A 72,089-nucleotide genomic window follows, 5' to 3' on the forward strand; every position below is an offset into this window, starting at 1 on the left:
CCTTGCCGGTCTAGGAATGGTAGAACGATGGGTTCGATGACGGTTTGGATGTACCGTGCACTATTCAGTGTCCCCTCGACGATCACCAGTGGTGTACGGCCAGTGTAGGAGATCGCTCCCCACACCATGATGCCGGGTGTTGGCCCTGTGTGCCTCGGTCGTAAGCAGTCCTGATTGTGGCGCTCACCTGCACGGCGCCAAACACGCATACGACCATCATTGGCACCAAGGCAGAAGCGACTCTCATCGCTGAAGACGACACGTCTCCATTCGTCCCTCCATTCATGCCTGTCGCGACACCACTGGAGGCGGGCTGTACGATGTTGGGGCGTGAGCGGAAGACGGCCTAACGGTGTGCAGGACCGTAGCCCAGCTTCATGGAGATGGTTGCGAATGGTCCTCGCCAATACCCCAGGAGCAACAGTGTCCCTAATTTGCTGGGAAGTGGCGGTGCGGTCCCCTACGGCACTGCGTAGGATCCTACGGTCTTGGCGTGCATTCGTGCGTCGCTGCGGTCCGGTCCCAGGTCGACGGGCACGTGCACCTTCTGCCGACCTCTGGTGACAACATCGATGTACTGTGTAGACCTCACGCCCCACGTGTTGAGCAATTCGGCGGTACGTCCACCCGGCCTCCCGCATGCCCACTATACGCCCTCGCTCAAAGTCCGTCAACTGCACATACGGTTCACGTCCACGCTGTCGCGCCATGCTACCAGTGTTAAAGACTGCGATGGAGTTCCGTATGCCACGGCAAACTGGCTGACACTGACGGCGGCGGTGCACAAATGCTGCGCAGCTAGCGCCATTCGACGGCCAACACCGCGGTTCCTGGTGTGTCCGCTGTGCCGTGCGTGTGATCATTGCTTGTACAGCCCTCTCGCAGTGTCCGGAGCAAGTATGGTGGGTCTGACACACCTGTGTCAATGTGTTCTTTTTTCCATTTCCAGGAGTGTAGATCACCATCAGAAAATTTTACTTGTTTCCTCCACAACCTTGAAATGCTGCTAAATCAGCTCAAACAGCAATTAACAAATACAATTGTTCTTGGAGATTTTAATGTTAATTTTAAAACTAACTGCAGGAAACAACAACAACTGACCAATCTGTTCTTATCTTATAATAGGACAGCAACAGTAGCAGAGGACAATAGATATTTAAATGGGTCTGAAACAATAATTGATCAAGTTTTTGTCAGTAAGAATAAGTGTGAGCATATCACTGAAGTAATAGGTACGGGATTCTCAGATCATAAGGCAGTCACGTTAACATTATATGATACATCCATTAAGGATCCAGTGGTATATGAAAAATACAGAGAGAAAAGATTTGTAAATGAAGTCAGCATAAGGGTTTTTAATCAGATGTTAAAAAATATAACTTGGGACATAGAATCAACCTGTGAAGTAGATAAAAAATCTGAGTAATTCCTAGCAAGTTATTGGCATTGCTATGATATTGCATTTCCTATTAAATGAATCAAAATTAAAACCAAAACAAAGACATGGGTAACACAGGGAATAAAAAAAAATCTGCAGACACTTGGCAGAAGTTAAAAAAAATCTGCAACAAATACTGTTACATTAAAACCATATGTGAAAATTTAGTGAAAAGTATATAAAAAGGTTATAATAGCAGCTAAGAAATTAAATAATGACTCATATATCAGGAAAGGTACTAACAAAATAAAATCAACCTGTGAGGTAATAAGTAGGAGCATAGGTAAACAAAAAAGTAAAAACAACATTCTTGTACTTAAAAGTGAAGGGAAAACAACTGAGGACCCACTACAGATAGCCAACATATTCAACACACATTAAACAAATATTGCAATAAAACTAATTCAAGGAAGATGTGATTTCAGCTCCAGAGTGCAACTACAAATGAATGATAAAACCATGTTTCTATACCCTGTTACTGCATTAGAGTAGAGGTATAAACTGCCTTAATCAGTTAAAAAATAAAATGTCATGTGGTTGTGATGGGATTCCAGACAAAGTAATAACGAACAGTGGAAGATACATAGATTCCCCATTTACTGACATGGTTAACATGTCATTTAACACAGGAGTCTTCCCTGAAAAACTAAAGAAATCAATTGTCAAGCCTATTTAGGGGAAGGGTGACCAGTCTGATGTTATCAATTACTGGCCTATATCATTGTTATCTGGATTTTCAAAAGTAATTGGAAGGGCAATGCATGAAAGACTGTCTCATTTTCTTAACAAAAATCAAATTCTAGTTAATGGGCAAAATGGTGAACTGAAACAGCAATTTATAACTTTTTAAAACTGTTCATAAATTCTGTTGACAAAAATGAACTAAACTGTGGCCTGTTTTTGGACCTGTCTAAGGCATTTGATGTCAATGGAAACTATATTGCTATGGGGTTTGTGGAGTAGCACATGATTGGTTCAAATCCTATCTTCCTAATAGGTATCAGAAGACAGAGATACAACATGTGAGTAAAGTCTACTCATTGGCAGACCTAAGAGTCAGTTCTGGCATGCTGCAGAGCTCTGTACTGGGGCCATTGGTGTTCTTAATATTTATAAATGATATGCCAGGCCATATATCAAGAGCAGATACGGTATTGTTTGCCACAGAAGAAGCAAACATGTGGTTTACAAACAACAAATTAATTGTGAATGACAAAAAAAAAGTTTAGATGAACTTCAGACGTATAACAAACAAAGTAAAATCTGACCTAACTGTAGAACTTTGGCAGTGTAAGACAGAGCAAACCCCCATACTAAATTTTTAGGATTATGACTAGATGAATACTTAATGTGGGAGAAACACGCAGAAAGGTTAAACAAAAAATTAAGCCGGTATTGTTATGTTCGTGGAATACCAAAAAATTCCTGTAGTGTTACTGCAGTGTTATGTTCATACTTTGTACTCATACATAGCACACTAAGATATGGTATCATATTTTGGAGGAATACCAGTTTGGCCAAATACTTGTTTGTGCTTCAAAAGAGGGCTATAAGGATAATCAGAGATATGACACACAGAGAATCATGTAAAAAAAGTTTTCAAGGAACTACAGATCATGGCTCTACCATGTATCTATATTTATGAAAGTATATGTGTTATGAAGGCACACCAGGAACATTCTTTGTTAAACAGTCAAGTTCATAACTACAAAACGAGAAATAGAGACAACTTTCATAGAGAAAGTCACACAAAAGCTGTGTATCAAAGAAGAATTCTTTATCAGCCAAAATTTTATTTAATGAACTACAAAAGGAAATCAAAAGTATACCATAATTTCCAAATGTTCAAAAAAGAACTTAAAAAATATTAATTATCAAGAGTTTTTATAATGTCAAGGAATACTTAAATCACCAGCATTCAATATACTGTACCTTATTTCCTTCATCATAATGGCCCAAAATTCTCATTGAAAACTAAATTGTATTCATTTACTATTCCAATTTAGTACATTATGAATATTGTTATGCATATGGTTTCATGATATATGTAATAATATTTTATTTATGGACACATAATTATAAATCTTTTCATGTCCTATTTTCTATGTATGTCAATTCCTGTATCATTTTTATAATGATGAGATACAAGGATGCTAAGTAAATAAATAAATAAAAATATGTCTAGTGTTTGGCGTTGAATATTTGTGAGATCTGGATTCTAGCCTTAGGAAGAACAAATGGCTGCATTTCTTAAGGTGTGGTTCGTGAGGAAAGAGAAGTTTAAGGTTTATTTTCAGTCGGTGATAAGGTGATTAAAGACAGAGTATAAGCTCAAATTGGATAAGGAACTAAATTTCATCCATTAAAAGGAATCATCCTGATATTTGATTTAAATGATATAGGAATGTGACACGAAAAATATAGCAACACCTAAATTTGGATGGTGATTTACGAAAGTTGTCAGATGTAAGACCTATATAAAAATGGAAATGGTCACAGTAAGACATCCGCTCCTCACGTAGAACATTAAAGGAAGGTATACTCACTTTGACAGGAGAAGCCTTCTAATATGGATGCCACTCAAGTTGTAGGGCATTTTTCAGTAACTTGCTGTACACATATAACACAAGCTAAGTTTTCTTCTGTGGTTTTGACATCACACGCATTCAGTTATGCGAAGAAAAAATAAAGTACATTGGCGAAACAAATGATAAGTTTCACATAACCTTGCAAGTTTCTACAACTGAATTTTCATCTCAATACAGGGCAACGAGATAAAGGATTTTGGGGCAGAGGTGCACAAGGAATCCAATTAACTTTCACTTTATGAAATATGTTTACATCAAGGAAATTCTTTTGATACTTTAAAAAATAAGGCATAAAATATCGATTTGCTTATAATGAAAATCACAGAATATGCCAGCAGAGAAAACTGCACTGCTTGTCAAACAGCGTTTATTTCTTTGTTTATGTCTGTTTACATCTTGACACAACAAAAACACAAGGCAATATGAGCAAAACATTCATAGAAATAAATCTTAGTTGTCAGATAAAAACTATCATTTACCACAATTCATACAGAATTAATAACAAATTTGTTTGAAATAAAATCTATTTACCATGACATTAAGAACTACATTTGTTATTTTTCATATCAAAGGCAGTAAAGTATCACACTGCCAGCCATGAAAATTGTGACAGCCCAACCAACGAAACAAAATAAGAACCGAGAAGGTTGTGCAATTGGTATGATGCAGTATACAACTGTGTGGCCAATTCGTGCTGCAGTAAATGCTCGGAACAGATTGATGGCAAGGCCTGGAGATGGCTTTGTTAGTAGATATGCTAAGGCCACAATAAAGAACACTGTAATATTCTCCAAGTCATTTAAATGAGCCCTGAAAAGAATATTACAATTTTAGATTAGAAGTGTCCATAAAAATCACCAGATATATTTATCTATTAAAATTATTACATTACATTTAAAACATTAAAAATATATAAACAGCAATGGAAATTGCCACAGAAATCTACCGAGTCAAGAACTATTCTGTCAATGATCAAATAGGCATCTCAGTGTATCATGTCTTCTGCTTGTTTTAGGGTTGTAATGTAGAAATACATGCTTTTGCAATTTGTGATGACCTGGAGATACAGATTGAGTGAATTATGTTAAATTAGTGAGGAATAGTTTGGATGCTTGCATGTGAAATTCAGCCACCTGGCTGAGCTCTATAAGCAACAGACACCAGCAACTTCCTTACCTTTTTAAGAAGGCACAAGTAGATGGGCAATAATCCATGAGTCATCTAATGGATCTGATAAAGTATAACATATTGTATACCTTCATTCACTGTACTAGTGTTTCAATACCAAGGTAGACAGAGTTTAGTATCAGTTAAGGAAATGGAGCACTAGATCAGCTAAAGAACAGTGAGGGCGAGGGTGCAACTTTTGCTATGCAACCTGTGCAACAAACATCTTACAAACAAAACTGCTTCTACTTTGTTCTTGTAAATCAGAACAGCTGAACAGAGATTAGAACCTCATATCTCTTGATTATGAGGCCACACCACTAAACACACTCACTTGACCAACACTATGATAGGAGCACACAAAGAAAATGAACACTATGTCACAATAACTCATTGCCTATGTTTCCTGTATGCCTAAGTATCTAGCAAAATGAGATTTTTCTGCTGTCTTCACTTGTGGGCATTGGCAGTTTGTGTAGTTTGAGTGCTCCAGTCAGCTGTGTGCTACTGCTGGATAGCCTGAATGGTACTGAGGTCATCATAACAAAGAAGTAATTTGTGGCAAAACCACACAATGCAGTAAGTTTAGGAGTACATGAAATTTGACACCATACACAGCAGTATTTTGCTTAAGGGATCTCAAGCAGCATTTCTTGTAAATTAACTTCTTGTAGTATGGTTTGTAGTCTGTATGAACTGTTTAAAGCATGTCATTTTCCACTTATGGCTGTAGAAGTTATATATAAAACCTTCTACAGCCAAAAGCAAAAAATTGCACAAGCTTGGATTAGGGAAGGATGTGGAAGGAAAGTGGTCATACCCTTTTGAAGGAACTATCCCAGGATTTGCCTTAAGCAATTTAGGGAAATCATGGGAAGCCTAAATCAGGATGGTCAGACATGGGTCTAAACCATCACCCTCCCAAATGCAAGTCCCATGTGCTAACCACTGCGCTACCCTACTCGATGATCCTCTGTCAATATACATAATTGAATTCCTTTTGGAAGTTTGTAATAGCCTTATCGCTTTTGTGTATACTTTAATTACTGGCTTCATACATACTACACAGAGAGACAATGATAAAAATCACAGCAATTAGGTTACCAGCTACAAGCACAATCTGTAGTAAATGGCACCTGAGTAGCAGTATGATATGGCTATGATGGAAAACTGAAAAGAAGAGAAGGCATGACAAAGCTCATCCTCTGCTTTATTGTTGATGTGGTAGCTGTTGTATAAATTGTTGGCTGTCAATCATTTATTACTCAGATCCATGCACTGTACAAAGATAATGTTACTAGCACATAACAAGATGTACTTTCAAAGTGATGGAGTTTTCTCTCATATTTTACTGTAGCTATATTCATGACTCAAATGATTTAGTAATTTGTGTAACAACATCAAGCAACAAAAATTCACAGAGGTAGATTATTATAATTGTTGCAATTTTAGATATTTATGTGATGATCAGTTTTAGCTAGAAGAAAAAAATTCAAATTAAATTATCTTGCATTTCTGAATTGAACTGAGAAGGCTTATATCCACAAATAAATTTCTTTCTTTCATGTACCTACCTCCTAACTCGTTCAACATCAGGATGATCGTATTTCACTTTGCTACCTTTCACAAATATAGTGTCTTCAGGATTTGAGAAACTCTGAAGAAACATAAAAGCAATAACAGCAAATTATTATTTTATATCAGATTATGTCAATGACATGCAACACAGGAGTGGCATATGTTACTAGAAAACTACAAATAAAGAAACTACTTCATAAGGCAACAAATAGAGTATATGAGATTGTGAAATTGTTCAGTCCTTTCTTGGTTACACATTTAGTCCCAACAATTTTTAAAATTTTTTTTAGCTAACCATAATATCTTTCCATGATATAACAGGCTCCATTTATTAGCAGAAGCTTTTAGCTCACTAGCCTTTTGCAATACTTGCCATCATTATTAGCAAAACATTATGGAATCAAAGATGCATGCACACACACACACACACACACACACACACACACACACACACACACACACACACTAGATTATAATGTAAATAAACAGGAGAATTAATTGTAATTGCCTTGTTTTTAGCCACCTTCTAAGTATCTACCATTGACATCAGTGTGAGAAGTGATACTATAACTTCCACCAGTCTGTCCAGCTCCTCATCCTCACATCTGTATCTGTCCATTTCCTCCTTCACACTCTCTCTGTATCTCCTACTCCTCCTCCTCCCCACTCTCTTTTTGTGTGTCCTCTATCTCCAGTCTCTGACCATATTTTACTCCCATCCCTCTGGCCATGTCCTCCTCCCCTTCTTCCTTTTCCATCAGCCCCTCTACCCATCTACATCTCCCACCTGTGTGCTTTTTGTCCCGCTCTTGCCCCTTTCTCTGTTCAGGTCATTCTCTTCCCTCTGTCACCATCCATCTCCTCCTCCCCCCTCTCACACTACTCATCTCCTACCTCTCCTTCACTCTGCTCAGCTGTGCCCATCTGCACATACAGCCCCTGCAAAAAAGCAGGCTGATACTACTTCCACACCAAATACCTGATAAGCAAGGATAGCCTACATGCCCCTGGTGTGTAGACTGTCCTGTAAAGTAGGTCGATAATACAAGCCAAATCATTCCCACACAAAATGCCTGTCACGCAACCTATATGAAAAGGACTGTAAAAACAAGTTTTGCCCATATCTTTGGTCCTCTTGGAGCTAGGAGGTTATAGACCCCAAGGTAGTGACACTCACCAATTTTGCTGTTTGTGTTACAAATTTGGTTGATATTGCTCCACAGGTTTAGGAGGAGATCCTGGATATACATACATGCTGCTCTACACACACACACACACACACACACACACACACACACACACACACACACACACACATTAGGCTCTTCCCCAGGGCTTCACTTGCGAATGCATTCAATGTAGATATTAGACGCATCTCCTCCTCCCTCTCTCAGTGTTCACCTATTTCTCAACCTGCCTCTCTGTCCACCTTATCTTCCCACCTCTATTTGTCCATCTCCTGCTTCCACTTTGTGTCTCTGTCTCCTACTTCCACTTCGTGTCTCCATCTCCTACTTCCACCTCTGTCTGTCCATTCCCTCCTCCCCCTCTCTTCCTGTTCATCTCCTGCTCCCCCTCTTCCTATCCACCTCCTCCTCTCCTGTCTCTGTCCCTCACCCCCATCCCCCTCTCTCTGTCGACCCACTCCTGCTTCCTCTCTCTGTTTGCTCCCTCTTGCCCCTCATCTCTCTGTCCTTCTCTGTCCATCTCAATCTTTCCACAGCCATGCCCAACTGCACTCATGACCCCAGCAAAATAGATCAATAAAGCAGATGGTACTACTCTCACAATATGCCTATTGTGCAGGGCAGCCTACACATCAGGAGCTTAAAAATCCTTATTTGTACCTGACTTATGGACTGACATACAAAGCAGTTCAATAACACCACTCGAACACAACACACCTGTCATACAAAGCAACCTACAATTCATAGGCTGTAAAACCGTTTCTCTTCCTTGACATGTAGGCTGCCCTGTGAAGCATGACAATAAGGCAGGCTGATACTAATCCCACACAACATGTATGTCAAGCAGAGCAGCCAGTCTGGCAGGAGCTGAAAAAACACAGCTTTGCCCATATCTCCACTCCTATTGAAGCTAGGATGTTATAAACCTCACAATGCAGATACACATGAAGTTTGCTGTTAGTGTGCCAAATTTTTACTGAAATGGATCCAGGGGCTTGGGAGGAGATCCTGGACATACAAATATCAAGAGAGAGAGAGAGAGAGAGAGAGAGAGAGAGAGAGAGAGAGAGAGAGAGAGAGAGAGAGAGAGAGATGTGAGGTCAAGGTGGAAAAGCATGAATAAAGTGCCAAATATGAATGTAGAGTCATTTATAGACTTTATAGCTTCGACTGATTAGCTGTGGCACCCTAGGGGATACTCACTGGACATGGAAATACAGTAGACCATACTCTTAAACATACCTTATGGAATGCATAGCCATAGTTGGGTAGCATTTGGAATATTAAGTGTACTAACCATATTCCAATATTTGGAACATCTCATCTGAGGGTTCCCACAATGTGTGAACTACTTGGCTGACATGATAGTGATGGGGGCAACAGGAAAGCGATACTTGAAAAATGTGGAGCCTCTTTTCTTTAGAATCTGATCAAATAGTACATGAATCTGATTGGACAGATGTAGAAGTTGTTTTTTAGCTTAGTATTAAATTTCTATGCCACATCTTCCAGAATTAATTCTTACTTGTGTTTTCCTGAGGATGTGTCCTAACACAGCCTAACAAAGATGCAGCTGATAACCTTTCAGCTCTTAAAATTCTAAAAGAACTGCAGTCATTTTTGGATAATGTGATGTACTTTGGCAATGTTATACATAACAATCTCCAAATAGATAATACATTGTACAAACAGCATCAAAAAGGTACAATCTTTGAATAGTCTAATGCTGACATCATCAATGAACCAGTTTTGTGCACCTCAAAAAATTATTTCCAGAGGCTTTATTATTTATGGGGGTACAAAGTTCTGTGTATACCTCTATAGTACCAAGTCCCACTCGATTATGGACTGTAAGTGTCTAATTAATGTGTTTGATTTCTGGTCCAAAATTCCACAGAGAACGAAGCAGCAACTGCAATGCAGTGCAGTAGTTTTCCTTATGGTATTCAGTAATAGCCCAACTCTCAGCTGGCCTACAGATGCATGTTGCCTCCTTACTCATATGACACAATAATGTTTTGACACACAAGAGGCCCTATGTTTCCAAATAAATGAGAACTTGTGACTAACATCCCATCAGTTTCCCCTTACTTCCTGCAACATAGATCAATACAAGAAGCAAGATACTCTACCTCATGGCTTTAGCAATCAATTCAGCTGGGATGGTTACATTGTATGCCAAAATAATGGATGTGCCTGTTATACAGATGTTTCTTTTAAGAGCCAAATTAAAATTTTAACAGTGACATGATCTGATAACACTTTGATAAACTTTCCCACAAATTATAGATGAGCTGGAGCATCATGTGAGTGCAGCTGTGCATGCACATTCTGTAGTACTCCTGGTGGATGCAAAATGTCATCAGTAGCAATAGAGCTCCTCAGTTGTTTCAGCTGCAGTCCATCATGACCAGCTTCTCTGGAATGGGAATCAGCTCTGGTAATGACACTAGGGAGAGCATCCTGTGCCAGAAACAATGACTCAGGACTGGAGCAGCCCACTAAACTGATCTGCCACCAGGCATAAGACCAAGCTCCTACCCAGCCTCAGCCTTCTAATAGATAACATTTAAAAACCCCAGTGGCAACAGAAATGACACTGAGGTGGGTAATTTGATGTGAGACACATGGAGTCACAAATGCTCGAGAAATACTCCAAAAGTGGATAGCAAATGTTGAGCATTTGACATCGCCTGATGACTTCCCTCATCACACATGCAGCAATTGGGCTTATCAATCCTATTCTTGCTAGTAGGGGCACAGCTACACATTACTCCAATAAGCTATTTGTTTTTGTAAATGTAAACCAATTCTTATAAGTATTGGATAACCACTACCACGTGCACTATCATATCACATTAGATAATGCAGAATGAATACAGAGTACCTTAGTGGAGCAATGAGTAACACTGCCTCCCTACCAGCAATGGTAATATTGACAACCACTGAATGTGCAGTGAGGTACATCATTTGGTGATATGTTCATTATCTGTCATCTGTTTTTGGGATATTTCCTGACATGTGCTATTTCATGTGTCTTATATCAAATTACTCACCTCAGTGTCATCCACAGCACTTCAGGGGTTCTTAAATGTTAATAAGAGTCATCCTGTGTCTTTTATCTATTGCAATTTATTGTGCTTCACACACCACAAATTACACATGACATCAGAGGCAGTAACAAGCATACAGCTCATTTAACAGTCAGGTCTTGTTGGAAGATATCAGTACAAGCGGCAAAGATTGTGTTAAAACACAGCCTAACAACTCTGGAATTCAACCTGCTCACAATGCTCATGACACATATGTTCAATGATTTAATATTATCACACAATGACCATGGGCAAGCTGCTATTTAATGGATGAAGTGATATGAGACATGCCATATCAGTTGTCTGTTTATAATCCTGCTGTGTTATTTGCTACTGTTATTTTTTTTGGACTTGTCTAGCTGCTCTAGCTTGTGACCTTGGCTATGGTTTTGCAGGTCTACATCTGATAACAGCTACATTACAACCAACTTCCACTTTTGCTATGAACTATCCTCTTGTGTAATGATTGACATAGTGTGTCATTTGACACAGCAATTACTCTGTCATATAATTAAAAACTTAAACTCACCAAAGAGTCAACATCTTCACAACTATCTGTCATAAACAGTGCCAGAGATACCCACATCAGTAGCTGAGGTTGCTAATGCATGACTGTGTGGTGGCCTTTGACTCTGTGATAAGCCGATTCAAATACTGGCAGTGGATGAACTTTCACTACCAGTCCTGGGCTGGTAAGGAGAAGAGACGTGTGGACTAAAGTTTCTGATCACCAATCTTTGTGCCAATATCCTTGATTAATTTCCACACCTCTCTGAATAAATCATGATGTGGAGCATGTTGCACTGTTGGTGGTAACCTGTTGGTCAGACAGGAACACTAAACTGGGTGGGCCCCTTGGTGCTCCTTGAGAGGAATAGGCTAGGGAATGACACTGGGTTTCATCCTCTTCCTTCTTTCCTGACCTCATAATTAGGCCATTTACATTTTGGTTTACCACAGCTTCCATGAATCTCTCATATCAAATGTCATGATTAGCACTACAATTGCCTGAACTAGGCCCTAAGTAATTATAGCATACGAGTTCAACTGCTGTTAGGAAACAGATCATACACATAAAATGTTAACTTTGTATCCAGGCTAATAATCTTTGTAAATTGTGGTGAAGTTAAAGGCACATGTTGACAGAAAATGTTTTTCATTATAAGGAATGCTAAAGCATTTTAGTCCTGTTACACTGAAAATATTAAAGCAAGAAATTATATTTCAATTCTTAATGTATCATTTGGGTGACGAGTGCAGAACGTATCCCTTTCAAAGTACCCTAATGGGTTCTCTAGACATGGACATGATCATTGTCATTATCATCATCATCAGCATCAACAACATCATCACCATCAACATCATCTTGAACAGCTTCCAACCCCAGGTTGGGTCTGTTTGGAACATAAGCCTTGTCATGTAGTCCTGTATTCTCACCATCTTTCTGTCTTTACTCTCGTCCAGCCCTCACCTCTTTTATCAACACACCCTCCACACCTCTCAGTCCTCCATCCCTTGGTCTTCCTCTTGGTCATTTCCTTTTCATCTCCATTTTGTGTATCTTCCTGGGATTCTCTGGTTTTCCATTCTTTTTAAGTGCCCATATCATCTTAGCTGTGATGTTTCTATGCTGCTCTGCAATGGTTGCTCTTTCAGTATTTCCATTAGCCTTTCATTATTTATCCTGTCTCTCCTAGTTACTCCCATCCTACTTCTGAATAACTCCTTTTCATATTCCTGTAATCTGCTTACATCTCTTTATTCACTATTCATATTTAAGATGCAAAGGTCAGTACTGAGATGTAGTAACTTCTATGTATTACTTCTTTGATTTTCTGTGGAATGTCTTTGTTCCAAACCAAGCCCCTGACACTTTGCAGGAATGCTTCTGCCTGTCTACCACATTCACTGATCTCTCTCATTTCTTCCATTTTCCTCTGTCACCCTTCCCAATATTTTGTACTTTCCACCCTCTTCAGTTGTTTGCCTTCATCTACTAATTGATCTATCTATCTTTCTAGTTTAGTTGTGGACAGGATCTCACATTTGTTGACATTAAATTTGATTCCATACTGTCTCACAGTTTCTCCCCAAGCATTCAGTTGTTGCTGAGTCTCTTCCTCCCTATTTCCCCAGATCATCAAGTCCTCCATGCACACCATTCCTTTCATCTTGTCTTCTCCAGTTTTTCCTGCCACTTTAGTTATTATCTCATCTTTGCTGGAATCAATCTGCCCTTCATTCCCACTTTCAAACAATTCAGACTTCTTCAGTATATCATCGCCACTGTGCTTATTACTCTTTTTTCCACTCCCTTCTTTTCTAGTGCTTCCTAGATCTTTCTTCTACACTTGCCTTTTCTATAACAAGGAAGGCCTCGCAAGGTCTTTCCCAAATTTATAGTAGTGCCCCTGGAGCTGCATCACTGCAAATATGATCTCAACAGTTGACCTCCCTGGGCTGATGTCATGATGAACTGAAACCTTAACAACAGCCTCACCAGAAGGGGTTTGCTGCATTATGATGTTAGTTCACACTCAAGTCACATGTGTGAAGGAAAGGGAATGATAGTGAACAGATACAACTAATGGATAAGAATACTATAAATGTTGGTTAAATTCTGTCCAGAAAGCTACCTCAATCTCTGAGTACCACAAAGAAAGTACATCTACATCTACATCTACTTATATACTCTGCTAGCCACCAAGCGGTGTGTGGCAGAGGGCACAATTCACGCCAAAGTCATATTTCCCCCCCTCTGTTCCACTCGCAGATCGCGTGAGGGAAATATGACTGTCTGAATGCCTCAGTACGAGCTCTTATATCCCTTATCTTTGAATGGTGATCATTGCGTGATTTGAAAGTTGAGAACTAAATTTAAACTTTTTAAAAAATTTTTGCTAATCATTATGGTGTTAGGGAATACCTAGAATCTGAGTGCAAAGGCTACAAAATATCGATTGGTATGCTGTGACTTAAGCATGTAGAATCATATGAAGAATTTTGTCTAGGGACATTACTGCTGCTGAGATAATTTTTTTACATGGCATACTGTTAAACACTCTCTGAGCATTAAATATCCAGAATTCTGATTTGGTATTTTAATGAAAAATATTAGACAACATTCATTCAGTGTAAATCATTTATGAATAGACATCTAGCACCTTTAACGCCTCATTACCATCAGTGATGCTGTGATGGTTCCTTTGAGAGGGCATGACCATTTTTCTTCTCCATCCTTCCCTGATTTGAGCTTGTACTAAAAAATCCCTTTAGGTTCCACTGTGCCCTCCCAACTGAATGATTGACACTCAGATCATTAGTGGCATGTCAGCTGTTACGTGCCACATATATACTGTCATTTTCCACATTTAATAGGGGAAGAGCAAATGACAAATTTTCCACCTTCTTCTTCTCCTAAAACATTTTTCATAAACTGTCTAATTTACCATTACTTTACAGGATGACTCATTTTCAAAACTTGTAACAAACCTGGTCATTTTCATAAAGCACTTGCACTTTTGAGATTGAAATATGACAGCAGAAAATGCAGTCAGCAAAAGGATGCATGTAGCTTGAGACTGTGCATAATTATAGATGGGACTTTATCCAGCTGTAGATACCAAAGAAGACTGGAAGGTCCCTTTATTGAGGTCATTACAAACGGAGTTCAAGTTCAAATTAGGGAAGGATGGTGAAGGAAAATGGTCATGCCCTTTCATAGGAACCATCCCAGCATCACTGATGGCGATGATGCCTTATAGGTGCTACATCCCCATAACATCTTGAGATCTTATTTTAGCCACATATATTATTAGATGACACCATGTGTTAGGAACCATTACACCAATTGCTATAATAAATTAAGAAACATCACTGGATTACAAATTTTTTTGGTTTGATTTGACCTGCTGATTACAGGATGGCATGAATGAAAAGACAGTGCAGGAACGTCTTAAGAATTCAGAATGAACACTCTGCAGCAGTTTGTACACTGATATGAAACTTCCTTGCAGGTTAAAACTGTGTGTCAGACCTTTATCTTTTGTGGGCAAGTGCTCTAACTACCAAGGGTATCCACAGAAATTTTTCCAGGAGGGGGCAAGATTCAAAACTTGTCTGCTTTGATGTAACTGATTCAGTGAGTTTCAAAACATGTTGTACCCCAATAACTAAATTTGACAAGAACTTATTGTATCTCACAACACTGATAATTATCTACTTAGTATTTTTAAGGTAGAACACTTTGGTATCTAAGCAGATTTCAATAGTACATACCAAGTACACCTTTTTATGTTCTTAATATGAATATGGAAGCCTCCTTTTTCAAGTCAAAGATAGGAAATTACACTCTCAATTATTAAATTCAGAGTACCCAAAGTGTTAATGTATTGATTTCATGGTTACTATTTTTTATTGCTGACTGGCATAGTTGAACAATAGTCCACAAAATTCTTCAGGGAATGTGACCACATTGTCTATTATGCTAAGTTCCTCAAGAATTTTATGGACAATGACAGCACTTTGTTGCACCCATAAACTTCGAAAAGTTTCTAATCCTGGTAAGAACATTTTTTCAGCTTTGAAATTTCATACATTTTTCCCTTCTTCTAGCATGGAGAATGATCTTCCCTTTCTTCTACTAGTGTGGTTGGGACTAACCATGGATGTACAAACCTACACCATGTTTATCTTCTCCTGAATGTACTACAAGACCTCTGCTATGTAGCAAGCCATCATCATGGATTTTCTGTTTCATCAAGCAAATGATAAGCTCCTTGTTTGATTTCACTGTGCATCAGTGGGATGGGCATCGTTAAGGAAATTTGGGCTGGATGACTATGATGTATATTGCTGCCATGTTTATGTGTTGGGAATTGGCAGTGGAATCTGTTTGCCAGTGTGTTAGTCCAGCTAATTTCTGCAGCCCATTAAGCGTTTAACTAGGAAGCAACAAAAAAAGGATTGAAGACATTATTCTGGTATGGTTATATAAACTTTTGTACTCTCATGACTCCACATTTGCTCTGAAACTGCACCAGCACCAGCACCAAGGAGTTGGCATATTCCTCATGAATAGTGGAACAATGAAAAAAACTCGTAATTTATAGTGATCATCAAAACTGCAACATTTTTTGTCTGTGTCAGCAGCGTTAAATCTGGAATTCCAGACAATGATTACTAGAAATTCAAGGGAATCCTGTAATGAAAAAAAGGCTGTATGAAGACTCCAGTAGGACCCGAGTAGCCCCTCTTGCTCTCCCCCCTTCCACACAAATGGTACAAACTGAGCTACAAAGCATTCTGTAAACATTTCCCAGGCTGTGGCTAAGTCATATTTCCACAATATCATTTCTTCCAGGAGCGCCAGTCCTGCAAGTTTTTCAGGAGGACTGTGAAATTTGGAAGGTAGGAGATGAAGCACTGGCGGAAGTAAAGCTGTGTGGATGGGTCGTGCTTGGGTAGCCCAGCCGGTGGCACACTTGTCGCATAAAGTTTTAATCTACTAGGAAGTTTCATAAGAATTGTTTTACGGAAAGAAATTTTGTAGTGCATAGCAGTACATGTGTAAATAATGAGGAACGTCTTTATTACCCAAGCACTGCGGATCTTGACAGGAACACAATTACTATGAAGGGGTCTCAGATACTGTATTTTTATTTTTTATATATATAAAACCATTCTTTTGGTGAATGTATGTTTTCATTAATTTCTGTTCTCTATTACAATTCTTGGAAGTAGTCTTTATGGAAATTTTGGACTTTTTATACAATGCAACATTTAAAACACTTGAACAACTAGAACACAGAAAAATTTGCCACTAAAATAACAGCACAAAGCAAGGAATTTTCAAGCCATATTTTACTGGTTTGTTTAGCTTATACATTCTAAAGTGACACATTCCACAGAAAGGTACAAGTATTTCATCAACACAGACTCTAGGAACTATAGATTAATAAAGTTGACTGTTTTTAGTGAAATGCAGAAATATTTGTGTGATTGCTTGCTGTTTGTCTCTTTTTTTCATCCCAATACTCTTGGTTATCAAATCACAATGAAGGTAAGAAAAATAAAAATCTTTATTTACTGACAGTGCGTCTGAAAGCATCACAGCCCGTTCCATCGGTGCAAACAAGCTGTAAACCAATTCATTTCCTGATCTGAAAATGACTGAATATACTGTACTGTAGTCCAGTTAGTGCCTTCAATTCAGTGATATCAATATTTTGTAGACAGGATTCATTAGCATACAGTGTTCTAAGCTTAGATATTTCCACGTACGTTTATAAAATGATTTCATCTAAAGTATCTTGCGTAAAAAACAGATTCCATTGAGCCGGTGGGTTTCTGGCACTAGGCAATATCGATTCTTACTTCCATCTTTGATCATTGTCCCTGTGCCTTGTTCTCTTTCTGTCTTTGATGCAGGGTATTTATGGTGGTGCGCATGCACAAGTCGAGGAGAGTGGGTCCGCGCATGAGCCTAGTCAGTCTGCGACGTGACATGCTTTCGAGGTCAGGTGGCACGTCCGTATGCCGTGAGGACCAGTTGAGTTGGAGTAACGAAGAAGCATGGGCCACTGCCAGAAAGTATTAAAGATGTATTGACACGGCTGGCCAGTGGCAACCAGGATTTGCTAATACCTCAAGAGCTATGTCGATGGATGGCATGTGAATTTCACACGAAGAAGAAAAAATTAATCGCCAAGCTTTCATGGTGGGTTCCTTCTTCTATATATAGTGAATATTATTGTGTACTTAAGGACTGTTGACTGTTGCAGTTGCTCGTGCTAGTGGCCAGAAAAACATTCACTGCAGTGGTTGCGAGGTGAGTTATGTTCTGGAATGGCAATGAAATTATGTTAGTAAAGTGGCTAGATATAGTGCCTCACATTTGTAAGTTTGGATTTGGTGCTTAGTGGCACACAGAAGGTAGCTGGTTCACTTGAACATCATTTCCTAATTTAGTTATATATTTAGAATTTTTTGGTTTTACGAATTAGTGGTAGTTGTTGTTTTTTAATAACTTCTTGTTTTTATGGAAGGCAAGTGGCCATGATAAACATAGGTCACATTGTGTGTTATGGTCAGATAGAGGCCGCGTGTATTCTGGTCTGTGGTCATAGGGGCCATGCTATTGAAGTGGCATTAGTATTCTATTGCAATTTCAAATACCTATCTGAAGGTTGATTCTCACGTTAGGTACTGCACATTTGATTTATGTGGTGTCAGCCATTCAGCAAAGACAGATTATCTTGTAAGGTGGAGCTTAAGTCATTGGGTGTGGACTGACATCTTTTCACGTATTATCTAGATTTTTTTTTTTTTTTTGGGTCAGAGGAAACTAAGCTCCTTAATTCTGTTCATTGGTTAACTTGTAATATGCTTATATTAAGGTATTGCTTTGTAATTTGTATATACTACAGTGTGTCTGCCACTCATGTTTTCCTGTTTTCAGAAACGTGTATAGTGGTCAACACGAGCAAATCTCGCCCCGCAAGTTTGCAGTGTGATGGAAATTTCAGGATTTGAATTCAGGGCCGGCCGGACCCTGTTAACATGTGATTTCTCTATTCCATTCAACGAGAGGCCTCTTTTAGTCAGAAGATTTCCTACTGCCTTGTTGAGTATAAGTTCACCCCTTGGATCGTATGTTTGTGAAATCATAATAGATTAATGTTTGCTCACGTCCATCACATGTTCATCAAATTGATGTTTTGCCTTAAGCTTGCATAAAGTCTAGAATCTTCTCGACGTTGAGTGTAGTAGAATGCTAAGTGTAAACAGAACAATTAATAGTACCCTTCAGGTCAGATAGCATCAAATTAATTTTATCTTTTCAGTAAGTGTAAAACTGAGTAAGAAAGGTGATAGCTGACATTGTAAACATTTGGTTATCTATTTCATCTATTATTTTGGTTGTTGTTACCAGCACCTAAAGAGGCCGTTGTCACAAGTGTGACGGTTAATATTTTAAGTACTAATTGTGGATAGGGCCTTGATATGCAACTGTTGTTAATTGATTATTAATGCTGATGAATTCATGTGTATGTGTAATCAATAAAGAAGTGTTGCAACTACAAAATGGTTGTGTTACTGGAATACAAGGTTAGAATGTGCAATCGCCACACCATCCATTACATCCAAAACAGAAGGATTTTCTCTGAGACATTTTGCCATCTGTCACATTCCAGACAGCTGTAAGAAGATGGTGTGAAAAGCAGGATGTGGCCGGTATGAGCACAGATAATGATCTTACCTCACAGTCACTTCTGGTGATGGAACCTGATACTAGTCACGTGATCATCCATCCCTGTAGAGCCCTGTGTGTGTTTCAGTTAGGGTTGGTATGTAACCTGATGCACCATCAATGCATCTTGGGCAATTATGAAATTGGTAGGAAAATGTAAGTTGCCCTCCATTTCCCCTCCCCACTTCCCCCTCACCACCAACCGTTTTACCAGGATCAACAGGAAGGTTTTTTTTCTTTTTTTAAAAAATGTCTCAAAATTTCTGGAACAGTAGGAATAAGTTCCCTCTCCATTCACCTTTTTTATTATAAAAATCCGTGAACCTTGTCATTCAGGCTCTGTACACCATATTTAATGGATTGCCATGAAGTGTCAGAAGCAGCAGCAGTAGCAGCAGCAGCAGCAGCAGCAAGGATCAGTCAGCACTCCCAGGTAGCATAAGAAGAAGACTGTCAGATTTGAAATTATTATTGTTATTATTAAATTTGTGTGCTGGTCCGAGACTCAAACTCAGGATCTTTGCCTTTCGCGGGCAAGGGCTCTGCCATCTGAGCTGCCCAAGCACAACTCACGCCCCATCCTGACAGCTTTACTTCTGCCAGTACCTCGTCTCCTACCTTCCAAACTTTACAGAAGCTCCCCTGTGAGGACGGGGCATGAGTTGTGCTCAGGTAGCTCAGATGGCAGAGCACTTCCTCGCGAAAGGCAAAGGTCCCGAGTTTGAGCCTTGGTCCGGCACACAGTTTTAATCTGCCAGGAAGTTTCATATCAGTGCACACTCCACTGCAGAGTTAAAATCTCATTTTGGATTATTATTACTATTATTCATTTATTAATATATTCATTTATCCTTGTGTTTTGTTATTTGTTTCCAACAAATCAATGTGCCCCTGATGTGGTATTATCAGAACTCTACCAGTATACTCATGTGCTGGACCTGCCACTGTCTGCACCACCACAGTCCCCTGGTGGTCTTCCTGGTTCACTGAGCTATTCTGCACTGCCATCACAGCCACAGCAGCAGCAGCCACTGCTGCAACTTTCTCAACTCAATGAAACTCAGTTAAGTGTCACCAGAACAGTGCTATTTGAGAATATGTATAATTTGACTGCAAGTGGCAGGTTTAGCGCCTGACAGTGACTTCAATGTAGTAACTAAAATTTAGAAAGTCAAATATGTTGATGCTAGAGTGCAGTATTTATGGTATGAATGGGACTGTCTGTGCAGTGTGATGGAGTACACTGAGAAAAGTTGAAGACTCAGTGTGATCCATCCCACACACCTATTGAAATCCATATGTTTTGGAGTAAGGTAACAATAGTTAATATGTATGTAGAAGCAAGTCTGTAATTAGCTTCAGAGACACAGACATTTATATAAAACATTGTAGCATTCTTAATTTATGTAATCTATACTGTATGTTAATGATTGTTACAGACAGACTGAGCTGCAGGCGTCCATATGTTTTAGGTGCATACTATGATTTTGTGATCTATTTGTGTATTTCAAGGCACTGTAAATATCAGCTAATTACAATGGTGCATAAATCCATGTATCCATCCCATACCAAAGCCTAAAAATGTAGATCCGATAAGTATAAAGTCTGTAGAAGCCAACTTTATGGATAGAATACCTGTGTGTCTAATTGCTCCTATAGCACTCATTACTATACAGGCCAAATCTGAGATGTACCGAAAGTAATTATTTGCAAAATATTGCAGAATATAATGACTGTGAAAATTGTGACAATGCATTTACATATATATAAATAAAACTAATATTTCCGATAAAATTGTTCTTATTTTCCACCCTGTCACTATTGTATCATAAAAATGCTTTATAGCTACAGCTCACTGGAGCGATGATGCTGATTTTTTTCCAAAGAATAAGCACAGATGTAAACTATTGCTACATACTGAGAGACAGTACTCACATGCACCGGCCTCCAGCCGCTGCCAACAACACCGTTGCATTCGCCACAGTCGTTGCAGGCATCTCTACCTCTGCCACCACCACACTTGCTCCAAAGTGCCACTAGTGTCTATCTAGTATAAGTAGGGCAGTGCCCATCTTTAGAGAGAAAGAGATACAACCATGCTTATGTATCAATAAGCTGACAATGTTCATGAAGTGACACCACGCACGTCAGCATGCCTTTGTACCACTTCACATTAGAAAAACACACACACACAGACACACAAACACACACTTTTTCAGTGCTTCCCCATTCCCCAATGGCAGCTTAGCAAGTTGGTTGGATTATGGTAATGGGGAAACATTTCAATTTAGAAATCCAACACCTTACCCACTAAGCTATTAAAAGTATTGATCAACTCTTTTTTCACATTTGAATGCTGGCTGCTGTTGGAGAATGAAAAAGCACTTTCACTGTGTGTGTATGCCTCATTCAAATGTGAGGCAACTGGTACGCCTTGGCCGTTGCGAAGGTATGCATACGTGAGCAGTGCTCCCTCGAGACCATTGTCAGCCTTGTGAGACTTACGCTTACCTGTACCTTCTTCTCTCTGTGGTTGACCACTGTTGTACATATGCTAGAGGGACACTGGTGTTCACATCGGTGGTGGCTGTGGCAGGAGCAACTGCTGTGGCTGCAATAGTGTTAGCAGCGACAGCTGGAGACTCGTGACTGTGAGAGCTGACTCTTGGTAAGTAGTGATAGCTCATACCCATGCTTATTCTTTAGATAAAAATCAATATCATTGCTCTCCAGTGAGCAGTGGCTATAAAGCATTTCGATGACACAATGGGATGGAGTGGAAAATAAGAACAGTTGAGTATAATATACTATTTTTATTTACATGTACATATATAAATTGTTAAAATTTTTTAGTCATTCTATTCTGCAATTTTTTGCAAATAATTGCTTTGTATAGGCCTTAAATTAGGCTTGTATAACATTCAATCCTTTAGGAGCAACTAGATAAGAAGGTACTCCATCCTTAAATTCAGCTTCTATGGATCTTATACTTGTATGATCTACATATGTAGGCTTTGGTGCCACATGAATACAAGCATTTATAACCTGTTCCCATTGTTTCATATTGACACTATGCTTGCACAGATAGTTCACAAAGTCATAGTATGCAACTCTAACATATGGATGCCGTCAGCTCACCCTGCCTGTAACAATCGTTAATGCACAGTATAGGATGTGAAAATTAAGAAAATTACAGTATTTTATGTGAATTCGCGTGATGTCTAAAGTTGATTCCACCATTGCTTCTCCATACATATCGACTATTGATACTTTCCTTCCAAACATTTAGATGTCAATAGACATATGGGATGAGGTGTAATCATTCATCATTTTAATGATAGTTAAATTGAAACCCTTAGCTGTTGACAGGTGTTGTTGATATACATCAATGGGGACAGCTGAAAATCTATGCCCTGACTGGGACTCAAACTGGGGATCTCCTGCTTACATGGCAGACGCTCTATCCATCTTCGTATAGTTAAAGGCTACCCGGTCATTGACCTTCTTCTGTGTGAATGCGCATGCTTTGTGTGAACTCTTACGGAACATGTCAGCTTAATCTAGTGCGAGTAATGAGTGAATGGGCAAATATCTATTAGGAACACTACAAATATAGGTTTTGGACTGTTGGGAATGTGGGTCTCACAGGAAGCATGCAAGGGATTGGTCGCTGCAGTCACACTATCCTCTGTGCCCTCAGTGGCTCAGATTGATAGAGTGTCTGCCATGTAAGCAGGAGATCCCTGGTTCGAGTCCCAGTTGGGGCATACATTTTCAGCTGTCCCCATTGATGTATATCGACAGCACCTGTCGGCAGCTAAGGGTTTCGATTTAATTACCATTTCATTCTAGAGAAGCTTACCTGTTCTTTCGGGAACAGGTATCATCTTCATATAGTCATCATTGTGTTATCCATGTACTCCATCATACTGCATAGATAGTCCCAGTTTTAACAAAAATACTGCATTGTAGCACCTACATGTCACACTTTCTCAATTTCAATTGCTACATCAAAGTTAATGTTACGTGCTAGTCTCACATTCACTCATTTACATCCGCTGGTAGTCAAATTATATGTGTTGGCAAATAGTTGTTTGGTGAGTTGTGGAAGTTGTAGCAGTAGCTTCTGCTGCTGCGGCTATGGTGGCAGTACAGAATAATCTGATTAATCAGAAAGACCACCAGGAGGCTGCTGCGTTAATGCAGACAATGGTATGTTGAACATACAAGTATCCTAGTCCAGCAATTGTTCTAGTACAACATCAGGGGCGCATTGCAGTGTTGGAAACAGATAACAAAACGTAAGTATAAACAAATATATTAATAAATGAATAAAACAATACTACTACTACTACTACTACTACTAATAATAATAATAATAATGGATGGGCAAATACTTAGTTTCAAAACTGACAGTCTTCTCCTTCTTATTCTACCTCAGGGTACTGGATGATCCCTGCTGCTGCTTCTAGCATTTCACAGCAATCCGTTCACTATCGTGTACCGAGCTTAAATGCAGGGGTCATGCAGTTGAATGTTTGTATTAACAAAGGGGAGAGGAGTGAGAACTTGATGCCTATAGGTCCAGAAAAAGTTTTTCTGTTGGTGCTGATAGAAAGGGGAGGAGGAGGGTGACTTACATTTTCACACCAATTTTATCACGCAATTGCACAAGCTGCAGGTTATATATTGCCCTTGACTGTACCATACACAAATGACCTACAGGCGTGGTCGATCAAGTGACCAGCATCGGGTTGTATCCTGGCCTCGAAATTAAGAAACCCAATTGCCTCAGGTGTGTTGGCAGATTGCCCTGAAGCCATATCTTATCACCAGAAATGTTGATAACGTGTCCTGCTTTCCTTGTCATGGAGAAATGTACTGTGCAAGGAGAGTATGGCATGCAAACACTATATGAAAGGTCTGTGAGAATTCTCTAGGATTAAAAACAACAAAGAACAATAAGAATGCATGAGTTTTGACGCATGTAGCTTGACATCCAACAGGAAGGTACACTGAAGAGTCCACTGTGCTTCACTGAAGTGTGTGAAATATGATGAGACAGCAAATCTTAGCTGTCTGTGAGAAGGTCCATAGTACATAAATGTACACAGAGGAGGCAAAAGTCATGGGATACCTCCTGGTATCTTATCGGACCTCCTTTTGCCCAGTGTAGTGCAGTGGCTGGGAGTAACATGGACTCAGTAAGTCGCTAGAAGTTCCGAGCAGAAATACTGATCCATGCTGCCTCTATAGCTGTCCATAATTGCGAAAGCGATGCCGGTGCAGGATGTTGTGCACGAACTGATCTCTCGATTATGTCCCATAAATGTTCGATGAGATTCATTTTGGGTAATTTGGGTGGCCAAACCATTCGCTCATATTGTCCAGAATGTTCTTCAATCCAATCACGAACAGTTGTGGCCTGGTGATGTGGCATAATGTCATCCACAAAAATTCCATCGTTGTTGGGGAACATGAAGTCCATGAATGGTTGAAAATGGTATCCAGGTAGCTGAAATTAAGCAGGACCCAATCCATTCCGTCTAAACACAGCCCCAGCCTGCACAGTGCCTTGTTGACTACTTGGATCCATGACTTCCTGAGCTCTGCACTGCATTCGAACCCAACCATTAGCTCTTACAGGGTGTTTAAAAAATGACCGGTATATTTGAAACGGCAATAAAAACTAAACGAGCAGCAATAGAAATACACCGTTTGTTGCAATATGCTTGGGACAACAGTACATTTTCAGGCGGACAAACTTTCGAAATTACAGTAGTTACAATTTTCAACAACAGATGGCGCTGCAAGTGATGTGAAAGATATAGAAGACAACGCAGTCTGTGGGTGCGCCATTCTGTACGTCGTCTTTCTGCTGTAAGCGTGTGCTGTTCACAACGTGCAAGTGTGCTGTAGACAACATGGTTTATTCCTTAGAACAGAGGATTCTCCTGGTGTTGGAATTCCACCGCCTAGAACACAGTGTTGTTGCAAAAAGACGAAGTTTTCAACGGAGGTTTAATGTAACCAAAGGACCAAAATGCGATACAATAAAGGATCTGTTTGAAAAACTTCTACGGACTGGGAACGTGACGGATGAACGTGCTGGAAAGGTAGGGTGACCGCGTACGGCAACCACAGAGGGCAACGCGTAGCTAGTGCAGCAGGTGATCCGACAGCGGCCTCGGGTTTCCGTTCGCCGTGTTGCAGCTGCGGTCCAAATGACGCCAACGTCCACGTATCGTCTCATGCGCCAGAGTTTACACCTCTATCCATACAAAATTCAAACGCGGCAACCCCTCAGCGGCGCTACCATTGCTGCACGAGAGACATTCGCTAACGATATAGTGCACAGGATTGATGACGGCGATATGCTTGGGACAACAGTACATTTTCAGGCGGACAAACTTTCGAAATTACAGTAGTTACAATTTTCAACAACAGATGGCGCTGCAAGTGATGTGAAAGATATAGAAGACAATGCAGTGGTTTACTGACGAAGCTTATTTTTACCTGGACGGCTTCGTCAATAAACAGAACTGGCGCATATGGGGAACCGAAAAGCCCCATGTTGCAGTCCCATCGTCCCTGCATCCTCAAAAAGTAGTGGTCTGGGCCGCCATTTCTTCCAAAGGAATCATTGGCCCATTTTTCAGATCCGAAACGATTACTGCATCACGCTATCTGGACATTCTTCGTGAATTTGTGGCGGTACAAACTGCCTTAGACGACACTGCGAACACCTCGTGGTTTATGCAAGATGGTGCCCGGCCACATCGCACGGCCGACGTCTTTAATTTCCTGAATGAATATTTCGATGATCGTGTGATTGCTTTGGGCTATCCGAAACATACAGGAGGCGGCGTGGATTGGCCTCCCTATTCGCCAGACATGAACCCCTGTGACTTCTTTCTGTGGGGACAATTGAAAGACCAGGTGTACCGCCAGAATCCAGAAACAATTGAACAGCTGAAGCAGTACATCTCATCTGCATGTGAAGCCATTCCTCCAGACACGTTGTCAAAGGTAATTTCTTTCAGAGACTACGCCATATTATTGCTACGCATGGTGGATATGTGGAAAATATCGTACTATAGAGTTTCCCAGACCGCAGCGCCATCTGTTGTTGACAATTATAACTACTGTAATTTCGAAAGTTTGTCTGCCTGAAAATGTACTGTTGTCCCAAGCATATTGCAACAAACGGTGTATTTCTATCGCTGCTCGTTTAGTTTTTATTGCCGTTTCAAATATACCGGTCATTTTTGAAACACCCTGTACCAACTGATATCGGACTCATCTGACCAGACCAAGGTTTTCCATTCGTCTCAGTCCGACCAACATGGTGACGAGCCCAGGAGAGGCACTGCAGGTGATGTCTCACTGTTAGCAAAGGCACTCGATTCGGTCGTCTGCTACCATAAACAATTAACGCCAAATTTCGCCGCACTATCCAAAGGGATACTTTCCTCGTGCGTCCTTCGTCGATTTCTGCACTTATTTCACGCAGTGATGCTTGTCTGTTAGCGCTGACAACTCTTCGCAAACGCCGCTGCTCTCGGTCGTTAGTGAAGGCCGTGGGCCACTGCGTTGTACGTGGTGAGAGGCAATGCCTGGAATCTGGTATTCTCGGCACGCTTCTGACACTGTGGATCCCGAAATACTGAATTCCCTAATGGTTCCCGAAATGGAGTGTCCCATGCGTCTAGGTCCAGTTGCCATTCCAGGTTGAAAGTCTGTCAGTTCTCGTCGTGCAGCCATAATAACGTCGGAAACCTTTTTACATGGATCACTCGAGTACAAATGCATTGCTCTTTTGTACCTTCTGTACGCGATATTACCGCTGTCTGTATGAGTGAATATCGTTATCCCATGGTTTTTGTCACCTTAGAAAGAAAAATGCATGCAGCATTAAAGTCGTACTTGCCAGTTTAATGTTTTACTTTGTAGTACATGTGCTAAATATTGTAACACATTAGATTCACTTGATTTGTCCCGTGTCACAAGCACACACTCTGTACGCAATGTAATCAAATGAGATCAAATAAAAAAAACAACGGGTACAGTAATTTATTTGTCATATCGCATTGCTTATGTGCTGTAACGACGCTGTTGCCAATAATGGAATAATCTCAATGACTAGAGGACGATACAAATAAATATATGAAGTTCCTTGCAATACTCGACGCCCAATTACATTTTATTAACAGTCCGAATGGAAAGAAAGTGCCAAATGGAAACAAGAACTGTGGTAGCGCCTCATGCGAGTAATGTACCAATTTCTTTTCTCAGTTTAGTGTCATATATAAGGGTAATGAATAATGCCTCCTGTAATCGCTTTCGGAATTATGCTACTGTTTCATCGTGCAAATTAACGATGAAATTTGGCAAGCTGAACAATTTAATGCAAGTATGTAATAGAGAAGTTATCAGTTGACACGGACGGACTTACTAATCCGTTAATTATTGCAACTCACTCAGTCTTTCTGAGGTAAAGTAATATCTGTGTCTTCCAACTGGGCATGGAATGTGGGAGAAGTTTTACGTTTGTCAGCAGGTGCTCCCACATTTTTGATCTGTAATTTACGGTGTGGATTAAGTGGAGTAAAAATCTGTCCACGGTTTCTTCCTGGCAGATTAAGACACATAATGCGGAAGAGAAATGGTTAGTAAGTTGCCAGTGCGTTTCCTGAGCGCGCTCAGCCGGTCCTCCGTATGACTTTGTGTTTTCCATATAGCTTTATGTTAAATGCGTGGTCAGAATTATAAAAGAAATGATGGAGTAATAATTAACAGTGAGTGGCAGAAGCTTGGCGAAAAGGATGTTAGACACATTTATGACGAAGTAAAATATTATTCATTTCAAACATAGACTCCTGCGACATGTGTTACGCACCTGCGAGTCCAATTGCAATGCCGCGCCGTTGAGCGGTATGTTACATAAGAAGGTGAAAAAGGATAATCTGGCACCAAGCACTTTTCTTAGAGAAATGATTAAGTTCTTCCTTTTTTGTACACTACGCAGCTAAATAAAAGAAAAATTGAATGACCGTCTCTAGTTTTCTACTGACAGCGAGGAAATATCCACAATGGGCGCAAAAAATATTCGCAAGACACAATTACGTAACGGCACCATTGACCAGTTCAGTTTCTTAAGCAAAATATAGATTTCATTTGTCGCCTTGAAACTCAAGCGCAACAATTGAAGTTGTAGAAAAGATATTAATTTGTGTTTCGTTACCGTACCTTATTTTTAAAACGCTGGCGTGCTGTGAGCGGAGACATCATCATCATCTTCAGTGCAAGTACCGCTACATGGAAAAGGTATGCCTTGAACACAGGATTACTGATGGTCAGCAGAGCGTCCGCAGCAGCCATGCTTCGCAACTGAAACGCTTCTCCCTACAGAGGCGCTTCCGCGGCAGTCAGGCAGGTCTCCGCTCCCAAGCCTCTGCCCCTCGCGTGCGGCCTTGACACTCATTCTACTCGCCGCGTCGGGCCGTCCTTCCGCCTGCAGTTGCCTTCGCACTACAAATGGAGCACGATCAGTTAAATTAGCTTGGCTTCTCTTGTACACACGATTGAAGACAAGAAAAACGCTGCATTGGGTTCATCCACCCAATATGAGAAGACACGAAGTGGGTGTATTCTTCATTCTTTTTGACGAATTGAAGGGAGGTGGAGATAAGTTTTTTAATTATTTTCGGGCGAGTTTACGGACTTTTGATGATGTACATGCACGAATGAAGAGATCAATTTATCACCGCAACACATTCTTCCGAAAATGTGTCCAACTGATGCAAATGTTGGCAGGTTAGTGGGAAAAACAATAGTTAAAATATTTTTAAAATGTATTATTCTAAAGGATGTACATTTTTGCAATCATGTTAAAAAATTAAAACATAAGTAAAAAATGGATCGACCCAATACATAAATTTTCAGAGAAGGCGTATAGGACCTGAAACATTACCCTCAAAACTGCTCCACTACTTCTTCGTAACACTGTGTGTCGTTAGTGAGTGGTCGACTATTTACTTCTGCCTCTGTAGGTGTTGGTTCCTGATAAAGGGCTAAACAGGAGGGGTATCCAGAATGAGATTTTCACTCTGAAGCGGAGTGTGCGCTGATATGAAACTTCCTGGCAGATTAAAACTGTGTGCCCGACCGACACTCGAACTCGGGACCTTTGCCTTTCGCGGGCAAGTGCCCTACCATCTGAGCTACCGAAGCACGACTCACGCCCGGTACTCACAGCTTTACTTCTGCCAGTATCTCGTCTCCTACATTCCAAACTTTACAGAAACATCCCCCAGGCTGTGGCTAAGCCATGTCTCAGCAATATCCTTTCTTTCAGGAGTGCTAGTTCTGCAAGGTTCGCAGGAGAGCTTCTGTAAAGTTTGGAAGGTAGGAGACGAGGTACTGGCATAAGTAAAGCTGTGAGTACCGGGCGTGAGTCGTGCTTCGGTAGCTCAGATGGTAGAGCACTTGCCCGCGAAAGGCAAAGGTACCGAGTTCGAGTCTCGGTCGGGCACACAGTTTTAATCTGCCAGGAAGTTTCAGGAGGGGTATCGATTTCTTTCTTCTTGACAACTGGTTCTTCATCATACTGAAAAGTTTTTCAGCAAATGACTTACTGGTAGGAATTTAAAATATTTATGGCATAAGCCTAAGAAACTGGTAACGGGAGATAAACAATTGATATCTCCCGTTACCAGTTTCTTAAGCTTATGCCATAAATATTTTAAATTCCTACCAGTAAGTGCACGTGACGTACTGGGGTGAGCGGCAGTGTTAAGTTTATCTGCATAATCCTTAACTGAAACTCCGCTACCTCATCGTCGTCAAATGTTCCCACGGATGGAAGTATCCCGCTGGAAAATAAGAGACATATAGCGATTGGATTTTCTCTGCAGTGTATTAATCAGCCGCGCGGGATAGCCGTGCGGTCTAGGGCGCCTTGCCACGCTTCGCGGGGCTCCCCCCGATGGAAGTTCGAGTCCTCATTTGGGCATGGGCGTGTGTGTTGTCGCAGGCGTAAGTTAGTTTAAGTTAGAGTAAGTAGTGTGTAAGGCTAGGGACCGATGACCTCGGCAGTTTGGTCCCACAGAACTAACCACAAATTTCCAAAACTGTGTTAATCAGCCCTACCTCTACAGGGTCAAACTTGTTTTCCTTATTACTGCATGGTTTCCGTGTTTCAAAGCTACGGACGTTCTCTGTGACCGCCTCCTTACAAAACCATTTTCTGGATCCTGAGGATCGTCAGCGACCAACAAATGCCACGGGAAAATGGTCTTTCCGTAGTCTCAACATTTTCTGTGAGCGAGAAACTGGCGGCAGTTGGACGTGCTTCTTTTGTGGTTTTCTTCAAAAATTGAAGCAGTTGCCTGTATACATACGTTCTTTGTAAAGAATCGCAAATATTCGCTCACTTCTTGATAATACTATCTGAAGTGGTAAATCACACTAATGTCATTACAAAAATGACTTTCATGTCTTTCAACCTGTCTTAAACAATAGCGCGATGAATGGCGCAAAATTAAAGTGTCTAGTGGTCTAGAAATTAACGTCTTTAGAAAACTAGTTTTGCACACAATATGAAAGGTTTGGAAAGCAGTAGGAAAATTAAATTTTTCGTTATTGATAAGTTATTACACACGAAGTTACAGTTTTATAGCGCAATTTCTTTCCGAGATGTGAAAAGCGAAACTTCACACTTTTTCAAGCGGCAATTTTTTTGCCGGCCTAGCTTCAAACGATCTACATAAAAATTGGTAACGACATTTTTTCATTATTTCGCATAAGAAAGCGCAAAAAGTTGTACAATACGTCGTAGATTTGTTTCTTTCACAAATATATTGCCAGAGATATGTCTCAACGTTGAAAGCAAGGGGCGCGCTGTGGAAAGTTGCACTACAGGGTCAAACAAGTGAGCATATTACCACAAGTATTTGCTTGGTGAAGGTAAAACATTTCCATTGATCATTGGTGGGAAAAGTTCGTACAAAATTTCATCAAAATTCGTGATGGTCATGTGGTAATTTTTTCCGATTTTAGATCAATGGGCACGGATTGGGCTTATTGCAAGATCGTTTCTTTATTTTTTCGAGTATTGTTTACGTTACGGTACGTACAATGGCCACTTTACTTTTCCAGAAACCTGCACAGAAATTCTACTATTACCGAAACTCTTTTCTTTTCAGATATCTGGCTAGTGGCTGTACGTTTACACTATAGTTACAGACTTGGCATTTCCACCATCAGTAAAATAGACAGAAGTACGTGTCAAGCTTTTTGGTCTCTACGTTGTGAATGTATGCTTCTAGCCACCAAAAGACGACTTCGAAAACATTGCTGCAAAATTTGAGCAAAGAGTAAATTTTTTTCACTGCATTGGAGCTGTAGAGAGAAAGCACATTCGTAACTTTCATCCATCTAACTCGATGCATAAAGGATGTTCATCAATAGTACTGTTGGCTGTGGCAGCGTCAGACTGTAATTTTATCTACGTACATGTCGGCTGTTATGGCAAAGAGGGTGAATGTTCTTTGTGGAATGTTTTTTGTGGAAATCACTGATGGGAAAAAAAGATGGTAATTCCTGAAGACCTGTGTCTTCCTAGAAGACTAAGTTCGAAAGTACTTTATTTCTTTTTGTCGCTAATAAAGCGTTTGGGCTGCATCAACGTCTTGTACGACCGGTCTCTGGACACAAAGTAACAGTTACTAAAAGAGTGATCAATTATCGCCCGTCCAGAGTCCGGAGGTACGTAGAGTGTTCATTCGGGATACTGAGTAATAAATGGAAGATTTTCCAAAGACCTGTAAATTTAAAACCCGCTTTTGCTCTTGACGTTGTTAAAGCGCGTGTTGTGTTGCACAGTTTTGTTGTTAAACACCAATGCTACAACAACGTGCACTTGGGGGAATTTCTGACAACAGTGTACGAAAAATGATGACGGACTATTTTATGACACCTGAGGGATCTGTGAAATGGCAATTATCTAAAATTTAATGTGCTACTGATCGAAAAGAAGATTTGTTTTTAATGTAAAAAATACAGATAGATGCTTACCATAGTTGTGTCTATCCTTATCACACATCCGTCCGTAACCTTTGTTCAGTTCTGTGCAGACTTCGATCCGTCAGAACAAAGCAAAACGCAACAGACCGGCAGACGACTGTTGCCGAGTACCTTGTGCTGCGTGTCCCTCCCCACTACACGCGCCGGCTGTTCCCCACGAGCCGGCCGAAGTGACCGAGCGGTTCTAGGCGGTACAGTCTGGAACCGCGAGACCGCTACCGTCGCAGGTTCGAATCCTGCCTCGAGCGTGGATGTGTGTGATGTCCTTAGGTTAGTTAAGCCGTCGGCACACGGACCGTGCCGTCGATCGTTAACGTTGAGCGTGCCAAGTTCAACGTGCTGCACAATGCTCCGGAATGCTGCGACTCGTGCATACGGTACGTGGGCCCCAACGTGGTATACGCGATCGCAACGCACTCCAGCGGCAGTTGAGGGATGTTTCTAATTCGTAAATCACACTGTTTACTCAACGGGCGCGCGTAAAATTCCCATATTAGCGCTGTTAAAACGCACATTTCCTCCATCGTCCACGAAAAGGAAAGTACTATGTCCAATCAATAAGGACACAGGTTTATAAAAGTTCCATTACAAACAGTGCGGTACAAATTTGGAATACTTCTGCGCATAACATAAACATTATTTCATCATTCCCACATTTTAGTAAAACCCCAAGGTCAGTCTTACTTGATCAGTGTTCCTAACCAGTAGCAAAATCCTTGCAACACGTGAATTACGAAGCGAAAAAGGAGCAAAATATCTTCATACAAGTAGCGCAAGCTGTCCTGTAGATAAAGCCAATCGAACAGTCACCCCTCGGAAAAAGGCGAACTTATATTTACATAACATCAAATATTATAGTATATACTTATATTAAACTAATAATAAAGTATCAAAACCCAATAAAAACGCGAATGTTAGGAAAAAAATTTAGAAGTGGCAAGACACGAACCACCGCCCCATCAAAATAATGTGCGAGGCATTAACGCTACGCACTACGCTGCAGCAACAACATACTGTCAGTGTCAAATCATAGTATATTAGCTCATGCAGGAAACCTTAATCGTAGATATGTTACTAATTGAAGTTTAATTACAATAAATTGTACCAAGAACAATGCCTTTTGGGTAGTTCTTCAGTGTGTCGCTAGCTTCAAATAGCCTACTCTCATAATACGCAAGTTACAATAATTCGATTGCCACGAATATGATGTTTCTTATTATTTTATTGGAACGAATCACACAGTTAACAACTGTTTTTTTTAGTGATTCTGAATTTGCTGTTGCTCAGAAACGGCATATATACATATAGGCTTGAAATGAATGCCAATACGGCGCCTCACAACTCTGTACGGAAGGGAGACGGCGTGCGTGTGACGTAGGCGGCGTTGTGCCATCTCATTGGTCAACGCTCAGACGCACGCTGATAATATCTGACACGCCAGATACTGCTCTGCACATACGGAAAGACTCCCGAACGTGATATTCCACGCTATGACGTCAGAAACTCGGCACGCTCAACGCTCAACGTTCGGATGCACTGTCCGTGTGCCGACGGCTTTAGGTCTAAGTAGTTGTAAGTTCGAGGGGACTGATGACCTCAGAAGTTAAGTTCCATAGTGCTCAGAGCCATTTGAACCATATTTTGTTCCCCACGACGGTCGACACCGGGACTACAAAGTGGGGGCCGCCGCGTCCCGCCGTCATCCCAGTGTTGGCTGTCGTTCGGTCGGCCACTTCATGAGTCGGACAGGTGACTGTGTGCCGTAAGGTCTTCACGCTCACAGCCGTGTAGGCGGTGTCGGCTGCCGGGTAGGTGTGAAATGAGCCTATAAGCTAATCTGTCTCGAAAAGAACGTTTCGAGTACTGTACACTCTGTCTTCAGTTATAGGAATAACCAGACAACTTTTACGAAATGCCCATGTCTCAGGAAAATATGAACTGGTAGTTTCAGTGATACACAGCACTAAGGATCTCTACAAAACATGCTGTTCAGAGTATGTTTTATGGTTTAATATGATACAGTGGCGACTTCCGTGTATAAAGCTTTTACCACTGAAGTTATGAGCAAATAACGGTTAACTTACGCGGTGAAAGTAGATGTTTCTGTTGTATGATGATTGGACAAAATTCGTGTGTGAGTAAGCAAGCATTATTTAATTAACTAAAAGTAGATTATTATTTCAGGTTCAGTGTAGCTTTCAATAAGGTTCAAATGGTTCAAATGGCTCTGAGCACTATGGGACTTAACATCTATGGTCATCAGTCCCCTAGAACTTAGAACTACTTAAACCTAACTAACCTAAGGACATCACACAACACCCAGCCATCACGAGGCAGAGAAAATCCCTGACCCCGCCAGGAATCGAACCCGGGAACCCGGGCGTGGGAAGCGAGAACGCTACCGCACGACCACGAGCTGCGGGCATTTCAATAAGGATAATCACATATATTACTATGTCATTTAGGGCACTTGTACGAAACGCAAAACTCGGTACAGAATAAATTAAAAAGTTCGTAGTATTTGCGGTGCAAGAGTGACAATATTAGCTTTTAAGTTAGTATTTAGGGCATGGTAAGTAGCATTTAACATATCACACAAAAACTCTGAAACTGTACTTTTCAGTAAATCTCTGGAAAGATGTAATTATCAGATGTCAAATATCGAATTATCACTAGTTTTACTTGATGCAGGATTGCATCTTTAATGTGAGTATCGGATTGTTTAACAGAGCTGAAATCGCACCTGTAGGCGAGCATTCGAAATCTGTTTTGCTGAATTTACATGAAGTTGTGCAGCCATACGTCAGTTAACCTTGAATCACTGTCATTCAGGCATCTGTGAAAGACAAACACAAAGTCTGGAGCAGGATACTTCGACTCCTAAAGCACTATACAGCGGAAACACGCACGTACACCACATTTACAAACCACTGTATGTGACAGCCTACTGATATAAAAACGAAAGTAAATATTAACAATAATTTGTATACAGCTAATTCCCACCTGCTACAACACAAAAAGACCCATTACAGTAACTTTACTCGTTAAGATACACCATGCCTGTCAATTGAACAAATTATTTTTCTTGTTTACAATCTACATCTAAAATTTCTGATAAAGATTTTGCCTGATGTGTTGGCAGATGTGCCAACACCTTGTAGTTAGAGGAGGCCGAAATGCACGCTATAATCTAACGCAGACTGGCGTGAGGTCTGGAACAGGATATGTAATGAATGCTATAAAGAAAAGTACGTAGCTGCGGGAATACTTAACTTTAATCCATCATTTGTATACAGCATTCTTGATGATACAAGTGAGACTCTCTAGATATGGTTAATGGCGCCTTGCTAGGTCGTAGCCATGGACTTAGCTGAAGGCTGTTCTAACTGTCTCTCGGCAAATGAGAGAAAGGCTTCGTCAGTGTAGTCGCTAGCGAAGTCGTCGTGCAACTGGGACGAGTCCTAGTACGTCTCTCTAGACCTGCCGTGTGGTGGCGCTCGGTCTGCAATTACTGACAGTGGCGACACTACTAATGGCCCGCGGCCGATTTTAAAGCTACCACCTAGCAAGTGTGGTATCTGGCGGTGACACCACATTGCCTACTTGTGGTTTCCAGTGCACCTGCGATTTCAGTCCATAGATTCCGAAATATATCCTGATTACTATATTTTTCATCCTCAGGATGACAGAGACTACTCCTCCTGACTGAACTTATCAGTTTCTCACAGTTCATGTTTTGTGTCGTGTCGGCCGTTATGACCGAAAAAAGCAAACTGATTTGAATTTCACCGACTGTCGTCAGAAACCTGTACGTTCGGGTGATGGGGTCTGCCACATTGTGATCGTGCACGTAGTGACGTAAGGTTTGAAAATATCGGCCGTCTCCGGAAGACGTCGGTCGTCGGTCGTCGGCCGTTTCCGGAAGACGTCGGTACAAGTGGCCCCGTGACCGCGGCGAGTACACGCCTGGCGGCCGAGTGGCGGAACACGCGGAAATCGCGGCGCCGTTTTCAGGGCCGCTTCACGTCGTTTTTTCTCGTTTCCCGCGCCTGTCGCGGTACAGAAGCCGCTAGTCTCAGATCCCCATCGAAACGGGAAACATACGAGTACTACATTACTGCGAACTATTTCAGAAGTCCACCAACATCGAAATGAGGGAAAACACAGATCAAAATTTTATCGCAAGTGAAAGCATAAACCACAGAAGAGTTAACAGGGGCAGTTCGGAGTAGAGATGAATTTACAGTTTACGGAGAGTATTCTCCGACTGAATTGAGAAGCAGCGGAAGAACGCATGTCGAAATTCCGTTAGCTCAGAAAGAAATTTGTCATGTTTTTCTAAAATTAGAACAGGGATATTACGGAAGGCTGGCGAATTCCAATGTGCAGAGGTAATAACAACTCCAGTCCATTCCTAGCAATCAACAGCCTATAGGGCAAATAGCAATCACTCATTCTCTTCCGGCTCTTCCTTTCTCTGTATACTGCAACACTGTCAAACTGCCGTCCAAAAATCAGAGACCACTCATACGTAAACTACGCACATCAAAAAAAGTTTTGCATCACCTCGGTTCCGAGAGTTACGGAACCTGTACAGAAAATTGGAACAGAGATCAACCTAAACATCATTTCCACCCTTTTTATTGCTCACGAAAAAAACACATTGCATCTTGTACCACCATACTGCGAGACCTTCAGAGGTGGTGGTCCAGATTGCTGTATACACCGGTATCTCTAATACCCAGTAGCACGTCCTCTTGCATTGATGCATGCCTGTAGTCTACTGTTGGTCCAGATTGTCGCACTCCTCAACGGCGATTCGGCGTAGATACCTCACAGGGGTTGGTGGGTCACGTCGTTCATAAACAGCCCTTTTCAATCTATTCCAGTTCGATAAGATTCATGTCTGGAGAACACACTGGCCATTCTAGGCGAGCGATGTTGTTATCATGAAGGAAGTCATTCAGAAGATGTGCACGTTGGGGCGCGAATTGTCGTCCATGAAGACAAATGCCTCGCCAATATGCCGCCGATATGGTTGCACTATCGGTCGCAGGATGGCATTCACGTATCGTACAACCGTTACTGCGCCTTCCATGACCACCAGTGGCGTACGTCGGTCCCACATAATGCCTCTCGAAAACGGCAGGAAACCTCCACCTTGCTGCACTCAACTGGTCAATGTGTCTATCGCGTTCACCCTGATCGCGTTGCCTCCAAACACTTCTCCGACGATTGTCTGGCTGAAGGCATATGCGACACTCATCGGTGAAGAGAACGTGATGCCAGTCCTGAGCGGCTCATTCGGCATGTTGTTGGGCCCATCTGTACCGCTCTGCATTTTGTCGTGGTTGTAAAGATGCAACTCGTGCCACGGGGGTAGCCGCGCTGTCTAGGGGGTGTCTTGCCCCGGTTCGCGCGGCTCACTCCGTCGGAGGTTCGAGTCCTCGGGGCATGTGTGTTGTCCTTAGCGTAAGTGATTTTAAGTTAGATTAAGTTGTGCGTAAGCCTAGAGACCGATGACTTCAGCAATTTGGTCCTATAAGAACTTACCACAAATATCGAAAAATTTGGACCTCACCATATATGGCGGGAGTGTAGTTGCGCATCATACAGCCTATTGCGCACTGTTTGAGTCGTAACACGACGTCCTGTGGCTGCACGAAAAGCATTATTCAACATGGTGGCGTTGCTGTCAGGGTTCCTCCGAGCCACAATCAATAGGTAGCAGTCATCTACGACAGTGGTAGCCCTTGGGCGGCCTGAGCGAGGCATGTCATCGACAGTTCCTGTCTCTCTGTATCTCCTCCACGTCCGAACAACATCGCTTTGGTTCACTCCGAGACATCTGGACACTTCCCTTGTTGAGAACCCTTCCTGGCACAAAGTAACGCTGCGGACGCGATCGAACCGCAGTATTGACGGTCTAGGCATGGTTAACTAAAGACAACACGAGCAGTGTACCTTCTTTTTGGTGGAATGACTGGAACTCATCGGCTGTCGGACCCCCTCCGTCTAAAGTGCGCTGGTTGTTTACATCTGTGGGCGGGTTTAGCGACATCTATGAACAGTCAAAGGGACTGTGTCTGTGATACAATATCCACAGTCAACGTCTATGTGCAGGAGTTCTGGAAACCGGGGTGATGCAAAATATCTTTTGATGTGTGTATATTAGTACTATTAGACGAATTTTATAAATACAAATATAGATGACAAAGTTGTATTCTTTAAAAAATCATTGTTAAAATAAAATATACTGCCAATAAGAATAGTATTATTTCTTACTTTTACAAAGCCTTTGAGAGAATTAATTGTGGATTAACATGTTGCTTGAACGATACATGAGAACGCTTGTTTTGAAGTTCTAAATGCAAACATCAGCCTGGTGAATGATTCACTGCTTTAAAGGAAGCGGAGAGTGACAGCTAGCTGGACTGAGGCTGGAAGTACACTGGAATCTTTCGAAGTCTTTTCTCCCACTATCTGCAGAAAGGTTTTAAAATAGGCAGGGTACATTCTTTAAACAAATCTGAAATCCATACCATCGTCTAGTTTTAACTTTCGAGAAGATTCATAGCAACAGCAATGTGTCCCGAAAACAGAGTTCCCCTCCAGTGACGTCTACGTTTTCTTTTTTTTTTTTTTTTTTTTTTAATAATATTAAATTAGTTGGGCATGTATCAGACGCAAAGCGAGCACTTTCTTGGGACATCACGTTCTGACTTCTGGTGCGCAGCCGACTCTGAAGGTGTGGGCGCGCGACTTGACACACGCGTAGTGACTGTCGCGATACCTTCTGTCAGGACTGTTCGTACACGACGACTCGCTACTTTGTCAAAATGGCTCTGAGCACTATGGGACTCAACATCTTAGGTCATAAGTCCCCTAGAACTTAGAACTACTTAAACCTAACTAACCTAAGGACATCACACACACCCATGCCCGAGGCAGGATTCGAACCTGCGACCGTAGCAGTCCCGCGGTTGCGGACTGCAGCGCCAGAACCGCTAGACCACCGCGGCCGGCGCTACTTTGCCGCTAGGTGTGTACATGCCTTCATTGAGGTCGTGACAATGAGGATGTAGAGCGTCAACGATATATGTACGTGTGTTCTTGCTCTTCTCTCCCGCAATCAGGGCCGGTTTACAGCCAAGGCTTGAGGCGTCAAGCTACGGAGCACCGATGTGCAAAACTCGTATACATATTGGGTGTAGCGAAAACTGACACTGCAGGAAGTATCCGATAGTAGAAGCAGAAAAGTTAAGAGCCACCACTAATTTCAGCATCAAATATTCTCCTAGTTAGTACAAATGTATTTGAAGTGTAAAGTGTTCTATTACGTCCGCATCTAATTGGCCTCTGTTTCTATACTTTCAGAAGTGCCAGTTGATTCACTCTGTATATATAAAACATTCTTTTTTAGCAAAATGTTTATAGATAAGAAATTTCGAGTGGCTCACAGGTTGAGCCAAACATTTTCATCTGACACCCGAGTTGCGGTCATTGAAACAGAGGTTTTTCGTTGCGGCGAGACCTTTTCACTAAATTTCAATCTCCATCCTTTTCCACCGAGTGTGAAAATATTTTGTTGGCACACGCCTACGTAGGGAGAACTGATCATTGTAATAAAATAAAAGTGACCGACCGAGATGATGCTCTGGTTAGCACACTGGAATCTCATTCGGGAGGACGACGGTTCAAATCCACGTCCGACCGTCCTGATGTCTGCGCGTCAATCTGTAATACTCATTTGCACAAGAATATAAAACTTCGTTCTGAATTGTAGATAGACATACATACTGTATAAACAATATTCATAATGCATGCTTCTCTATAATAAGTACTTTTTATGTTAGATGCATTGCCCCGGTCATGCTATAGGACAGTAATGACTGAAAGCATGCTAGCAACTCTGCCTCTGAGCCAACAAACCTGGAGAGATTTCTGTGTGCAGAGCAGGCAAAGTTGCTGCACACGAGAGTGCTGGAGGCGAATGTGAGGATTTCCTCAATCGAGCGCTGGAGAGCATACGAGGAGCATGGAACGCAATACGAACGGTGAGCTAGACGTGTGCTTAATGTATCGAATAACTGAGGCATTTATCTAGAACGCTTCCTAGACGGACATCAACCGCACGACAGTTCGTTTGCACTTCTGCACCGAAATGCGTGCGAATACGGGTCATTAAGAAATGGCTGGGCCCAACCTTTTTTTTTTTTTTTTTTTCAATCTTCTCCCAGAAGGGGTGAGGCGGTCAAATGGAGAGCCTACTGCTCTTTGGTGCCTTATATAATGCTATGCTGTTTTCACACATTTTATTTATAATAGGATTATGATACTTGATTTTTCTGCTGTTATTCCGAGCATCTACTCATATCTAATCGCTTTCTATCGCGTGGGAGGGTGAAAATATCCTGGAACCTGCCCGAGTGGTGAGGGAAACCTCCCTAAAACCTCAGCATCGATCTGTTGAGTCTTCTGTATCTTGTGTCTCTGTTATTTGTCTTCTTCAGCGTCTGTTCGGTGTGTGGTCAATGTTTTTACTTTCTTGTTTTTAAGTGTCGTCTTCGTCTTCAGGTTCGTCATATTGAAGGTGTTTTATCATGTCCTCTTGTACGTCAGTGTCGGTAAAATTTGTTGCTGTTTTATTGCCTTTATGCTAATTTTAATTATTATACGTGGACAGGGGTTTTTGTTTTTGAGTACCTTAGGACTGTGTAATTTCTTTGTAGGAGCTCTGTTGTTGCTGTAAAGTTCTGAAGACGGTTGGCAGCAATTTTGGCGGTTAGTTGAAGCCATGTTTTCCTACAGGGTTGCACTTTTGTGTTTTGGTAGACTAATTCGTTTCGGGGCTTGGGATTCATTTGGGCTGCTATTATTAATATTTTCCTTTCTGTTGCCATTATCTTCCCTGCTGCAGTTTTGTTTGCCATCCATACTGGTGCAGCATGTTCTAGTACGGACCGAACAAAAGCTTTGTGTGTGTATACAGGGTTATTACAAATTATTGAAGCGATTTCACAGCTCTACAATAACTTTATTATTTGAGATATTTTCACACACACACAAAAACTCAAAGTTTTTTTAGGCATTCACAAATGTTCGATACGTGCCCCTTTAGTGATTCGGCAGACATCAAGCCGATAATCAAGTTCCTCCCACACTCGGCGCAGCATGTCCCCATCAATGAGTTCGAAAGCATCGTTGATGCGAGCTCGCAGTTCTAGCACGTTTCTTGGTAGAGGAGGTTTAAGCACTGAATCTTTCACATAACCCCACAGAAAGAAATCGCATGGAGTTAAGTCGGGAGAGCGTGGAGGCCATGACATGAATTGCTGATCATGATCTCCACCACGACCGATCCATCGGTTTTCCAATCTCCTGTTTAAGAAATGCCGAACATCATGATGGAAGTGCGGTGGAGCACCATCCTGTTGAAAGATGAAGTCGGCGCTGTCGGTCTCCAGTTGTGGCATGAGCCAATTTTCCCCGGGCTACGCGTGAAACTTGCCTGCACGCGTTCAACCGTTTCTTCGCTCACTGCAAGCCGACCCGTTGATTTCCCCTTACAGAGGCATCCAGAAGCTTTAAACTGCGCATACCATCGCCGAATGGGGTTAGCAGTTGGTGGATCTTTCTTGAACTTCGTCCCGAAGTGTCGTTGCACTGTTATGACTGACTGATGTGAGTGCATTTCAAGCACGACATACGCTTTCTCGGCTCCTGTCGCCATTTTGTCTCACTGCGCTCTCGAGCGCTCTGACGGCAGAAACCTGAAGTGCGGCTTCAGCCGAACAAAACTTTATGAGTTTTTCCACGTATCTGTAGTGTGTCGTGACCATATGTCAATGAATGGAGCTACAGTGAATTTATGAAATCGCTTCAATCATTTGTAATAGCCCTGTATAATTGTTTCGGTATTTTGCCCCGTTTGTCCTGCTTCTAAGTAGGCGGAGTGGTTTTAGCCTCGTTTTAGCCTTTGTCCTGATGTCCTTTCTATGTGGCTCCCATGACATGTATTTGTCTAGGGTGCTCCTCAGATACTTTGCGCTGTCCTTTGCTGTTATGGTGCGGCTCCGTGCCGCTAACGAAGTACCTCGCACGGAAAGAAAGAACAGCTGATGCTACTGAGGACTCGCCCGCGAGCATTTCCAAAGGCTTCTTGAGCTCTTATTCATGACGGCATTCAGACAGTAAAGGGGGCTGTCGATTGTTGGATACGAATGCGAAATACCTGCAGTCTGCGTTTCCGCAAAGTGATTTTTGCGTTAAAATGGCGACCGTCCTACAAGTTCTACCAGAGGTGCGGCGCAGAGCGTTGCAGTTTCCGTGGTGTAGCGGTTATCACGTCTGCCTAACACGCAGAAGGTCTCCGGTTCGATTCCGGGCGGAAACGCTTTTTCGTCGCACTCAACAAGACACTTGCTACAGTGGTCATTTAAATCGGCGCGTTAGAGAAGAAACTGTGTTGGATGCCGTGGAGACTTCTCCAAGCACCAGCACGTGTGCCGTTGGCTCGGAGTTAAGAATGTTTTGAGCACCGAGTCCCCTAGACGCCTTTCATCTCTAAAGGATGCAGCTATTGCACACCGATGACCATCCTGCACGTGTGCGTTTCGCGCAATGGTTTCTGCAACAAAGTGACCGCGATGTGCATTTACCAGCTTATTAGTTGTTCACTGATGAGGCCACACTGAGTAGGGATAGTGTATTCAGTCACCAAAATGAGCATTTGTGAGCATCAGAAGACTCCAACGGTGAGCGGTACCACGCACTACAATTTCGCTTCACAGTTACTGTGGGGCGGGTTTGGTCGCGGCTGCTCAGTCGGGTCGTACCTTTTACGATCTCGCTCCAACGCCGCGAATTATCAGACCTTTGTCGAACAGGTTATTCCGGGCTCGCTTGAAGGTGTTCAGCAAATGTTAGGACGAGTGTGTGGTTCCAAAATGACGGGCCCCGTACTCATTTTGCAGTGGCTGTTCGTCGGCGTCCGAACAGGTCACTCACTCCCGCATCGACGGAGTGGGCGCGCAGAACCGGTTCCCAGGCCCCCACGTTCGCAGTATTTATCGAGCCTCGGTTTCTTTTTGCGGGGAGCTATAAAATCTCGCATGTATCGCGATCCTGTGGACTGTTATATGGATCCCGTTGCAAGAATCGTCTGCGCAGCTGCCACGATAAAAGGAACTCCCGGTGTGTTTGGCAGTCATGGTCCGTCTACATCAGGTAAGCATGGCTTCTGGTGGTGCGAACTTCGAGCATCTGTTGCAACATTAGAGCTGTATTCGTGTCGTACAACTCGTGTACTCATTATGTCCATCAAATGTTTCAAATGAATCACTGTCTTGTTTCCTTTCCGATATTCGATCTCTGCCATCACTTACCCCTGACGTTCGTGGCCACGGGTTGCTATGCAGTTCTAAGTCCGTATGATGTGCCGCGCCTCCCCCAGAAGTTTGTTGCAACATCCCTGTAGGAGCACGTACTACTAAAATCTGTTCATACCACCTCGTTCCCTGAGCGGAGGTAATCGTGCGGTGCGGATGGAGGAGGACAACGACCGCCGCGGAGAAAGTAACGGGCTGGTAGTAGAGAGGCGAGCAGAGTACTTGAAACACAGTACCCATTTCTTGCTCTGGTGTAATTGAATGGGGGAGAGAGACAGATTTCGTGTAGGTGCCTGTTTACAGAGACGCTTACCTTTGCATGCGGTGTATATCCTTAGCACACAACAAAGCCGAGGAAACAAACGGAAACCGGCACTGAACGGCTGTTCACTGCAGCGCTGGAGAATGGTGGGCCGCTTACGTCGGCGGAAGTGGCAAAAGGCATGAAACGTTCCGAAGTACCTCAAAGAGTTCCAGGCAGAACTCTAGCTCTCACGGAACAAGAAAAAGTAAACAGGCTACAGTGTGTGAAATGGCGCCTCCAACAATGCGTTTGCACGGGCGGATGACACTTGGCAACCTATTTCGCCGTTACGCAAAACAAATGTAGGTCTACCCAACAATGAAGCATGACATACTTAAATAAATCAATACCAGACACGCTTACCTTATGTCACACGTAGTCATCTTGCCTTGGCATCAGCGAACTCCTGCATAACTCTGTTCAACTCCAAACAGTCAGCTGTAGCTCATGTTCCGTCGCCATTGTTGTCAGCCCACACAGTCGTGGCTGACCCATCGTCGTCGTTGACCTCTGGTACGTTTTAATCAGTTCAAGTTTCGAAAAACTTCTTTCTCCACTTGCCACTGTCACCGTTTATGTCAGCTATGTTCTTAGGAGTACATTTACTTTGGGTGCAAAGCCATATTCTCGTGTGGGTTTAAAAGCTTCAGTTGGTGTGCTACCACACTATACCAACGTCGAGACCAAAAAAGTTCATCTTTAAAATCGACAAGACAGATGTCCTTAAAATTGTCGTACAGTTCGGAAGAATTGTCAGGTGATATGTCTTTGATTCTACTAACTCTGTACAAAAAATCAGGAAGCTCACTATGACTTTCGAGCTGTTGAAATTTTCATTGGAAGCATGTATTGAGTTGGCGCATAAGATCGCAGCGTTCTTTCTGTGAGTTCAATAAACACAACAGGTACAAGTAACAGAGACTTTAGTTATCAATAATACAGGGTGATTCAAAAAGAATACCACAACTTTAAAAATGTGTATTTAATGAAAGAAACATAATATAACCTTCTGTTATACATAATTACAAAGAGTATTTAAAAAGGTTTTTTTCACTCAAAAACAAGTTCAGAGATGTTCAATATGGCCCCCTCCAGACACTCGAGCAATATCAACCCGTTACTCCAACTCGTTCCACACTCTCTGTAGCATATCAGGCGTAACAGTTTGGATAGCTGCTGTTATTTCTCGTTTCAAATCATCAATGGTGGCTGATAGAGGTGGCCGAAACACCATATCCTTAACATACCCCCATAAAAAAAATCGCAGGGGGTAAGATCAGGGCTTCTTGGAGGCCAGTGATGAAGTGCTTTGTCACGGGCTGCCTGGCGGCCGATCCATCGCCTCGGGTAGTTGACGTTCAGGTTTCATAACCAACGTTTTTCGTAGGACTCTCCATACAGTTGATTGTGGAATTTGCAGCTCTCTGCTAGCTCTGCGAGTCGATTTTCCTGGGCTGCGAACAAATGCTTGCTGGATGCGTGCTACATTTTCATCACTCGTTCTCGGCCGTCCAGAACTTTTCCCTTTGCACAAACACCCATTCTCTGTAAACTGTTTATACCAACGTTTAATACACCACCTATCAGGAGGTTTAACACCATACTTCGTTCGAAATGCACGCTGAACAACTGTCGTCGATTCACTTCTGCCGTACTCAATAACACAAAAAGCTTTCTGTTGAGCGGTCGCCATCTTAGCATCAACTGACGCTGACGCCTAGTCAACAGCGCCTCAAGCGAACAAATGTACAACTAAATGAAACTTTATAGCTCCCTTAATTCGCCGACAGATAGTGCTTAGCTCTGCCTTTTGTCGTTGCAGAGTTCCTAAAGTTGTGGTATTCTTTTTGAATCACACTGTATATCCTCCTTCACTATTTACGACAGTCTGACATCGATGGGGTAACTTTTCGATTCTGCGACTGTACAAATCATGTCGTTTTGAGGTGAAGAACTCGTCGAGCCACGTTCGGAGCGGGTTTTTATCTGCAAAGCAAGTTTTTTGAAGGTCGTACGATTGAGAGCGGAAAAGGTGAAAATCTGAGGGTGAAAGATCAGTTAAACAAGATGGGTGCGGAATGACTGCCCAACCTAACTCCTGTATAGTGTTCTGTCAGTCTGGCGAAATGCGGGGCGGGTGTCATCGAGGAGTAGCATCATTTCACGCTGTCCTCCTGGTCGTTGTTCTCGGAGTGCGTCGACAGTATGTGTCGGCAGTGACGGTTACACCACGGGAAGCAATTCCTGGTACGCCACACCGTCGCTGCTCCACCAGACGCATAACATTACCTCTTGTGGACGCGCGCAGGTCTGGTGCTGCTTTGTTTGGGCTCAGTCATTCCTTTCTTTTCCATAAGTTACCACGAAGTCAGCGTTTATCGTCAACAGCAGCGATGCAGGATCGGAAGGGTCGGTGTTGTTCACGAGGCAATTGATGTGCAAGCAGGGACGCACGTATGGCTACCAACTAATTCTTGTGATTCTAGCTTAGAGCATGCCTAATAAATTAGCCGCTATGTCCTCAGAGAAAGTTCGCCGTCGCAAATCAGAGGTAGAAAAGGTTAATATGATTTCAGTAAGTTGCAGGAGCATCCAAGGAAAAGTCCCAGGATTAGTATCGCTTATTGAATGTTATAAAGCACAGATAGTATTAGGAACAGAAGTTGGTTGAAACCAGACGTTAATGACAACGAAATCCTGAGTTCAGATTGGAATATGTATCGTAAGGATAGGTCAGTCGCCAATGGTGGTGGCGTATTTATTGCAGTAAAGAATTCGAGAATATCTAGCGAGGTTATCACGGATTCCGATTGTCAATTAATCTGGGTGAAGTTAAGTATCAAAGATTGGTCACAAATGGTAAACATATGCTTTTATAGACTGCCTAGGTCAGGAGCTCTAGTGGTAGAGCGATTCACACTGAACTTGCAGAATATCGTTAGTAATTTCCTTGATCACGCCGTTGTAATAAGGGGTGACTTCAACTTGCCAGGTATAGATCGGGAATGTCATGCTATCAAAGCCGATGTCAGACACAGGGATTCGTGTGGCATTCTTCTTGATTGATGTCTTGTCCGAAAATTACTTTGAGCAGATAGTTAGAGAGTCGACTCGTGAGGGTAACGTCTTAGACCTCCTGGCAACAAACAGACGAACTTATCGAATCAGTTAACGTATAGGAAGGTATCAGTGATCGTAAGCCTGTGTTAGCACGTATGAGAACGGTGACAAAGAATTTTAAGAAAGATGGGAAGATTTTTCTGCTTAGCAAAAGTGACAGGATAAAAATTTCAGAATATCTGAGCAGTCAGCATCAAATATTCGGTCATGAGGGCGAAGATGTGGAATACAAATGGAAGAAATTCAAGGGAATCGTGCAACGTGCCCTAGACAAATATGTTCCGAGTAAGGTCTTAAGGAATGGGTAGGACCAACCATGGTATAATAGCCGTGTTAGAAAACAGCTACGTAAACAATGAGAATTTCACCGCAGATTCAGGAGAAGTAAAAGCCTAGCTGACAAACAAAAGCTGAACGAAGTGAAAATGAGCGTAAGGAGAGAAGCGTTCAACGGCTTTGAAAGTAAAACTTTGTCAACCGATCTGATTACAATCCGTAAGAGGTTTTGATCGTATGTAAAATCAGTAAGTACGTCAAAATCATCAATTCATTCACTCAGTGACCACACGGTACCGAAGCGGAAGATGTCAGAGAGAAGGCCGAAATGCTGAATACGGTTTGCCAAAATAGTTTCGCTGCTGAAGATCCTTAAAATCGTCGTACGAAAGTCAAAATGCCAGGTATTCTTATAACGGATCGCGGAATAGAAAAACAACTACAGTCTCTTTAGTAGTGGAAAAGCATCAGGATCAGATGAGATACCTGTCAGATTCTACAAAGATTATGCGAAAGAACGTGCTCCTCTTCTAGCAGTGGTTTACCGCAGATCGCTTGAGCAACGAGGAGCACCTGGCGACTGGAAGAAAGCGCAGGTCATTCCCGTTTTTAAGAAGGGCTGTACGACAGATGCACACAATTATACACCTATATCGTTGACGTCAATCTGTTGAAGAATTATGGAACATATTTTATGCTCAAGAATTAAGACGTTCTTGGAGAAGGAAAATCTCCTCTATAAAAATCTACGTGGATTCCACAAACAGAGATCCTGAGAAATTCGGCTCGGTCTGTTCCTGCATGAGATCCACAGCGCAGTTGTAGAATTTTGGAACACGTGTTGTGTTCGAGTATAATGACTTTTCTGGAGACTAGAAATCTACTCTGTAGGAATCAGCATGGGTTTCGAAAAAGACGGTCATGTGAAACCCAGCTCGCGCTATTCGTCCACGAGACTCAGAGGGCCATAGACACGGGTTCACAGGTAGATGCCGTGTTTCTTGACTTCCGCAAGGCGTTCGATACAGTTCCCCACAGTCGTTTAATGAACAAAGTAAGAGCATATGGACTATCAGACCAATTGTGTGATTGGATTGAGGAGTTCCTAGATAACAGGACGCAGCATGTCATTCTCAATGGAGAGAAGTCTTCGGAATTGAGTGATTTCAGGTGTGCCGCAGGGGAGTGTCATAAGACCGTTGCTATTCACAATATACATAAATGACCTTGTGGATGACATCGGAAGTTCACTGAGGCTTTTTGCAGATGATGCTGTGGTGTACCGAGAGGTTGCAACAATGGAAATTGTACTGAAATGCAGGAGGATCTGCAGCGAATTGACGCATGGTGCAGGGAATGGCAACTGAATCTCAATGTAGACAAGTGTAATGTGCTGCGAATACACAGAAAGATAGATCCTTTATCATTTAGCTACAAAATAGCAGGTCAGCAACTGGAAGCAGTTAATACCATAAATTATCTGGGAGTACGCATTAGGAGTGATTTAAAATGGAATGATCATATAATGTTGATCGTCGGTAAAGCAGATGCCAGACTGAGATTCATTGGAAGAATCCTAAGGAAATGCAATCCGAAAACAAAGGAAGTAGGTTACAGTACGCTTGTTCGACCACTGCTTGAATACTGCTCAGCAGTGTGGGATCAGTACCAGATAGGGTTGATAGAAGAGATAGAGAAGATCCGACGGAGAGCAGCGCGCTTCGTTACAGGACCATTTAGTAATCGCGAAAGTGTTACGGAGATGATAGATAAACTCCAGTGGAAGACTCTGCAGGAGAGACGCTCAGTAGCTCGGTACGGGTTTTTGTCAAAGTTTCGAGAACATACCTTCTCTGAAGAGTCAAGCAGTATATTGCTCCCTCCTACGTATATCTCGCGAAGAGACCATGAGGATAAAATCAGAGAGATTAGAGCCCACACAGAGGCATACCGACAATTCTTCTTTCCACGAACAATACGAGACTGGAATAGAAGGGAGAACCGATAGAGGTACTCAAGGTACCCTCCGCCACACACCGTCATGTGGCTTGCGGAGTATGGATGTAGATATAGATGTAGCTGCAGTGGACGACGGCGCTCAGGCTGATGCCGCGTTCTTTCATTTCAGTGAGGCATTTGACACCGTCCCGCACTACCGTTTAGTGGAAAAAATACGAGCTTATCGAGTATCGGAGCAGATTTGCGACTGTATTCAAGACTTCCTTTTAGACAGAAGTCAACACGTCGCTCTTAACGGAACAAAATCGACTGATGTGAAGGTAATTTCCGACTTACCCCAAGGAAGTGTGATAGGACCTTTGCTGCTTACAGTATATTTAAATGACTTAGTAGAAAGCGTCGGATGCCCTCTAAGGCTGTTCGCAGATGATGCAGCTGTCTATAAAAAAAAGTAGCAACACCAGAAGTTAGTTACGATTTGCAGAATGACTTTCAGAAAATTTGTGAATGATGCAGGCTCTGGCAGTTGACACTGAACGTAAATAAATGTAACATATTGCGCATACATAGGAGGAGAAATCCACTGCTGTATAGCTACTCTATTGATGACAAACCATTGGAAACAATATCTGCCGTAAAATACCTACGAGGAACTATCTGGAGCGGCCGGGCGAGAGACCACTTTTCGGAAAGAGTCGGACAACATAGTACTTCCCTCTACATGCGTCTGGCTGTATGACCACGGGGAGAAAATTCGAAAAATTAGAGCCAATGAGCAGCGCGGAGTGGCAGTGCGGTCTCAGGAGCCATGCCACGGATTGCGCCGTCCCTCCGACCGGATGTTCGACTCCTCCCTCGGGCATGGGTGTGTGTGTTCAAAAATGGCTCTGAGCACTATGCGACTTAACTTCTCAGGTCATCAGTCGCCTAGAACTTAGAACTAATTAAACGTAACTAACCTAAGGACATCACACACATCCATGCCCGAGGCAGGATTCGAACCTGCGACCGTAGCGGTCGCTCGGCTCCAGACTGTAGCGCCTAGACCCGCACGGCCACTCCGGCCGGCGGTGTGTGTGTTGTTCTAGCATAAGCTAGTTTAAGTAGTGTGTAAGTCTAGGGACCGATGACCTCAGCAGTTTGGTCCCTTAGGAATTCACACACATTTGAACATAGAGCCAGCGCAGAGGCTTACCGACAATCATTCTTCCCACGAGTTATTCGCGAGTGGAACAGGATTGGAGGGCTCAGTTAGTGGTACAAACAGTAACCTCTGCTACACACCATTAGGTGGCTTGCGGGGTATAATGTAGATGTAGATGCGGTACTCATACACCCTATTTTTGAACCTTCCCATTGCATGTAAATGTACAGGACGGTGGAATGATGAGAGTGCATCACATTTGCCTGTTCTCGAGTACACTGCCGTGCATCATTGTGGGTTAATGCGTTTAAACGATCTTAATCAAACCCTCAAGGTCTACCTGACTTGGAGAGTCACTAACGTCAAAACGAGCCTCCCTAAAACGAGAAAACCATTTTCTTGCCGTCTTCTGTTCAGTGGTATTATGCCCATACACGACACAAGGGTTTTTGGCCGCCTCCGCTGATGTTATCCCTCTTTTGAACTCAAACAGAAGAATATGTCGGAAACGTTGGCACTCCATTTTCTAGCGTCCACAGCTCGTCTCACAATTTCCAAATAGAAAATGCCGATCTGTACTCTCAAAAAGCAACAGTGAACTACAAATAAAAGATCAGATCGATAAATAGACTTCTAAACAACCGGAATACCAATATGCAAAACAAAAACGTTACGAACTTGTGCACCAACCTGATATTATATCATCTAGTACTGGTTTTGTACTGCATTTCTGGATCTTTAGTTCTCTCGTCATCTCCCTCATACTGGAACTGTTTCTTCTTCTGTCTCTTTCATCTCTGAGTTGTACCACCTGCGGTAGGATTTTCTGAATCGTGTTGGGTCGTCATTTCTTTTGCGTGTAATACGTAAACTTGGAATTGAGAAGGTCCTACCTGCTGTTCGCTTTCTGAATAAGTCGGTAGCTTTCGATAGATCTGTGATAATATTTTGTAGATTTTATGCTGACAACATTAATATGGAGTAGTACAGGGTTATTACAAATGATTGAAGCGATTTCACAGCTCTGCAATAACTTTATTATTTGAGATATTTTCAAAATGCTTTGCACACACATACAAAAACTCAAAAAGTTTTTTTAGGCATTCACAAATGTTCGATATGTGCCCCTTTAGTGATTCGGCAGACATCAAGCCGATAATCAAGTTCCTCCCACACTCGGCGCAGCATGTTCCCCATGAATGAGTTCGAAAGCATCATTGATGTGAGCTCGCAGTTCTGGCACGTTTCTTGGTAGAGGAGGTTTAAACACTGAATCTTTCACATAACCCCACAGAAAGAAATCGCATGGGGTTAAGTCGGGAGAGCGTGGAGACCATGACATGAATTGCTGATCACGATCTCCACCACGACCGATCCATCGGTTTTCCTATCTCCTGTTTAAGAAATGCCGAACATCATGATGGAAGTGCGGTGTAGCACCATCCTGTTGAAAGATGAAGTCGGCGCTGTCGGTCTCCAGTTGTGGCATGAGCCATTTTCCGCAGGCTACGCGTGAAACTTGCCCGCACGCGTTCAACCGTTTCTTCGCTCACTGCAGGCCGACCCGTTGATTTCCCCTTACAGAGGCATCCAGAAGCTTTAAACTGCGCATACCATCGCCGAATGGAGTTAGCAGTTGGTGGATCTTTGTTGAACTTCGTCCTGAAGTGTCGTTGCACTGTTATGACTGACTGATGTGAGTGCATTTCAAGCACGACATACGCTTTCTCGGCTCCTGTCGCCATTTTGTCTCACTGCGCTCTCGAGCGCTCTGACGGCAGAAACCTGAAGTGCGGCTTCAGCCGAGCAAAACTTTATGAGTTTTTCTACGTATCTGTAGTGTGTCGTGACCATATGTCAATGAATGGAGCTACAGTGAATTTATGAAATCGCTTCAATCATTTGTAATAGCCCTGTATATCATACCGTATCACCACGGAACAGAGGAACGTAAAATCAGGGATAATGTTCGCCAAATTGCCAGTATCATGTGCAACGCCTGTGTACATGTTTTCGTCTTCACTTATTCAACCAGTGCATGACAGACGTCCTGCTTTCCCACGTTGCTCTTCTGGCACAGCAACAGCGCGTGCAGACCCCGGGCTGTCCAGCTGACGTGCCTCGGCTCCGTCCCGGCACTCCACTCACTGGTGGGTGCGTCTGGGAGCTAGGAGGCGGACATACGTGGCAGGTTATGCAAAACAATTAACAACATTATTATTCCCCACTTTCAGTCTCAATTCCATCATTCAGTAAACATTTTTAATCAATTATTTCATTACCACGTTTCTAGCTATCACTTTGCCGGGAGTTAAGGGGCTCCGGAACGCCCTATACTTGCAATGTTAAAATAACGCTTATAAATTACATCTTTCCTCACAAAGTATTTGAGGTAGGAAGTTGAACTTTTTACAGATTATTTATTGGAATATGGGCTACAACTTAACTCAGGGATTTTACAAAATTTTAGTTCAGTTATTAAAGATGATTTTTTTTCAATTGTAATGAAAATTCACAACTTTTTTTGCAATTTTTTATTTATATATTCAAAAATATACAGTTTTTTGGAAAAAGGCTGTGTTAAATTATGCAGAAGGTACTGTGTACCATTTACTGAAAGTTTGAAACAAATATGTTTGGAAGATCCTTAGAAAACATGTAATTAGTATGAGAAAATAAAAGTTTTGGGAATCGAGCGACAAAGATTGGATTAACTTTTTAGTGCATTTCAGGTCCATAGGATGGATTATCTTCATCCTCTGCAAACTCCTCCTCCAGCTTCCTCTTGTTCCTCCTCCTGTTTACTCTTGCTTGTATTTCTAGACTCTTTACAGCCCTGTCTGCAGCCCGAAGGCGTTCCTTGTCTAAAGCATGCATCGCTCGTACCATGTTAGAACCTATCTTCATTCCCATATTTCTAAATATCTTGCACCTTACAATGTTGCCATCATTGAAAGGATTTCTAATAACTTTACTTTTACTCATTATTATACTTCAACAAAACAGAGACTCAAGAAACAGAATTAATTACGAATATTTTCGAGATAACGACAGAGTAAATAAACATGAAACAATCGACCATCACACCAGCGATATATATTGAACCATCACAGGTTAGCCACAACACATACTTTATCTCACATCACTAAAATGTACCTGATGAACACGGACGTTAATAATAACACCATTTGACAGCAGTTTAACAGCGCCACAGTGGGTCACGCCCATGTAGAACACATTTCAAAAAAAATTTAAAAATAGTTGTAGTCTTCGGAATTGAATAAATTATATATCTATTAAAAGGTAATAGTCTGCAGATTCAGAAAACGCAAAAAAGTAAAAATTAAACTTTTCATGATTTTGAGCCTTTCCGGAGCCCCTTAAAAATAGTGCATTTACGGCGAATATAGTCGGACCGTTACACAACGTGGCTGTACTTCTGTGTGTAACGAAACGCTCAAATAATTTCGACGTGTAAAACGGCATAACAGGAGACGAAATTTATTTGAAGGGTTAGTGCGAAACTAAGCAGCAGTCAGCCGTTTGGGTAGCAGAAGAGAACCAAAACCAATAAAAGTGGTTGGTTCCAGATTCACGTCTAGGGAAACGATCACTCGTGTCTTTGGTTAGACTGGACAGACCGAGACTACTACACTGCTTTAGACCACCGAAAAAGGATTCATTCTTAACGGTATAAGCCAACAACAATTTGCTTGCCACAAGTCATTAACGAAATACCGAAAACAATCAAACACGTCGCATCATTCTACATCATGACAAAACGAACTATCACATAGCAACGAAACAGTCGGTTTTTTGTCGAAAAAAAAACATCGAATTAAGGTCTTATGTCCTTTAACCGCCTGATTTATCAATGGTTTTTAAAAACCTGTTTTTGCTACTACTGATATTATGATATAAAACGTCGTCTGCTGTCTAGATTGAAACGTATTTACGATTTCCAGATCTAGAAATCACACAAAAAACAAATGCAAAAATATTTCATTCCAGCGGTTCGTAAGCAGGTGGAAATCGATCTGGCTACTGTCAAGCGACAGCAAGCTGCCGGGAGGGCTACCAAGAGTTGTGTGCCAGAGGTACCGAAGATCAAGCACAAATCTCCTGTATCTCCTGTGGACGCTGTCTCTCCCGAAGGAAATCCCAGCCCCGCCATTTGACACTTGACATGTACGGTGAAATAATAGTATCCCTTAGGGAATCGACAGTAAGGCATGGAAAGGACCACGGGGTATAGTCAGTGTGTACCTGGAGGCCTCAATCAACATGTTGAAGAGGCTATTCCGGCAGCCATCGAGGGAAGAGGGTTCAACCAACTAGATTGTGGCGCACGTTGGAACGGACAATGCTTGACGTCTAGGCTTCGAGGTCGTACTTGGATCATTCCAGCGACTACCAGAGAGGACTGAGAATACTAGCCTTGCTCATGCAGTTTCAGCAAAGCTCACAAGCTGCAGCGTTTTCTCCAGAACAGAACGTCGCCTCCAATTCTTAGTCTAATGGAAGGTTGAGCTAGAGACTCTGAAGGTTCTATGACGAGCTAGGCTGTGGCTTCCTAGGGCTGAGACTCTAGGGTCCCCCTGAATAGGTCAAATGTGCCCTACACACCAGAAGCAGCTACCCAAGTTGCTGACTGTGCGTAGAGTGCACACAAGTTTTTTTTATATTAAGCGCCTCTCCGTCCAATGCTGATAACGATAGCTGTGGGGAAACCCGGAAGTATCGGTGTAAGATACACACAAATGTCTCCCGCACATGAGAGTATCAAAACCCTAGTGGCTGACTGCCGAAACATTCGCAACGAAGTGCCAGAGTTCTAAGGGCTCCTATCAAGCTCTGAAACTCACATAATATTAGGCACAGAAAGCTGGTTAAAATCTGAGGTTCACATTAGTGACATCTTTGGGAAAAATTTAAATGTATACGAAAAGGATAGGGAAACAGGAAATGGAGGTGGTCAATTTGTCGCAGTAGAAAAGAAACTCAAATTCACTGAGATAGAAGCTGAAGCTGCTGGTGAGACTATTTGGGCCAACTCAATATCAAGGTGGGCTAAGAATTATAGTTGGGTCCTTCTATCGACCACCAGATTCTCCTCCAGATGAGACCGGAAATGTTAGAGAAAATCTCATTTCAGTTGTACGTAAGTTCCGTAATAATACTGTGATAACTGGAGGAGACTTTAATTATCCAACGGTCAATTGGGTTACTAAAAGTCTTCTCTGAAAATTACCTAGAACAGATAGTTAACAACCTCACGCGTGATGTAAATATATTACATCTAATGGCAACAAAAAGACCTCATGTCTCTGAGGAAATTCACATTGAAAGTGGTATCAGTGACCATAACGCAGTTATAGCAACAATGAACACCAAAACATAAAGGACAACACCAGCACGCAGAAAGATTTATATGTACAGCAAACTAGACGGAGAAACAGTAGGGTCATACCTCGAGGAGGAACTGTAAATCTTTAGCACAGGACTGGAGCATATAGAGGAATTATAGCTCAGGTATAAAAGAACAATTGACCATGCACTGGACAGATAGGTACGCAGTAGGAGAGTTCATACTGGGAGAGATTCGCTATGGTATAGAGTCACCAAAAGAAACATCTAAAGAAAGAGAGACTACTACATGATAGGTATGAAACAAAGCATAGAGTTGTAGATAGAGAGATGCTGAATGGAACACGTTTGGCAGTCAAGAGAGCAATGCGTAAAGCCTTCAGTGACTACCGTAGCAGAATATTATCAAATGACATTTTACAAAATTCACAGAAATTATTGTCATATATAAAGGTTGTTAGTGGTACTAAAGTTAAGTGTCCAGTCACTGATGGACGAGACAGGAACTGAATTTGAGAGCAGCAAAACAAAAGCAGAAATGTTTGGCTCTGTTCTCAAATGTTTCTTTACAGAGGAAAACCCAGGAGAATTGCCCAAATTTAGTCCTCGTACCACTTAAAAGATAAATGAAATAAGTTTTAGTGTCAGTGCCGTAAAGAAACAGCTGAAATCGTTAAAACTGAACAAAGCCCTAGGGCTCGATGGAATCCCTGTCAGATTTTATACTGAATTCGCGGCTGAGTTAGCCCCGTCTTCTAACTATAATCTACCGTATATCCGTAAAGCGTAAAACTGTGCCTGGTAGTCGGAAGAAAGCACATATCACAACTGTCTACTGAAAGGGTAGAAGTAGTGATCCACAAAACTACCGTCCAATATACACTCCTGGAAATTGAAATAAGAATACCGTGAATTCATTGTCCCAGGAAGGGGAAACCTTATTGACACATTCCTGGGGTCAGATACATCACATGATCACACTGACAGAACCACAGGCACATAGACACAGGCAACAGAGCATGTACAATGTCGGCACTAGTACAGTGTATATCCACCTTTCGCAGCAATGCAGGCTGCTATTCTCCCATGGAGACGATCGTAGAGATGCTGGATGTAGTCCTGTGGAACGGCTTGCCATGCCATTTCCACCTGGCGCCTCAGTTGGACCAGCGTTCGTGCTGGACGTGCAGACCGCGTGAGACGACGCTTCATCCAGTCCCAAACATGCTCAATGGGGGACAGATCCGGAGATCTTGCTGGCCAGGGTAGTTGACTTACACCTTCTAGAGCACGTTGGGTGGCACGGGATACATGCGGACGTGCATTGTCCTGTTGGAACAGCAAGTTCCCTTGCCGGTCTAGGAATGGTAGAACGATGGGTTCGATGACGGTTTGGATGTACCGTGCACTATTCAGTGTCCCCTCGACGATCACCAGTGGTGTACGGCCAGTGTAGGAGATCGCTCCCCACACCATGATTCCGGGTGTTGGCCCTGTGTGCCTCGGTCGTATGCAGTCCTGATTGTGGCGCTCACCTGCACGGCGCCAAACACGCATACGACCATCATTGGCACCAAGGCAGAAGCGACTCTCATCGCTGAAGACGACACGTCTCCATTCGTCCCTCCATTCACGCCTGTCGCGACACCACTGGAGGCGGGCTGCACGATGTTGGGGCGTGAGCGTAAGACGGCCTAACGGTGTGCGGGACCGTAGCCCAGCTTCATGGAGACGGTTGCGAATGGCCCTCGCCGATACCCCAGGAGCAACAGTGTCCCTAATTTGCTGGGAAGTGGCGGTGCGGTCCCCTACGGCACTGCGTAGGATCCTACGGTCTTGGCGTGCATCCGTGCGTCGCTGCGGTCCGGTCCCAGGTCGACGGGCACGTGCACCTTCCGCCGACCACTGGCGACAACATCGATGTACTGTGGAGACCTCACGCCCCACGTGTTGAGCAATTCGGCGGTACGTCCACCCGGCCTCCCGCATGCCCACTATACGCCCTCGCTCAAAGTCCGTCAACTGCACATACGGTTCACGTCCACGCTGTCGCGGCATGCTACCAGTGTTAAAGACTGCGATGGAGCTCCGTATGCCACGGCAAACTGGCTGACACTGACGGCGGCGGTGCACAAATGCTGCGCAGCTAGCGCCATTCGACGGCCAACACCGCGGTTCCTGGTGTGTCCGCTGTGCCGTGCGTGTGATCATTGCTTGTACAGCCCTCTCGCAGTGTCCGGAGCAAGAATGGTGGGTCTGACACAGCGGTGTCAATGTGTTCTTTTTTCCATTTCCAGGAGTGTACTTGACATCGATTTGTTGTAGAAGCTTAGAATATATTCTGAGCTCAATCGTAGTGAGGTATCTTGAACAGAATGACCTCCTCAGTGCCAATAGTATGGATTTCAAAAACATCGATCATGTGAAACTCAGCTCGCACTTTTCTCACGTGACATACTGAAAGCTTCGGATAAAGGCAGTCAGGAAGATGCAGTACATCTTGATTTCCAAAAAGCATTTGACTCAGTACCACACCTAAGCTTAGTATCAAAAGTCCAATCATATGGGGTATCAGATGAAATACGTGACTGGATTGAGGACTTTTTGGTAGGGAGGATGCAGTATGTTTTCTTGGATGGAGAGTCATCGTCAACGTAGAAGTAACTTCAGGTGTGCCCCAGGAGAGTCTGTTGGGACCTTTGCTATTCATGTTGTATATTAATGACCTTGTTGACAATATTAATAGTAAAGTCAGGCTTTGGCAGATGATGCAGTGATCTATAATGAAGTACTATCTGAGGGAATCTGCATAAATATGCAAACAGATATTGATAAGATTTCAAACTGGTGCAGAGCCGGCCGTGGTGGCCAAGCGGTTAAAGGCGCTACAGTCTGGAACCGCGCGACCGCTACGGTCGCAGGTTCGAATCCTGCCTCGGGCATGGATGTGTGTGATGTCCTTAGGTTAGTTAGGTTTAATTAGTTCTAAGTTCTAGGCGACTGATGACCTTAGAAGTTAAGTCGCATAGTGCTCAGAGCCATTTGAGCCAAACTGGTGCAGAGATTGGCAGCGTGCTTTAAATTTTCAAAAATGCAAAATAATTCACTTCAAAAACGAAAAAACATGGTATCGCATGAATACAATTCTAGTGAGTCACTGTTGAAATCAGTAAACTCATACAAATACTTGGATGTAATACTTAGTAGGGACATGAAGTGAAAAGTTTACATAGGTTCAGTCGTGGGTAAAACAGGCAGCAGACTGCGGTTTATTGGCAGAATACGGGGAGAAAGCAGTCAGTCTGCGAAAGAGATTGCTTAGAAATCACTCTTGCGATCCGTTCTAGACAAGTACACTATTGAAGATAGATGGAAACTATCCCAAGAAAGTCAACTGACAAAGTTTCAATAACAGCGCTTGAATGATGTCTCTAGGAACATACTACAACATGCAACATAGCACTCCCATACGGATCACCAGGACAGGGTTAGATTAATTACATCACACACAGAGGCAATTAAACAGTCAGTTTTCCCGCGCTCCATGTGTGAATGGAACTGGGAAAAGCCCTAATAACTGGTACAGTGGGACGTAACCTGTGGCATTCACTTCCCAGCGGTTGGCAGAGTGTAGCTCTAAATGTAGATGTTTTATATCAATAAAAAGAATCGCGTGTGGTGATATAAGCACACATTTTAGTAGCTGTAAAGACACATTCTGAATACCGTTGACAGCTGGTTCAAATGGCTCTGAGCACTATGGGACTCAACATCTTAGGTCATAAGTCCCCTAGAACTTAGAACTACTTAAACCTAACTAACCTAAGGACATCACACACACCCATGCCCGAGGCAGGATTCGAACCGTTGACAGCTATATATCAACTAAGCACACTATGCCCACACAAACGAAGAATGATTTATTCTTTCTGTGCCATTCCGGCAAACAAAACGATTTTCATCGCCTCAAGAACCTGCTTAAAATCCTTTCAAAACTACGTTTTTGATGTGCACTGATCACATTGAGTTCGAATGAATAAAGAAGCGTATAAAGTTTGAGAACCAATAAGACGATTTCGCCAAAACATGTTTTGCTATAACCGTGTTACAAAAAACTGAAAAGGCGGCGCTCTTAATGGTGACCAAAACGCACAGAGGAAAATTTAACTGAAAATTATGAAAGCCCATTTAGTGAGTAGGTGATTGCTGAATTGATTCAACGACAGCTGTATCACCTTTTTTGAAGAAAAACGTTGTTGCTTTCGTGAGTACAAGAGCAACAGGCTTATTCTGGACGAAAGTCACGTGCCAGAAAGGAGTCTCGCCGAACTATTAAGCAACGAGAGATGGAGGAAAATGGAAGAGCGGCAGCCGCGAAACATTACGCAGCCGAGCACAGCTCTGACTGAGCGAAACTTCAGGCTTCTCCCGCCGTATAAAATGTTCAAACAATTTACGGGTATGGAACAGACATCTTCGGTACCTGCCGAGGTCATTGAAGGTGTAACACTGCTGCAATGCTGTAAGTTGTTTGAACAGTTTTTCGCGTCGTTCGTGTCACTCTTTTCTATTATTATTATTATTTGCGTAACAACGCATATATGAAAAGAGCCGCGAAATATCTTTTAGTAATGCTGTGCTATGAATTTCTTTATCATCATTACTTTTTAACAAAACAGAATATATTGAGTTCTTATTGTTCTGTATCTGGCCTTCTATTAAAGGAACATTTTTCGTGACTGTAACTCATTCTAAAAATCAACATATCTTCACTATTTTATAGTTATTGAAAATGAAACTTACTTTGTTATGAATACTGATGTTACAGTTCGTATGATTGTTCAACAACAAGATTTTGCAGTGGATTTTGTTTCTCGGTAAAACACCATTCAATACCACGACTAGCACGAGAACATGAGACTCTTATTGAAAAAATACGTTTTCACTACAAAGTTTGCCAGATCAGAACCGAGCACAGCAAGATTCCTATTAGATTTTGAAGGTACATTATCTTTTTTGTACTGTTAGTTATATATTATCAGCAGCCCGCGTCAACCTGCAACACATCATAAAATCTGCTGCTCTGCACTGCAAGTCCGGAAGCTAAAAGAAATAATATTATTTAACTATTACTTTCCCGCTTCCTTGCGGTATGATAGATTCTATTTGAGGCAGTTTGAATGCGCCGCGGCAGCGGCTCTTGCGTTCGCCGCGCAGCTCGGCACCACAGATAATATTTAAATAACTGAAAAATGTCTCAACAGGATGGGATAATATGCAAGCAAGCTATAACAATTAATAATGCAAGTTTTCATTTAAATAACTCTATTTAAACATTTAAATACGTTAACTGTTACACACCTTTAAAATGCGCACGTAATGGCGTACATCTTTCAGTCTTGACAAAAGAATGCTACGCTAGCGTACAATACAACGTCACAGGATATCCTACTCACTTAACTCCAAGAAGAAGAAGACAGAGAAATTAATGTTCGTCATGTATTGTATACTAGTTACATATTCTAATCTTTGTTTGATATTTATCGTCTGTGGCGGTTTCATTACTCGCCGACGCAGATATTCTCTAAAATAAATAATAAAAAAAAATACATAATTTTATACAATAACACAATATGATACATATAATTTTCTCGTTACTACATAATATGTTTTTTTCTACTAGACGTTACAAGTTCTGATTATCCGTATTAGTCCCGTTCCGACAGATGCATTACAGAGGAGTGTGAAAACGCATCGCGAGAAGACGAATAGTATCCATACGCCAGTAAAGGAGAGGGATGTGCACAGCCCGAAGAACGTGCGGCTAGCGACAGAGACCGGCAGCGGCGGCTGTGACGAGCGCAGGGACGTTCAGAGCAGTCAGGCGATAGGGTTACACCTGTGCGACAACAAGGTGTGTGATTACAGCGGTGTCACGTGTCAGTGTGGTACGCTCTGGACGTCCTACAATAGCGACGTAAAAACGATGAAAAACCACAGGCCAAAAGTCGCCAATACATTATTATAATCTTCAGAACCTTCCGAGAAAGTCGTTCCAACAGTTCGGTAACAGCCCGTCGTTATTTTCGCAAAAGAAATTCACACTATACTAGTGATTTTTCCGAACATCATGCACCCTTTTCTTGTCTTCCCTATTCTAGCAGCCCCATGAAGCACGAACCTTGCCGAGGTGGGTTTGCTTGCGTGCCTCGGTGATAGAGGCAGCCAGACCGTAGGTGCAGCCACAAAAGAGGGATATCTGCGGCGAGGCCAGAGCGACCTGTGGTTCCTGAAGAGGAACTGCGGCCTTTTCGGTAGCTGCAACATTCTGGGTGACTGACCTATGTGGCACAGTAACATTAGCCAACATGGAACTGTTGTTCTGGTACTGCGAACGACTGAATTTAAGGGCTACAACCACTATTTTTCCCGAGGGCATGCACCTCTATTGTATGGGTTACTGATGATAAAATCCTCTTGGGTAAAATAATACCAAGGTAAAATAGCCCTCCATCTGGAGCCCCAGGCGGGGGCTACTCAGGAGGATGTCGTCATCACGAAACACAAAACTGGCATTTTAGGGATCAGAGCATTGGATGATAGATGCTGTAATCGGATAGGTAGGTTAGGCCATTTAAAAAGAGAAATGGATAGGTTGAAGTTACATAATGTGGAAATTAGTGAAATGCCGTGGTAGGAAAAACAAGACCTCTGGTCAGGTGAGCAGAGGACTATAAAGACGAAATCAGATACGGGTAATGCAGGAGTAAGTCTCATAATGAATAACAAAACAAGTATGCGAACAGCATAGTCAACGCATGATCGAAGCCAAAGTAAGAACTTAACCAACAGTCGTCACAATAGTACCATTTTGTAAGGTAATTAGCTCCGCAGATGGCTAAGGAATCGAAAGAATGTATGAGGAGATAAAATAAATCATTCAGATAGTTGCAGGGGACGAAAATTAAATTGTAATGGTGGACTGGAATACGATAGTACGACACGGAAGACAAGGGAGAAGAACCTGGACTGGTGGAAGGAATGAAAGAGGAGGCCGATTAGTAGAATATTTCACAGAGCATAATTTAATCCTAACAATGACTTGGTTTAGGAACCATGACCGAAGGTTGTATACAGGGAAGGGACCTGGAGACGCTGGAAGATTTAAGACTGATTATATGGTAAAAAAGACATTTCCAAATGAAATTTTAAACTATAACACATATACAGGGGCAGATGTGGTCTCTGGCCACAATTTATCGGTCATGAACTGCAGCTTGAAGCTGATTAAATTGGAAAAAGATAGGAAATTACGAAGTGGGACTTGGATAAATTGAAGGAATCAGATGTTATTGAGAGATTCTGAGGGAGCATTGAGCTAGGTTTGACTGAAACAGAGATAGAAATACAACAGAAGACAAACGGGTAGCTATGAGAGATGAAATAATGGAAGCACCAGAGGATGGGATAGGTAAAAGACAAGACCTAGCAGAAATCCATGGATAACACAGGAGATTGACATTAGGAGTAAATTTGAAAATGCAGCAAGTAAAGCAGGTGAAAAGAAATACAGTCCTCAAAAAACTAGAATGACAGAAAGGGAAAAGGCTCTGAGCACTATGGGACTTAACAGCTGTGGTCATCAGTCCCCTAGAACTTAGAACTACTTAAACCTAACTAACCTAAGGACATCACACACACCCATGCCCGAGGCAGGATTCGAACCTGCGACCGTAGCAGTCGCGCGGTTCCGGACTGCGCGCCTAGAACCGCTAGACCACCGCGGCCGGCAGAAAGGGGAAAAAAAATGGCTGAACAGGAATGGCTAGAGTACAAATGTAAGGCTGTAGGAGCACGCATGATCTGATATAGTTAATGGCACTAATGAAAGACAACTTTTCCTTGCTTGTTGGATGTGCTGTCTTTCAGAGCCTGCATGCTGACATAAATAAATAAAAGTGAACAGGTGCATAATACACAGTCCCGTCACTTTAATATGATCCACCGCCTATGTACTACGACATCGTGCAATAACTGCTCATAGGCGGCACTAACAATGGATGATATGTAAAACGTGTAGGTGGGACGAGGAAAACAGTGCAGTCGTTGTTGTAAAGTGGAAACGTAGCAATTTATCTGACATCCAAATGGGCATGATCAAGGACTTTTGGACCAACGGTGGAAGCATTTCCGAAACGGCGAAGTCAGTGTAAACTGTTTGCGTGTTGCCCTGATTGAGGCATGCCGTGCATGGCAAAATGGCCCTATCCAAAACTGGCTTCAAGGCAACTGTGGTGCACCACGGGCCTTAGATGAAAGGCTTAACGATAACTGCGCAGATGTGTGCGGGCGAATGGAGGTGCAACTGTTGAGCAACTGACCGTCGAGTTGAACCAAGGAGCCTCTGCAGCAGGTGCCTGGTTCATGCAGACATGCTGACTGACGATCGTCAACGACGAAGCCTCGAATTTGCACACCGTTACCGCAACTACACTGAAGCGCCAAAGAAACTGGTATAGGTATGCGTATTCAGAAACGGCGATAAGTGAACAGGCAGATTACGGCGCTGCGGTCGTCAACGCCTACATAGTATGACAAGTGTCTGGCGCAGTTGTTAGATCGGTTACTGCCGCTACAGTGGCAGGCTATCAACATTTAACAGAGATTAAACTTGCGATGAGACACAGCATCTCCGAAGTACCGATGAAGTGGGGATTTTCCCGTACGGCCTTTTCACGAGTGAACTGTGAATATCAGCAACCCGGTAAACCTCAAATTTCCGGCATCGCTGCGACCGGAAAAAAATCCTGCAAGAACAGGACCAACGACGCCTGAAGAAAATCGTTCAACGTGACATAAGTGCAACCCTTCCTCAAATTACTGCAGATTTCAATGCTGGGCCATCAACAAATGTCAGCGTGTGAACCATTCAGTGAAACATCAGCGATATGGGCTTTCGGAGCCGAAGGCCCATTCGTGGACCCTAGATGACATGACACAAAGCTTTACGCTTCGCCTGGGCCCATTAACACCTACATTGGACTGTTGATGACTGGAAATGTTACGGCATGAAGTCAGTGCTGACACGCTGTCTGTGACTGACACTGTCGCTTAGCCAGATGCCGTCGCCTTTCCTGTTTCAGAGGAAACCTCTCAGCCTGCAAGATCTTGGCAATCACAGAGGGTGGGATTATTGCTAGTTGGGAGCTCCAACATTAGGCGCGTTATGGGGGCCCTTAGGGACATGACAGCCAAGAAGGGGAGGAAAGCCAATGTGCACTCCGTGTGCGTACTGGGTGGAGTCATTCCAGACGTGGAACAGGTCCTGTCAAATGCCATGAACAGCACAGGGTGCTGCCAACTGCAGGTGGTGGCTCACGTTGGTACCAATGATGTGTGTCGTTTCTCTCTGGTTTCAAGTGGCTAAGAGAAGTGGTGAAGGCTGCCAGTCTCGCTTACGAGATGAAACCAGAGCTGATCATTTGCAGCATAGTCAACAGGACCAACTGCGGACATCTGGTACAGATCTGAATGGAGAGTCTCAATCAGAGGCACAGACGGTTCTGCGACCGTGTAGGCTCCAGATTCCTCGACTTGGGCCAAAGGGTGGTTGGGTTTCGGGTTCCGCTGAATAGGTCAGGAGTCCACTACACGCAGGAGGCGGCTACACGGGTAGCAGGGGGTGTGTGGGGTGGACTGGGTTGTTTTTTTTAGGTTAGAGAGTCTCGGGAAAACAAAAAAAGGGCTTCAGTCACAAAGGGTGCAGGCCAAACAGAGGAGGAACTTAGATACAGGAACCATCGGTATAACAGTTGTAAATTGTCGTAGCTGTGTTGTTTTGTATTATCGCGAAATAGGGGATAGAATGTCACTGAAATGATACGGGATTTGGGATGGACATCATTAAAACAAAGGCGTTTTTAGTTGCGGAGGAATCTTCTCGCGGAATTCCAATCACCCACTTTCTCCTCTGAATGCGAAAATATATTGTTGTCGCCGACCTACATAGGGAGAAGCGATCACCATCATAAAATAAGGGAAATCAGAGCTCGTATGGAAAGATATAGCTGTTCGTTCTTTCCGCGCGCTATATGAGATTGGAATAATAGAGAATTGTGAAGTTGGTTCGATGAACCCTCTGCCAGGCACTTAAATGTGATTTGTATAGTATCCATGCAGATGTAGATGCAGATGTAGATGTGAAGAGGACATAAGCGCCGCGCCCGACTGGTGGCAGCCCACTTCGATAGCAGCTTCAACGTTACCCACTTCGTTAGCCAACGCATCGTAGCCTCCATCATCAGCATTATCTACATAGCACAGTTAGAGATTAACAGTCACTGCTTTTCAGCTGATTTTGTATGTCGCCCTTTGCTTGCGCCACATCTGTGTAATCCAAGTTAAGTATTTGTGTTTGTCTTGTTGTAATAGAACTCCGCCGGCCGCGGTGGCCGTGCGGTTCTGGCGCTGCAGTCCGGAACCGCGGGACTGCTACGGTCGCAGGTTCGAATCCTGCCTCGGGCATGGGTGTGTGTGATGTCCTTAGGTTAGTTAGGTTTAAGTAGTTCTATGTTCTAGGGGACTTATGACCTAAGATGTTGAGTCCCATAGTCCTCAGAGCCATTTGAGCCAATAAAACTCATTAATACGAGTTGTTTGATTGTTTGTCTAGCGATTCGAGTATGCAGCATTCCTGGACACAACAACATGTCTGAATAACACGGTGCCGACAATACAGGAGCGAGCAATAACATAGCGAAAACCTGTTAACTTTCGAATCCAGAGCCACCAGCTGTCATAGATTGTCGTCGCTGTTTTGTTTCATTGTGGGATTTTGTGTTTTGCTGCCATCTTAATTCTACCTCGTCTTTTTTTTTTTTTTTTTTTTTTTTTTTTGCAAGAGTGGGTTTAAATGTTTTAACAGTGTCTCTTACAGTGTTTTTTCTGTTCAGAGTTTTCAGGTGGGCGTTGCAGGAATTTTCTTTGGTTATGTGCTTGTTTTTATTGCTTGCATTGTCTGTTTATTGCATTTGTCTATTCCAAAACGAGCAACGCACCTCTCCCACCCCCTGCTCTGACGCCTCAGCCGCAAGCGATAGATTCAGACGCAGCAGACGCAACAAATTGCAACCCTTCTAAGTACGGTACAGCAGTTACTGGCCAATCAAGCGACCAACGCTGCTCATCCATGTGACCAGCGTGCAACAATTGTAGCACCGAGGGCCAAACCGCCTTTTCGCCAGTTTAACGAAAAAGAAGAGGAATGGCTCTAATCGTTGCAACAGTATGAAGACCACATCATTGCTCACAAAATTATCAGGTACTGTGAAACTACATTACTTTTTGTCAACAGTAGGAAGTTCAGGCTTTCACCTCATTCAGAAATTGTTCCCTAACGCCACTCTGAGTTAACTTTGATATGATCAGGTTGTCTGTTCTCTAACTAACTATTATGACCAACATGTGAATGTGGTGGCAGCTAGGAATCAATTCTTTCGTTGCAAGAAAAGGTCAGGACAAACTTATAGTGAGCGGGTAACAGATTTTCAGGGTATGACGAGGAAATGCAAATTCACATGTGCTTGTGGTGCTTTATTTTCAGATGTTTTGTTGCATGATGCGATCATGTACTGTGTAACTGATGTCAGCCTTAGAAACCAGATTTTGAAACAGTCAGATCCATCATTCCATCACGTAGCGCAAATTCTAGGTAAGTATGATTCAGGCAATAGCAACCAATAAATTTGAACAGCCACCAATTTGTCGGGTTGCGTCGTCCCTTGCTCATGACTGGCCCAGTAGGCAGCAACAGCATGTGCACACCTAGCCATGTAAACAGTTCTCTAAACAAGCGGCTACATCCATGAATAGAACTAAGTCATGCCCTCGGTGCTATTCGTGCCACAAACGACAAGATTGCCTGTCCAGACAAGCCCAGTGTTACACTTGTGGCAAGAAAAGTCACGTACAGTCCGTATGTTTGCAATGGGACAAACACAAGAATTCAGCCCACTCACAAAAATCTACACTCCTGGAAATTGAAATAAGAACACCGTGAATTCATTGTCCCAGGAACTGGGAAACTTTATTGACACATTCCTGGGGTCAGATACATCACATGATCACACTGACAGAACCACAGGCACATAGACACAGGCAATAGAACATGCACAATGTCGGCACTAGTACAGTGTATATCCACCTTTCGCAGCAATGCAATCTGCTATTCTCCCATGGAGACGATCGTAGAGATGCTGGATGTAGTCCTGTGGAACGGCTTGCCATGCCATTTCCACCTGGCGCCTCAGTTGGACCAGCGTTCGTGCTGGACGTGCAGACCGCGTGAGACGACGCTTCATCCAGTCCCAAACATGCTCAATGGGGGACAGATCCGGAGATCTTGCTGGCCAGGGTAGTTGACTTACACCTTCTAGCGCACGTTGGGTGGCACGGGATACATGCGGACGTGCATTGTCCTGTTGGAACAGCAAGTTCCCTTGCCGGTCTAGGAATGGTAGAACGATGGGTTCGATGACGGTTTGGATGTACCGTGCACTATTCAGTGTCCCCTCGACGATCACCAGTGGTGTACGGCCAGTGTAGGAGATCGCTCCCCACACCATGATGCCGGGTGTTGGCCCTGTGTGCCTCAGTCGTATGCAGTCCTGATTGTGGCGCTCACCTGCACGGCGCCAAACACGCATACGACCATCATTGGCACCAAGGCAGAAGCGACTCTCATCGCTGAAGACGACACGTCTCCATTCGTCCCTCCATTCACGCCTGTCGCGACACCACTGGAGGCGGGCTGCACGATGTTGGGGCGTGAGCGGAAGACGGCCTAACGGTGTGCGGGACCGTAGTCCATCTTCATGGAGACGGTTGCGAATGGTCCTCGCCGATACCCCAGGAGCAACAGTGTCCCTGATTTGCTGGGAAGTGGCGGTGCGGTCCCCTACGGCACTGCGTAGGATCCTACGGTCTTGGCGTGCATCCGTGCGTCGCTGCGGTCCGGTCCCAGGTCGACGGGCACGTGCACCTTCCGCCGACCACTGGCGACAACATCGATGTACTGTGGAGACCTCACGCCCCACGTGTTGAGCAATTCGGCGGTACGTCCACCCGGCCTCCCGCATGCCCACTATACGCCCTCGCTCAAAGTCCGTCGACAGCACGTCCACGCTGTCGCGGCATGCTACCAGTGTTAAAGACTGCGATGGAGCTCCGTATGCCACGGCAAACTGGCTGACACTGACGGCGGCGGTGCACAAATGCTGCGCAGCTAGCGCCATTCGACGGCCAACACCGCGGTTCCTGGTGTGTCCGCTGTGCCGTGCGTGTGATCATTGCTTGTACAGCCCTCTCGCAGTGTCCGGAGCAAGTATGGTGGGTCTGACACACCGGTGTCAATGTGTTCTTTTTTCCATTTCCAGGAGTGTAGTCGCAAGGCCCATGTAATCAATGCAGTCTATTCAAAGCCTGCTGTAGGCATTAGCAAAACTAGCAAGCGAACAGTTTCTTCAGTGCTACACCAGTCCAACAAACTTTTTGTTCATTTGGATCTTAGTGGAAAGTACGTGACATTTCAGTTGGGTGCCTCTGTTACATTGCTGAATCGTAACACATATGAACTGTTAAGCTCCCCAAGCCTGTCTAAAACTAGCGTGCACCTGACGGCTTATAATGGCCAAGACATTCTTGTTCTCGGAAAATGTACTTTGCCTGCCACATATCGCTCGCATACGCAAACAGTGACTTTCACTGTGCTAAAATAACGCGATTGTGAGAACATATTTGGCCTTGATTCGTTTGATTTGTTTGAGTTCCAAATTCAGGACAATGTATTGTCAGTGAACGGATTCAATTACAATGACTATGTAGCTCGCTTGCTGAAAGGATTCTCTGAACTCTTTTCTGAAGGTTTAGGTATGGCTAACAATTTTGTTGCACATATTACTATGAAAGACAATTCTCAACCGAAATTTTTCTGGGTCAGACCTGTTTCCATTGCTTTATGGGACAAAGTGGCTGCTGAACGTAAAGAACTGTAAGATAGCGGAGCTATTGCGCCCACACAAGCTAGTCAATGAGCAAGTCCACTGGTTTTGCTCCCCAAACCTTCAGGTCGCATTCACCTCTCTGCTGGCTTTAAGTCTACTGTTAACCCACAAACTGTGATTGATACTTGTCCATTGCCATGGCCAGAGGATCTCACGGCCACATTAGGCGCCGGTCGCTACTTTTCAAAAATTGATTTGGGCGACGCGTACTTCAAATACCACTAGATGAATAGTATCAAACCGTGCGTGTTGTGAACACTCATTTGGGTTTGTTTAAATATCTACGTTTGCCATTTGGCAGTGCTTCCGCACCCGCCATTTTCCAACGGTATTTGGAACAGCTGACTGCTCAAGTGTCAAACTGTTCAAACTATTTGGATGATATTCTCGTAGCAGGTCATACACCTGAAGAACACATTGCAAATTTGCATGCTTTGTTTCGTGTGTCATCTGACGCATGACTTAAGTGTAGACTGGACAGGTGCGATTTCTTTAAACCTGAGTCGCAGTATCTTGGTCGTGTTACAAACAGTCAAGATGTACATCCTTGTCACTCACATTTGTTAGCCATACGTGACCTGCCAGTTCCTCACAATGTCACAGAATTGCAGTCAGTATTAGGGAAAATGAACCATTATTTGCGATTCATATAGAGTGCTGCACAAATTGCAGCTCCATTGCATCGCCTGCATCGCAAGAACGTCCCCTTTGTTTGGACAGATGAGTGGCAAGTAGTTTTCAAAATCTTAAAGATGCATTGCTCAGTGATCTGTGCTTGGTTCACTCTGATCCTGACAAACCGGTTATGTTGCAAGTTGGCGCTTCTTCTTGCGGAATTGGTGCAATGCTTTCACACAGAATTGGTGATAAAGACAGACGTACTGATTTCTCTTCGAAAGTGTTGTCCAAAGCTCAGTGTAACCACTCACAAATAGAGAAAGTGGCTCTGGCTATTGTGTATGGTGTCTCCAAATTCCACCCATATTTGTATGACAGAAAATTCTACTTAGTAACGGATCACAAGCCATTGCAATCCTTGTTTCATCCGATGAAGCCGGTTCCTGTATGGACTACCCAAAAAATTGCAAAGATGGGCTTTGTTGCTATCTCAATACCAGTACGAGATTGTGTATCATCCGATAGCTCAACATGTTAATGTGGACGCACTTTCACGTCTTCCGATTGGCCCTGATACACACTTCTGGTCCATCTTGTTGTGATATCGATACTCACGATTCTGAATTGCTTCAAACCTTTCCTGTAAACTATAGGAATATTGCACAGGCCACGGAAGCTGATTCAAGTTTGAACATTTTGTTAAAATGCATTCGCACTTCTTGTTCTCGCTCATTGTATGGTATAAATAACTGTGTAGTACGCTGATATTTTGCACGTTGGCATAGCCTCGCTTTACAGCAAGATGTGGTTCTTTGTTGAAATGATAGTGGACAGTCACGTATGTTGATCCCAAAAGCTTTTCAAAAAGAAGTGTTGCAGTTACTTCACCAAGGACACTGGGGAATTGTTCGTAGTAAACAGTTAGCTCATTGACACTGTACTTGGCAGGGTATGGACACCCCAATAGAACAGATGACTTCACAGTGTCACTCATGTGCGGAGAATCAGTCCACTCCGCCGCAAAAATTCTCTGCTTGGTCTAAGTCACAATCACCATGGCAACGTTTGTACATAGACTTTGCGGATCCTTTTTGGGACATTCGTTGGTTGATCGTGGTAGACTCTCACAGAAAGTTCACTTTTGATGTGCCAAAGAACTGAACAATGTCACGTGGATCAATTCAGGCGTTTGCCTCGAAGGTTTGCCTGAAGTCATAGTGTTGGACAGCAGCTCTCAGTTCACAACAAATGAATTTGAAACATTCCGTAAACGCAATGGAATGCAACATCTAACTAGTGCACCATTCCATCCACAGTCCAACGGCGAAGCGGGACGTTTTGTCAGAACCTTCAATCAGCAAATGGAAAAATTCACACCGCACACACCAGGGTTCAAGCATTGCAACTGTTTCTCGCCTCCTATCGTTCGCAACCACGAGATAGACCATCGGCGGTGGAATTGCT

The 72,089-nt window shown here is 42.9% G+C and overlaps 1 protein-coding gene and 1 non-coding gene across 2 annotated transcripts; one reads left to right on the forward strand and one right to left on the reverse strand.

Annotated features, from left to right (window-relative positions):
• Positions 1–4,363: 4,363 nt before the first annotated feature.
• LOC126149348 (microsomal glutathione S-transferase 1-like) lies at positions 4,364–28,737 on the reverse strand. The gene is made up of 3 exons (XM_049915812.1): positions 28,551–28,737; positions 6,768–6,850; positions 4,364–4,836 (listed from the first exon to the last, which is right to left on the reverse strand). Exons 1-3 carry the CDS (start codon positions 28,680–28,682, stop codon positions 4,593–4,595), a joined length of 459 nt encoding a protein of 152 aa, XP_049771769.1. The 5' UTR covers positions 28,683–28,737; the 3' UTR covers positions 4,364–4,592.
• Positions 28,738–42,710: 13,973 nt separating this feature from the next.
• Positions 42,711–42,783, forward strand: Trnav-aac (transfer RNA valine (anticodon AAC)). The gene has a single exon. It is a non-coding gene; the product is annotated as a tRNA-Val (tRNA).
• Positions 42,784–72,089: the final 29,306 nt, after the last annotated feature.

This window comes from Schistocerca cancellata, chromosome 1 (genome assembly GCF_023864275.1).
Source record: "Schistocerca cancellata isolate TAMUIC-IGC-003103 chromosome 1, iqSchCanc2.1, whole genome shotgun sequence".
NCBI lineage: Eukaryota > Metazoa > Arthropoda > Insecta > Orthoptera > Acrididae > Schistocerca > Schistocerca cancellata.

Excerpts from the sequence above, each read along its gene's own strand:
- LOC126149348 (XM_049915812.1), bottom strand. The coding sequence starts at position 28,682 with ATGGCTGCTGCGGACGCTCTGCTGACCATCAGTAATCCTGTGTTCAAG. Across the intron at positions 6,851-28,550 it reads GCCAGCGTTTTAAAAATAAG|AGTTTCTCAAATCCTGAAGA; the intron begins GTACGGTAACGA and ends ATGTTTCTTCAG. Across the intron at positions 4,837-6,767 it reads GATGTTGAACGAGTTAGGAG|GGCTCATTTAAATGACTTGG; the intron begins GTAGGTACATGA and ends TATTCTTTTCAG.